Source organism: Phaethon aethereus (genome assembly GCF_964289735.1).
Source record: "Phaethon aethereus genome assembly, chromosome: 3".
NCBI classification, from domain to species: domain Eukaryota; kingdom Metazoa; phylum Chordata; class Aves; order Phaethontiformes; family Phaethontidae; genus Phaethon; species Phaethon aethereus.
The window spans coordinates 27,296,344-27,357,841 of NC_138576.1; the positions used below are offsets into that span (position 1 = coordinate 27,296,344).

A 61,498-nucleotide genomic window follows, 5' to 3' on the forward strand; every position below is an offset into this window, starting at 1 on the left:
AAACAGTCTGTTCAATTTCTAATTAACTTCAGCAAAATTCTGACTCTACTTGAACTTAACAGCTATTCTCATGTTGCTATGTGGGGATTCTACTTAAGGAATACATGGTGTCCTTCAGATGAAAAAAGAATGCATTGCCATAGGCTTGGGTAACATTTACCTTCTAAACGTTTCACTGAAAGAAGAAACATACCAATGTATAGGCCTCTACATACTGGGCTTAAGTTGGTATAATGGACACCATAAATCTATGCAAGACCTGCAGCTAAATTATGGATAATTTAGGGAAAACCTGCTTTTGCTAAGTGAATATTTCACTCAAATAATTTAACTGTTTTTGAAGGAAAATGATGACATAATAAGTTCTGAAATGTATCTGCAATACAGAAAAATAAGTTTTTTCAGACCCTTAAGTAGCGAGGCAAATATTATAAGAAATAAAGAATCCAGATAATTTTTACTTCAATCCATGTTTTTTACATTAGTGATGATGGCAAATAATTCATTTGTTAAGACTTGTTTAAAGTCTTTTTTCTTTTATATCATGTCTAATTGTAAGTTCTGTCTTTTTAGCAGTTTTTACCACACAGATTCATGTCTTGACTCCTCAAAATCATCCCTGAATTTTGATCTACTCCACTTTAGCTCCTGGCGATGATGCACATTATTCTTTATGTTTTATTCTCTACTTCGACATTACTTCTTTACCTTGACATTACTTAACATTATTCTTTCCACCCCAGCTACATGGACTGTTTTGAAGGTTATAACCAGAAGATGAATTGCTTGCCAGTTCAGAGGCAGGTCCTAAATTGTTGTGATACTCTGTTAGTTTCTATCTTTCTCTTTACAGATAAGCCTTAGATGATCATTTTACTACCTGCTCTCATTAAAAGTTCATAGATAGTTATGTTGCTGTAGCCGATTTGGTTGGAAATTTAACGTTTCTTCCCTGTTCCCCTCTCTGGCTTCAGGAAGAAGTCATCTAGCAAAGACTTATGCCAGTAGCACATTGTTTAGCCTTTTTTTGGAGGAGTGGTCTCACTCCCTCCATGAGGTCAGGACCTGTGTGCTACTAGCCTAGGCAGGAGACCAAGAGAAAACCTTGGTCTGCCTTTTCTGCACGACAAGAGCAGGTTCTAATCCCTCTCATACCACTGTGATCTTGGCTATGTTTCCTTACAGAAAAATGGCAAAACTTCGATAAGAACATTATCTTACACCGTCTCTTTCTACAGCTTATGCCTTCATGCAAAGAAATCTCCTTATGCTGAGCAAAGCAACACTGTCCTTTTTTTCCGGCAACAGCCAACATTCACGTGAAAGGACACATCTGAGACAATCATAGATTCAAGTCCAGAGTATGAGGATTGTTGGGAAATGATTTACTGATATACCTCAACACTTCATGCTTGCTGGGCAGAAGTTCTGCACCTATGTTCTCTAAATCTTTTGCTTTCTGAATCACACCTCTAGCCGTGTGAAATATAAGCTGCAGGCTTTAGAGGTACATTTGTTCCCCAAGAACTTTCACCACTTCCTTTTCACTGATAAATTACCAACCAGCTATCACAGACTCACAGAATGGTTGAGTATGGAAGTGACCCCTGGAGGTCATCTGGTCCAAACCCCGTGCTCAAACAAGACAACCTAGAGCTGGTTACCCAGAACCATGTCCAGATGTCTTTTGGATATCTACAAGAATGAAGACTCCACAGCCTCCCTGGACACTGTGCTGGTACTCAGTCACCCTCACAAGGAGAAGGCATTGCCTGATGTTCAGAGGGAACTTCTGGTGTTTCAGCTTCCGACCATTGCCACTGGTCCTGCAACTGGGCACCACTGAAAAGAGCCTGGCTCTGTCCTCTTTGCACCCTCCCTTCAGGTATTTATATACATTGATGAGATCTGCCTGAGCCTTCTCTTCTCCAGGCTGAGCAGTCCCAGCTCTGTCAGCATTTCCTCACAGAAAAGATGCTCCAGTCCCTCCATCATCTTTGTGGCCTTTCACTGGGGCTCCGTATCTCTCTTCTACTGGGGACCTCAGAAATGGACACAGTAGTCATCAGGTAGTAACAACATGTGATCCTACTGTCCTGGACCCACTTCAGACTTCATCACTTTGAATAGGTTTGCCCCATGATGGAAATAATGCGTATACTTTGCATTTGAGTAGCTTTCTACTAGCATTAGAGACAGGAAGGTGAGAACAGCAATGCAAATTTTATTAATAATTTGTTTATGTAGGGTATTTACAGTAAGTTATAATCACACAGTGATTTTACATCTAGCAGACCTTCCTGGACAGCAGCTTCAGCACATTTTAGACACTGTAGGTACCCAAGGCAGCCAGGACTAGTGAACATATTAGCATACTGACTGAACAGCTGTGCACTTCTGGACTGCCAGGTAGAGACTAGAGGGACAAATAAATCCCCTCTTCCAGGCTTGACTTGGTGGCCCACAGATTGACACCTAGCGCCATTTGAGATGCCCTGCAGCACCTGGGGAATCTGCATAAGGTACATTTAGAAAACTGAGTCCTGACCTCCAGACTGACGCATAGGTGAGCACACCCACAGGAGGCATACAGTGCTTTTTAGGGTGCCCTAAGGAGCCCAGCTGCTGCTGCAGATGTGCATGGGTCCTGGTTCATGGCCAGCAGGCTCACCTGGCTGCCTGGGCTCGCCGGGCTGTGAGCAGCCATACAGGTGGCCTGGTTAGAAGAGGAAAATTACTGAACAGAAGAAATTGTCTGCTAAAAAATACTAAGAGAGAAAAGCTTTCCAGCCTGGGACTGCGAGCCTGGGGACTAGGCCTGGGAACCACAAGCAAAAACAAGGGACTGTAATGGCAACTTATCATCTGAGAAGGTGGAAAACGGCCTGGAAAAATAAAATTGCTCTGAAAGATGCTCAGAAAACAGCATCACCTGTTGGCTTTTGCAGGTAAAAAATAGAAATTAACAGCATCTATTGGCTCCTCAAAGTAGGATGTCCTCCACCCTCTTACGTCTCTGTTATAAAAAGGACTTAATTTGTATTCAAAACGGAGCCTCTCTCTCTGAGAACTTCACAGATGAATCCCGCATGAACTTTCCATGAGCTCTTGGACACTCGGTGGGGATGCCCAGCTGACTCCAGACGGCTGTGATGGGGATCCGCTTTGAAGGGAGACTCTGTCTGTTATCTTACTGTCTGTCCTCTCCTCTTTTGGGATGGTTGGGTGTCCCCTCTGGTATTGGTTTGTTCCTCTCTTTTGGGATGGTTTGGCCTCTTTTGAAATCTAATTTTCTTCATATCGATATTATATATATTCATATAAGTAGTCTATCATAAGTATAACTGCTGTTATATTGTTGATAAGTTTTCTTCACTAGGAAGAAGGAACCCGTGGTCGCTATTTGTACACAGCCGCAGGATGGGTAACTCTTCAGGTCTGCCAAATGCCACGTTACGCTTTGACCCAAACCCTTGGCGTCAAAACATAGTAAATACTTTTTGGCACTTCAGTCCCTCTCATCTGTGTCACAATTTAATTGCTCTTCAGAATTCAGACCAATATTTTTCCCTGAAATTTATATGTCTTTATTTTTGATAGTTACTCATACAGTCCAAATGAAAACATGTTAAATTGCTAATCAGACATCTGATCTACCATCATTTTTTGTTAGGTATTTTGATTATGACAAATGATTGTGAAATTCATTGTTAAAAACCAGGTTGTTGTCCTTATAATAAAAGGAAAAAGGTAAAAGTGGCTCCAGTGTCACACTGTGCAGCTTATTGTGAAGGTGGTTTGACAGCCCGGGTGTAACAAACATTCCAGTTAGCTGATACGAAAGCAAGGATCAGCACAGGGCTCAGAAAACAAAGCATATTTCAACTGCAACCAGGCGTTCGTCAGAAAGAGTCTCATAGTTTCCAACTGATTTTACAATAAGAATAATTTGTTTGCGCTATGTGTCGACAATTTTATTTAAAGCATACGATGAAAAATACCAACATGCTGTTATACCTCTTAACGACAACTGCTGCACTACAAATTTTAATTTTTAAGTAGTAACATTCTCACATTACACTTACAGATTTTTTCTGTTGAAATATGTTCCCTTGTGTTATCACAGTCCATCCTTAAAGTGTATAATTAGAAAACCTATTTGTATAAGCAATGTGTCTAACACTTATAAACCAGGGAAATACTTTACACAAATAAGTTATATTTTTAACTTTTCTTGTTGACAACAAAACTGCCAAGGCAGCAACTAGTGTAACATCCAGTGTATCTAAATGTTTGTGTTCCCATTCTTACCAACAGTAATTGACTATATATTCCTCAAAAGTTTACTAATGGCCTATATTTTGATTGAAAATGTTATTTTCATTGAGACAATAATGGTAGCCTTTTGCATGAAAAACTCATCTGATATTAACTGAATCTCTCACACAAGCTATATAGAATTGCATGTATTTTCCTTTATTCTTTAGGGAACTTCTGGGAACAGAGCTCTGAGCAGTGCCACACTTGCAAATGAGCACCAGCAACTAATTTCGCACCCCTTTTTTCCAACAGGCATTGCAGAATGTGTCCTTTTCTTTATTGTGTCCACCAGTGGTGAGATTTTTTGAATTAGATTCACAGATGAGCTTTTATGTACTGTTTGCATCTGTGCATCTTCTTTGCTATCTTATCAGTTATGGGTAAGAAAAGAGAAAATAAAGGGGACGAGATCCTCCTCTTGCATGGAGGAGTCAAAGTACAAATCTGTGCATTACAATGTTTTTGATTACTCATACAAAGTAGGTCTTTAACAATGAGATGAGAAGATTCATTGCAAAAAGGTCAGGAGACTATTGTAGGACTGTTAACTTCAACTGCCTTCTCTAAGCAGGTAGATTCAGAGTTTGAAAAAGATCTCCCAGCTTGGGTAAAGCGGGTTAAAATAGATTGAAAATTCAATTCAGCTGAGGATTCAAGTTACAGTCAATTAAAAATTGAATCTTACTTTTCGTAAGAAAGGCTGGGCCACCTTGGTTAGGTAACATAAAGAAAGGCTGCTTGTAGGAAGCTGTGTGTTGAAGTAGGTGCTTCCTTCCAGCACGTAATTCTCAAACATGATTGAGAAATGAGAACAAAATCTTAGCCTACTGACTGTGCTAAGGGGCTCCATCTTCCCTTTTCACTGTCTGGAGCCGCTTGCATCTCCCAACCTGTGTGTTGCACAAAACCCCTTGGAGCATAGAGAGGATTTCATTGAGCAGCCATCCCAAAGGAAATAATCCTTACGGGGAAATCTAGTCTCTAAAAAATTTCATGTGCCTGTATGGTAAGTGGGTAGTTGAATGGTGATACTGAAGATCAGCCTAATACCTCCATGTTGGCTTTCATTGGACATTGATACTTGTCTAGCCATGGATTTAGTTCTTGTAGTTTAATTTTCCAAACATAAGTACATGAGAATAACTGTATATAGGAGAAGTCCCACTGAATTCAAGAAGGTACGCATGTTCATACAACTATTTGTTTGACTGTTGGTTTTGCAACCAGAATTACCAAGCTACCAGTTACCAGTGAAAAACTCCCCCTAAACCCTGCATGGGTTTGGAAAGAGTTAAAACTGTAGGATCAACTAATCTAGGTTCCAGGAGAATATAAAGCATGGTCTTATTCAGTCATTTCATTAATCATGTACTTTTTCCTGCAAGAACTGCCATTTAAAAATATCAACACAAAACACTTTTCAACACCTCATAGTTTTGGTTGATGCTAATTTTGTCTGCTTCCCTCTTTGACCAGCTAGAACTTGGCACTTAAGCTTACTGAACTCTTGACTGATCCACAGATGATCTTGCAGGTTAACTTCAGGAAGAGATTAAATGACCATGATCTCATTGTGAATAAGAACTAAGCAAAAAATCATCCTTTCAGCATAACTTTGCAACAGTAAGTTCCTCCGTCACAACCTTCCAACACACTCTCCCATGCACCTACACAAACATGAATAAACAAGAAAACAAACCAAAACATTATAAAACTCTTTCACTCAGACTGGAGAAAGCTTATTTTTAGGTTTGAATTCCTTGGAAGCACAGGTGTTGTTGACTATAAAATGCATGGGTGTAAGGAATTTTGAAGATAACAGCATTTTTTTTTACTATTAGTATAGCATTAAAGAAGATTCCTGTAGTGTTTTAACAATGGGCATCTCATACAGTTGGAAGCCCTCTGTTCTACTTAATATTACCATACACAGTACTTCCTAAACTGCATTTTAAAATTTCTTTTTGGGATATACAATATTTCAAGTTCAACTGAGGTGTTGTTATTAAACATCTGGAGATTGAAAATACGGTACCGGACAATGAAAGAACACCGTCCCATAAAACACAACATACAAACCATTTTTCACAGTTCTAACAAAACAAGATTGTACATAAAAATTTCACAAATACCTCAGTACTTGGCATGATCAAATAATATTAAGTCCAGCTGATATTGTCACATATTAAGGGCCAAATCCTGGCTCAATGTGCAGTTGAAGCCTAAACAGACGTTTAGAGAAAATAATATAAAACCACACTGAAGTGGTATACTGATAACAGTACCATTTGTTAATCTACCTAAAATTTTTGGCCTGATATACGTACCTAATTTGTGCTGTGAAGGACTACGTGGCCAATGGTGCTTGGATCCTGTCCTAGGATGGTTCTTTATGGACCTGTCGTGGCCAAGGGCAGTGGAGGCTGAGGAGCAGTCTTCCTTCTGGGTATGACAGTTTTGGCACGCATCTATATCTACTGTTCTGCCAGAATTTGGCCAAGAGTTCGAAATCCTGTACATCTTATTCAGTAGTCCCAGTGAAGTCAATGGAACTTTTTTGTGAGTAAGATGAAAAGGATTTGGCCCCCAAAGTTTTAACCCTTTAAGTAGTAAGAGAGCAGTTTCATTGCACTTAGCCCATCATTCATGAATACCTTTCTACTCAAAACCAGAAGATTGTTGTTGAGGTATAGAAGTGTTGGTTAACAAAGTGGGAAGCGTGCAGCAATGTCTGACTAATAACATTTTGGAATTCAATTCCCAAAGGGGAAAAGAGACACTTGCACATGACAGAATTTCATCCAATGTCTGTCTGAGGCCAAAATGATTGCTTCTTCAGTTCCTAAATATCGTCTTAGACGTACCTTAGAAACACTAAATAACTAGAGTATGTATACAGCTGTAATTGGTTGTGTATGTGTGTCTTCATTGGACTGGTGGTGGATAATCAACTTCAGCTAATAGTATTAAAATTTTACAAAAAAATATTGGAGCAGATGGATTTTTCAAAGAGCTTTTTAAATACTTTCATATGGAACACATGGTCATGACTTTGGGAAAAGAGAAATTTTGTTCTCATCCACGAGAATGTTTTTGGTGACCAGAATGGGCAAGAACAGCATTTTCATATTTAAAACAAAGTAATCTTACTCTGTTACACAATTCCATGTTTTGTTATGTGACTGTGGATTTGAATTATTATTCATTTGAATTAAACAGGAAAAAGGATAACTGTATGCTAATTAAATTAATCAAACTTATATGACAGCACTACTTCGACCAAAAGTCATTGCAACACAGTATATTCTAATAATACGCAGCACTCAAAAATAGAATTTTGGATTTAAAATTGTGTAGTCAGGATGCAGACATGAACTCTAAATTAGAATTGGAAAACAGGGACGAGTACAATGGAGTTTAATCCCAACTGACAGAGTGAATTACTTTGTCTCTAATACTGTGTCACACTCATGCTGATGCTCAATATGTAGCTGCAACAAAACTACAAAGAGCAGAGCATAAGTCCTAAAAATACTTGCCTCAACAATATCTGCACTTACAGACAATTTTATAGCATTCCCCTTTTGCAGCTGAGAGAAAAATCTGGATGCCTTGTAAACATTGCTAAGAGCATGCCTTCTCATTGGCACCGGAGCCTGGAGGTGTCAAGGATAATCTGAGGAAACTGCATGTGAAGCCTCTATGAATCGGTTAAGGTGAGTGAACTTCTACCCTTTTGGTTATATTAAATCATTTTAGTACCTTGTATTGCTTCTTTCCTTCCCCAATAGAAGGATGTAGACATTTTGTGCTGACAGCAGTCCTTTGGTATCAAATTCTCAGGGGACATTACATATCCCTTTGACTAAGGGAATAGGATTAGTTTTCATGCTTAATTACCCCACCGCATGCTGAAATTAGGAAGAAAAGTTCTTGGAAGGTAATCCAAGTTGAGCAAAGACTTCACTCTACTCGCTGGGAAAACTTCACAGACTTCAACAGGCACAGCATCAGTCTAGCCTTTGGGAAAACATGAATAAAAGCTCCACAAATAGGGCTGTAATGAAGGCTTCAAAAGGAGATACATAATGGTATGTCAAGGAAAAAGTTACTTTGGGTGATGTGCCTACACCTGGTAAGAAAGGTGTTAAGGTATCTCTTTGGAACAATTAAGGAAAGCCTCTTTGATTTCAACCAGTTTTCCCATGATTCACCTTTTTCCACACATATACCCTACTCTTAAAGGCAGATCCTACATTCTTTATTCTGTCTTCACTCCTCACTCAACTGTCAGAATTTGTCAGAATAATGCTCAGTAGGAGAGACACTCTGTGCATCTCCACGCTTAGACACCATTAGCTCTTGGTGCCTCCTGGCATGAACTCAGCTTCCAGATTTTGGTCCTGCTGTGGTAGCTCCTAGCTCCTTGAACTGGTGAGGACCTTCTTGAAGATAACCTGGACATACATTCCTATGTATGGGAAGGGTAGGAACAGGAGGAGACGTACTGACTGGCCTTTCATGTCTTCCACTTGGAGTGACAGGAGAGTCTCCCTGGCATGAAGAGGAGGATGGGGTGGTGGTCTGCTCCTTGGTGTACACATGGAAGTCAGGAGAGAAACCTGGCACCCAAGGCAGGCCTTGGTGCTGGCCCATAATGGTTACAGGAGCTAAGGTATTTTGTGGATTCAGGTCTTGAAAGCCATGTCACAGCATTAGATATGAGAATTAAAGGGTTTCATGGCAGAAGATTGGGATCTCTTTTGAACTTCTGAAGAGGAAAATGTTTTGAGAAATTTTCTGTGAATACCACTGCCCCAAAAGGAAAGTATGCACATACTATAGGCTATATTTTGGGAGTTTTGGGGTTTTTTCCCCCTTCTGTTTGTCAAAATAGAAAACGCTTAGAAAAGAACAAAACTGATCAATTTTATGATGACATAGCCCATTTGTGATGTGTGTTGAGATTTGCAAATTAGCAAAATTTGACTTTCATCTTGGGTTCTGAAAGCATTTAACACTCAGTATTAAAAAAGCCTCACAACAATCTTCTGAAGCAAGTTTATCTCTATTTTATGGGTAAGGAAACCAAGGCACAAAGAAATTAAATGATTTGCCACAGATAGATAATACAGTAAGTCAGTGGCAAAGTCAGGAAGAGAATGAAATTCTGCAGTTATGGGTTAACTTTCTTCCTGCTAAGAAAATTCATCTTATCCCTAATGCTGTTCCATGCCACTTTGTATTAAAGATAATGAAAACTGGCCAATTTGCACTGTTAAAGCTGTTGCAAAGCCAATTATTTTTTTTCCACATAAGCACAAAAATGCTACTTAAAGGGTTAATTATACTGCTGTGCTGGTAAACATTTTTACTTATTGCTGGTTAGACCCGTATTTAAATACTGACTGGGACAGAAGAGACTGAGCTGGCCCTGGACTCCCTTGTCTTGGTGTTGGGCATGGATATCGTACAACAGGATACGCCCACAGTGGCCTCAGGCAGCTCATCTTCCTCTGTCCATTCATTGAGATCTGGGTTATAGCACTGAATGCACTTCTTATACTTTTTCTCTATTTCATTCCAGCCACCCACTAAGTAAATTTTCCCGTTAAGGGTGGAGGCGCCAGCCGTACTAACTCCGGTTTGAAGCGGCGCCACGTAACTCCACTGCCCTGTGTAAGGACTGTAACACTCCACCGGGAGAACGTCGACCCTTTCGGCTCGCCCTCCCAGTTGAGACCCACCCATGACGTAGACCCTCTCCAGAAGGGCCACTGCGCAGTGCCACCCCCTTGGGGTGCTAAGGCTGGACTTATCCTGCCAGCTGTCTTTGCTGGGGTCGTACATGCACACCGAGCGAGCGTAAGCGTTGTTAATGTAACCTCCCGTGACCAGGATCCGACCATCCACCACTGCACTGGCGTGGCAGCACCTGGGCACCTCCAGGGGTGCCTTCATCTGCCACTGGTTAGTTGCAGGCGCATAGCACTCAACAGAGGAGAGGCACCCCTCAGAGTTGCGACCACCCACTGCAAAAAGGAGGCCATTGAACACATTCAGGCTAAAGTGGGTGCGTCGCTGATTCATGTTTGCCAGGTGAATCCAGGTGTTGAAACGAGGATCGTATCTGAAAGCATTAAAAAAAGAGGGTAACTATCTCACATACTGCTCTGCTAAATTCTATAGTCCTGTCTCTATCCCGCTATGGCTGCAGCTGCAGGGTTGCTAAAATTTTAATTATTTATTTAGCCCATTAGAAGTCAGTGGAATGAAACTGGTATTCCTAGTTAAATTTCCAAATAAATTTAGTTTTTGATTGGAGAAAAAAATGTGTTTGTATCATTCAAACCTGGTATTTTTTCAATAAAGTGAATCTGACTCCTTTCTGTAATTGTATAATACACTCATCAAAATATAGGAAAGAGATACTTTCAACATACAATAGAAATTTTAGAAGTTTTTTGCAATTCACATCTACAGCAAACATGCAAAAATTTACTCAGAGTTTTAAAAAATGTTAGGTGGTGATTTATACTTCCATCTTTTTAGTACTTTCAGAATGGTAAGTATTCTTTCCCTGCCACTTATATGGAGTAAGAATTATGTGGAAATAACATCTTTGCTTCCTAACACCATGCCTATTTAAATAACATTCTCTGTCCTTGACATTTAAATGAGCAATTTTGAAATAGGAAATAGCAAATTTTGACTCCTCAAGGAATTAAGTGGGGTATATTAGTAGGCCCATACATTTTTCCTGTTGTATGCTGAGGCGACCAGAGAATCACACAAGAAAAAGACTATGGGAAAGTAAATAATAATTGTTAGCTGTCATACTGCATTGTCATCTGCAGCTCCTGCATTGTCATCTGCAGCTCTGAAAGCAAGCCCACAGACATACTGATTGACGTGACTTGACATGCTCGAGGTTAATGGCAGAATAGGGAGCAGAACCCATTCAGCCATGGACCACGAGGATTCTCTCACCTCCTCCCCACCACCAAGGTGTGTACTGAGTACACAGCTCCTTGTGAGAGTGTGAGACAGCTTAAGAGCAGAAGGTTGGGAAAGCAACAGCATAATCTCCTTTATGTGAGATATTTTTCTGACAAAGTAGATTACACAATAAAAATGATCTACAGTAGGTTCCTTATTCATTAACTTCGCATGTTGGTTGGTGTCTTCAGGAGAGGTTATCTGAATGTTCCTTCTGGGAGTAGGAAAGGAAGCATTGGTAGGACTGAGGCTGGGTATTGCCATTGTATGTCCGTAGTCTCTTAGTAGACAAACTGCTCTTCCATGTGGGCGGCAACGAAGCCACAACATGTAGTCTATAGGTGATCAAAAGAGACTTCAGGGCCTTGGGATGGTTGATAAGGGAATCTGGTGCACAGGCTACTTTTTCCTCTCTCCTTCCAGTTGTGGGCAGTGACATTGTAAAAAAAACAGATTGACCCAGTCTATTAATACGTGGCTCTGTGGATGGTGTCACCACTACAATTTTGGTTTTTTTTGGTAATAGGATGGCCTACACAGCATCAGGCTTGCTGGCATCAGATGGGATTCACCTTTCTCAAAGGGGGAAGAGGATCTTTGCTCACAAGCTAGTGGGACTCATTGACAGAACTTTAAACAAGACTTGAAAGGGGATGGTGATAATTTCAGGCTTGCCCATGACAAGCTGTGGGATGACACACCAAGATTAGAGGGATGGGGTGGTAGCGACGGCCCTCAGACTGTTGCTCTGAGACATGCTGCCTATATTGCAGCATACTTCAAGTCTTATGGAGATGAGCCAGGGGCTCCAGAGGTAATAGGAGCCAACAGGGAAACAGCAGTCAAAGATCTCAAAGGAATTAAGGGGTGTTCCTCTAAGAAGGTGACATGGCCAACAGCCCAGCTGAAGTGCCTCCACACCAATGCACGCAGCATAGGCCACAAACAAGAGGAGTTGCAAGCCACTATATTGCTTGAAAGCTACGACCTAGTTGCCATTACTGAAACTTGGTGGGACGAATCCCATGACTGGAGTGCAGCTCCAGCTATTCAGGAAGGGCATCAAGAGATGGCTAGAGTCTGAAGAGCTGTCTCTGTAGAATAGCCACAAGCAGGTGGAAAGCTTATGGGTAAGAATCAGAGACGTTGGCAACAAAGGGAACCTTGTGGTTGGTGTCTACTACAGGCTGCCCAATCACAGGGAGTCTGCTGACAAAACCTTCTTACTCTAGATACAGGAGGCATCGTGCTTGCAGGCTCTCGTCCTGCTGGGGGACTTAAACCACCCTGACATCTGCTGGAAAGGTAGCACAATGTTCTGTAGGCAATCCAGGAGACTCCTAGAGTGCATGGAGGATAACTTCTTAATCCAGGTAACAGACAGCCCTACCAGAACGAATTCCTTACTGGACCTGTTGGTCACCAATGCCAGTGAGCTAATTGGTGACATCAAGATTGGAGGCAGCCTGGGCTGCAGTGATCATGCACTGGTGGAGTTTGCAGTCCTGAGGGATATGGGGCAGGCTAAGTGTAAAGTCAGGACCCTGAATTTTAGGAAAGAAAAATTCCAGCTCTTCAGGGAGTTTGTCAATAGGACCCCCGGGAAACTGCCCTCAGGGACAAGGGAGCAGAACAGAGCTGGCAGATCTTTAAGGACACTTTTCACAGAGCGCAAGAGCTCTCGATCCCCAGGTGTCAGAAATCAGGAAAGGAAGGCAAGAGACCAGCATGGCTGAGTGGAGACCTGCTGGGCAAACTAAAGAGCAAGAAGGAAATGCACAGGCAGTGGAAGCAGGGACAGTTACCCTGGGAAGAGTACAGGGATGCTGCCTGGTTGCATAGGGATGGGGTCAGGAAGGCCAAGGTGTGGCTGGAGCTGAACTTCACAAAGGATGCAAAGAATAATCAGAAGGGCTTCAGCCCTTCTTCTATCAGCCAGAAAAGGAAGGTGAAAGAAAGCATACAGCCCCTGATGAGTAAGACTGGCAGACTGGTAACAACAGATGAGGAGAAGGCTGAGGTACTCAACAACTTCTTTGCCTCGGTCTTCACTGGCAGTCTCTCTTCCCACACCTCTCAAGTAGATGGACTGCAAGATGGGGACTGAGGAGCAAAGTCCCTCCCACTGTAAGAGAAGATCAGGTTCAAGACCACCTGAGGAACCTGAAGATACATAAGCCTATTGGACCTGATGAGATGCATCCCAGAGTCCTGAGGGGATTGGCTGATGTAGTTGCCAAGCCACTCTCCATGATATTTGAAAACTCATGGCAGTCAGGTGAAGTCTGTGGTGACTGGAAAAAGGGAAACATTGCACCCATTTTTAAAAAGGGTAGCAAGGAGTACCCTGGGAACTACTGACCTGTCAGCCTCACCTCTGCACCTGGAAAGATCATAGAACAGATCCTCCTAGAATCTATGCTAAGGCACATGGAGGGCAGGGAGGTGATTCAAGACAGCCAGCGTGCCTCCACCAAGGGCAAGTCCTGCTTGACCAACCTAGTGGCCTTCTATGATGGAGTGACCACATCAGTGGACAAGGGAAGAGCTAGGGATGTTGTCTACCTGGACTTCTGTAAGGCTTTTGACACAGTATCCCCCTGCCTTCTCTCTAAATTAGAGAGAGATGGATTTGATGGGTGGACTGTTGGGTGGATGAGGAATTGGTTGGATGACTGCATCCAGAGGGTAGTGGTCAACAGTTCAATGTCCAGGTGAAGATCGGTGACGAGTTGTGTCCCTCAGGGGTCCATATTGGGACCAGCACTCTTTCATATCTTAATTAATGACCTAGACAGTGGGATCGAGTGCACCCTCAGCAAGTTTGCAGGCGACACCAAGCTGAGTGGTGTGGTTGACATGCTTGAGGATGCCATCCGGAGGGACCTGGACAAGCTCAAGGAATGGGCCTGTGTGAACCTCAGGAGGTTCAACAAAGCCAAGTGCAGGGTCCTGCACATGGGTCGGGGAAACCCCCAGTATCAATCCAGGCTGGGGGATGAAGGGAATGAGAGCAGCCCTGCCCAGAAGGTCTTGGGGGTACTGTTGGATGAAAAGCTGGACGTGAGCTGGCAATGTGTGCTAGCAGCTGAGAAGGCCAACTGTATCCTGAGCTGCATCCAAAGAAGCACAGCCTGCAGTTCGAGGGATGGGATTCTACCCCTCTACTCTACTCTGGTGAGACCCTACCTGGAGTCCTGCGTCCAGCTCTGGAGCCCTCAGCACAGGAAAGACATGGACCTGTTGGAGCAGGTCCAGAAGAGGGCCACAGGAATGATCCGAGGGATGAAACAACTCTCCTTTGAGGACAGGCTGAGAGAGTTGGGGTTGTTCAGCCTGGAGAAGAGAAGGCTCCGGGGAGACCTTATTGCAGTCTCCCAGTACTTAAAGGGGGCCTATAAGAAAGATGGGGACAAACTGTTTAGTAGGGCTTGTTACAACAGGACAAGGGGTAATGGTTTTAAACTAGAAGAGAGCAGATTTTGACCAGATAGAAGGAAAAGATTTTTGACAATGAGGGTGGTGAAACCCTGGCACAGGTTTCCCAGAGAGGTTGGTAGATGCTCTATCCCTGGCAACATTCCAGGTCAGGTTGGATGGGGCTCTGAGGAACCTGATCTAGTTGAAGATGTCCCTGCACATTGGCAGGGGGGTTGGACTAGATGACCTTCAAAGGTCCCTTCCAACCCAAACTATTCTATGATTCTATTCTGTTAAGAAAGCAACTGGCAGTACATGGGGTTTGATCCTATTGAGTCTTGCTGTCTAAGACTGTGATGATGAGGTCACATTCCCACTCATCTTTAAATCAAGAAAGACCATGATCTATTAGCAGTATAACTGTTCTGAATTCTCTTCTGAGACCATCATTTATCCCCCTCCTCTATTAAATGAAAAGCTGAGTTGTCTCACCTCCAGACTTTGCTTCAAGCTATTGTGTGCTCTCAGCTTTTTGGCTGAACTATTTAAAAACTAGTATCACCCATCTGACTACTGCATGTTAGCTTTCTGAGCTTGCTATCACCAGTGCAGTCCTTGAATGACTATAGATAGGAACTGTAATATTTCAGAAGTGAGATATTATTTGGAGTACATTGTAGAAGAGAAATATAGCCTTCAAGAGATGGTGACATTGTTTTTAAACTCTTAATAAATAAAAAAGCTAAAGGTTATGAAATGCAGTATAAAAGCTGTTGAAAATAGGGCGGATGGTGCATAGAAAGCCAAGATTATAATATCTAAACGGTGTTTTGCAGAACTTTCTGTGAGGCATCAGAAGCTGTTGAAATTTAAAGTCTCACCTTGTCTGATTTTGTGCATTTCAATGGTACCTTAGAATATCCCAGAACCTGCTATTTATGTTCCTATTTATTTCCTCCACTTGGAGTAAGTTTTCTTGGTTTTTCTTACTTCTCATTGTGCATGTGTAACCATGGTGAAGTTTTTGCATAACTTCAGATGCATATGTCTGTTAATTCAAACTTTAATACAGAATAGCATCCATACTTCCCCAACCCTGTCCCCTTTCTATTTATCTGACCAGTTCACGCCGCACGTCACAAACCAGATTGTTGTATCTACCCGCATTGTGTGGAACTGATCTCTCCATCCCTTTTAAATAAATAACTGTTTACCTGCAGAAATTGCTGACTGCATGCTTGGCTTGGTTCCTGGCATCATTCTGGTCTTCCCCACCAGCCACATAGAGAAATCCGTCCATCACTGTCACACACTGATTAAAACTTTTAGCAGGCATTTCACTCAGCTTCTTCCATCCATTGTCAGGATCTCTGTACAAGATGTCTCTGCTAAGAGACTTTTCTGTTAGAGCAGGGCGTCCCCCGACAGTAACTAAGACTCTGAAACCTCCACGGATCCTTGTTCTTCTGGACTGCAGTGTATTCTGGTGGTAGGGAAGCAAATGATAGTTCATGGCATCCACTAGGAGCTTATGGCAATCTGCATCTTGCATCATTCTCGGCACAGTTTGAACATAATTGACAAGGTCTTGGGCTGAGATGGTACCAAAACGGATGTTACCTAAGAGATCTGCAGCAAATTTTACTCTTTTTTGGTCAAATTCCAGCCATTTTATTGCAATCTGGAATGCAACAATTTCAGAAGGCAACTGCAAGTCATCATCTGCAAGAAGTTCATTAATCTGATCAAAAGGAAGTTTTAAGAACTGATCCGTTTCTGAAAATTCAATGAAGTTATCTCTAATAAATTTGTGTGCTGCTTCCTTCGTTGTTTTTAGTCCATAAGTTTCTGCAATATTGGCAATGTACATACAATTCTCAACGCTGATTTCTTGGATTAGAAAATCACAGCACATCTTTACAAGGGTGTGAATCTGTAGATAAATTGCTGTGGAAATAATACTACCTATCGTATAAAGTGAGAGAGTAAGTTTTCCAGTGTAAGCATAGGTGATAACAGTAGCTAGACCCAATGGGGAAATGTCATTGAGGTCTACTCTTTGAGTGGATGGATCTTTCTTTAAGATGTTGTGAAAGTAGTCACTGCTTGAAGCCATCACCACCTTATGAACATTGAAGGATTTGGTTTTGGTACTGATAGTCAAGTCACAGAGAAAATTTTCTTGTCTCATTCTGCTTAGACCTTCCAAGAGATTTGGGCTATATGTTGGGTCAGAAACTTCAGATGAGATGCAGCTGAAACCATTTCCTCCATCCAAGAGTCCGTTCAAGCCATTTAGTTTACTGAGGGGGCCATCTTCCACAATGATAGTCATTTCATTGATATCTGCTTTGTTCTTCTTGACATTCTTCTTCTTAGGGGCCATGACTGCAATGAAATATTACAGCCAAGAGTTTGCTAAAAATAAAATTAAAACATTTAGAGCTATGCTGCAGTTGTGAAATGTAATAGTGGAGTGATTATGCAACAAATCTAACCTTTGTCAATACATATAAATGCCACAAAACCAAAACAGAAAGGATAACATTTCTTCCTAAGAACTATTATACTGTCCTAAATTGTAGCGTGGCTGCTTATTAATAACAATGGATACTCAAATTGTGAAGAATACACCCACAACACCTAAAAATAATTCCGTTTTTATAATAACAAGGTCATAAAAATAACATTCCCCTACTGTCACCACATCCAAAGAATACAATTCTCTTTCTAAACATTAAATGAGTTTGCCAGAGTGTAAAGTTTTGTAAATATACATTTAAATCAGCCAGGCTCTAGATATGAATTCATTAGTCTGAAGCACAGGAAAGATATGGGCCCCCAACTTTGTCCATCCTTACTCCAGGGTTAGCACAGACTTACAGGCGAGTTTAGAATTTGACCAGGAAATATTAAGAGTGGAGAAATTCTTTAAAAAAAAAAAGCAACATAAGACATAAAGACAAAGTGAATTTTAGTGTGACATCATGTTGATTTTAGATTTAGTATCTGCTCCAATTTGTTTCCTGGTTTTTGTAGTTTTGATTTTCTAGCCTGATGATATTCTACTTCCCATGTCAGATTCACAAATACATTCTACTCATAGCATACTTTGCTTGCTTTTCAATATCAGTAATTTGAATTTTATAATCCTACATTTAGGATTTTGTCTAACTTTTATTTGAGAAAAATGTCATGCAAACACTAGCAGGATGTGTTATTTTAAACAAGTTCTTTATGTGTGGAGATTAATAATTACTCCCACGGAGTTATGTTAGAACAGATATTTGAATTAAACTTATCAACTCTAGGCAAGTTCCAGCTCTTCCTGAAATGAAGAGCCAAGTTTTTGTCAAATGCAATGTTAGATGGCCCCTAAGTAATCTTCAAAGGAGCTATGCCAAATAAATATACGTGTATACAAATACACCTTGAAGGAAAGCACTGATCTTCAATAACACAATTAAACCAGAATTGCTGAGATCGGCATTCAAATATATTCAAATATAGCATTTATCTTCAATATAGCCATTGATTTTAAAACAATTTACACCAGCTACTTTTCTCTGTGATCTTTGCACTTATTCTTAAAGAAATGCTACCTAACAATAAAACAAATGACTGGATTATTTTATATAACTTAATAAAAAAACTCCGGTAATAATTCAATCGAAAATCTCAGCACATCGATTTTTCCTTCAGCACGCAGCATGTAACAAAACAGTAATTTAATTTCAGGAGGGAATGGTTGCTGCCTGTGAGCACCAAGATTTTTTTTGCTGCTGTTGTGGGGTGACAACCATGCGCAGAGCAGGCGAGGGAGAAGACCATGTGTGCCAAAAGTGTCAGTGTCAGCTCGTGCTGACGTGAGCTGCGATCCCCGAAATGTCGGTGTGCCAGTGCCGGGGTCAGCTGCTGCCCGGTTCCCCCCACTCCGGCTGCATTCCAGGAGCTGCATCTGTTGAGACCTATCAGAGTCACCTCCCAGAATAGCAACCTCCCAGCAGCTTGCCATTTTAAGACAGGTTCAGTCAAAGGTATAGCTGGTGTTTTAGTATACATACTCGTTTAACACAACTTTTGCTGAAAAAAAACTATAATATTGCCAAGTGTAGTGTACATTTGTTGGCATAGAATAAAAGCAAAGCAAAACTTTTGGATGTCTTTGTATGTTATCCACATAGTTAGAGCTTTGCACATTAATAGCTACAACTTTATAGCTGGCAAGGGCATATTTTTTGGCAGTCATATTTGTGGTTCTAAATATTTTTAGAGACCCATAACTTAAAAATTTTAATACATGCAGCACTTAATGTTTATTGCCTCACTGCATCATGGCAGAGCTCATTTAAATCCGTGACATTTTAAGCTCTCCGTTCAAAAATGTCCACTCTCTAATGTTTTTTCCTGAAAAACACTTTTCCATCAGCAGAAATGTCACCAGCTAGTTTAATGTATAAGCACATAAGTGACAGGACATGCAAAACCAGTGAAACAAATCAAACAACCCTGTAATAAATCCAACTTACTAAACTTTGAAAACCCTGGCTGATTTGGTTTTCTATAGCTGTTTGCTTTCATCTGATTTATTTTAGCTTAAGAACAACTCATGCCAAAGGACACTCGGGGTCCCAAAACAATGCATTCAAACCATTCAAATGCATCCCCCCTCCTTTAAAATGTTACTTCTAACCACTGCCAAAAGTGAAAAGTTAAAAACCCCTTACCCTTCTCAGGAAAATGGTGTCCCAGAGCTGTCCAAGAAGCTGTCAGTGAAAATGCCTCTTCCTTGGAAAAATGAGAAGACAACAGAGGAAAGGTGGGGAAAAAGAAAGAAAAGGATCAGAGGCTGCTTGGTAAGTCCCAGCTTGTGGTTTCCAGTGTGACACTTTCCCGTCACAGCGAGCAAAAGAGACCGGAGCCTGTGCTTGGGTGCTCTTTAAAATGACCCCTCCTCTGCGTGCCTTGCTCCCTGCCTCTGCCCAGACACGGGAGCTCAGCTGCCTGGCCTCTGGAAGCTGGGGGGACAAGCCTGGACCCTCCAAATGCACAGGTACAAGGGAGGAAAGGGAGAGGAAGGTGAAGACGGTAGATCCACAGCAGGTAATAATTGTCCCAGGTGAGTGTAGGGTGGACCACTGGGTTGCCCGCCTCTAAAGTGGGTCCCTGGACAAAAGCCAGTATGCTCAAGCAGGGACAGGTTTAGATTGGACATAAAGAAGACATTTTTTATGATGAGGGTGGTGAGACACTAGAACAGGTTGCCCAGAGAAGTTGTGGATACCCCATCCCTGGAAGTGTTCAAGATCAGGATGGATGGGGCTTTGAGTGACTTGACCTATTGAAAGATGTCCCATGGCAGGGGGGTTGGGACTGCATGATCTTTGAAGGTCCCTTCCAACCCAAACCATTCTGTGATGATATTATTCTATGATCTAAAATAACCAGCAGGGACTGCCAAGGAAAAGCTGGCACTTTAGTTCCACTGTCTTAAGATTTCGGTGCTTAACCTGGGCAGAGGGAAGGAGACTGGCTGATGGGGATTCAAAGCCATGTCCTATTTCTTGGAGTTAGGTTGCTGCTTCTGTAAAGATTTGCCTCGGCATTCACGGACACTGGCTCACATCCCCTGATGTATTTGCAGAGAGATGTGAACTTTGATCTTCTGTCTTGCAAGAAGGCATCCTAACTTGTGGGTACACATACACCAGAACAGTTTACTTCCACCTCTTGCCAGTCAAGCTCAGGAATAATATAAAGCCAAACCTCCACATCCCAGGAGAATTTCATCCCAGAGGAGAGATAAAAGAGGTCTGAGTGACTGCATGGGAAGGGAACGATATTGGAGGAAGTGGAAGTCAGAGAAAGGGAAGATTTTCTCTTGGCTGTACTTTGTGTAATGTTTAACTTGGCAGATTTATTTGATTGCCTCCAGGCTTGGATGGGCTATTACAACTGCTGCAACACTTGCCATTTTGAACAAAAGGGCACTGCTCCCCTAGTGGTGTTAGAAAAATTTACAAGCTAAAAATGACAGAACAGAACAGAATAGGGAATTGGAGGCGATCAAACGGGTGAAATGAGGGTGAAGGAGAGGGACCTAAAGCCAAACCCTCCCGACACCAACAAGGTAACCAGTTTTCTTTATGAAAAAAAGGGCCACAGCTGTGAAAAATTAAGGACAAAGCCTTATTTTAAGACATGTTTTAGGAACTTTTCCTTACTATACTATGTATTTTTTTCTCACATGTAGAGAGCCTCAAATATAAAACTCAGAATAACATCAATTTAATACGTAGGATGACATCTATCATCAACTTAGCTCATCTCTATATATTTTCATTTACCAGTTCAATCTAATTATAAAATTCCTTACATGGACAATTATCCTTAACATTTTTTGAAGCTCTGCTTTAACAGGATCAGCTGTAACGATTTTTACACAAAAAATATATTCCCCACTGTGCTTCATGAGTTTTAAGAATTTGTAAAAATTAATTTTTGTAGATAGAACAGGCATATTTCTAAAACAAAACTCCCGAACATATACACACTGGTGAACCTGAGCTACTCAGTGTTCCCTTTTCTAACACGTCATGCCCAGACTTTTACAAATATTTATACTTTTAAGAGGTCCTAAAAAGCCAACATTTTTCAGATAAATAATATCTATTTTCTTTTGTTTTTTTTTTTAGGTTACTTTTTTTAATAAAGGGAACACTTCTTTTCCAGAATGAATATACTACCATGATCTGTAGAAAATAAAAGATTATTCTAATTTTCATACCGTATCTTTAAAATCTACTATCAAATTGGAAAATAAATTTAAGTCTTATTCAGTCTCTACAAATGTGTTTCCAACATCCTTATAGGATTCAGTGTTGAAAAAAACACACAAAGAACAATGGGAAATAACCCCACTGAAAATATAAAACTGATTTCTAATTTCCAGAAAATGCTAAACATGCTTTGAGCTGTGCAGTATAGAGATAACCATCTTGTGGGGCATGATGCAACATCTCAATGCACTAACGCTGATGCAATCAAACATCTCCCATAGTCCTGAAACTTTGGTTGTACATTAAGGCAAGAACCACAAAACCTTTAGGCACTTGCTCTTCAAGATCAGAGGACAACTGATAGCGTACTTGGCTATTACGTGGCATGCAAGCTAGTCTTGGGACCAGTCATTCTCATTGTCCATGAATTTGTACACAACAAAATCTTTAAAAAAATAAACAGTACCAGGATTAGCTGCAAATCATGATACATTTTTTAAAATCAAACTTTGATTTAGCATGTTTTTTATTTTTCAAATATTCTTAATATTATTTTCTTTATATCTTGAAATAACCTGTTGTCTGATTCTTTCCTTTCCAATGGCATAGAAATTAATTACTCTAAAATATTTTTATATTGATTGAAGTCCTTGCAATAAAGTTATGAATTACCTTCTCAGTTAAAAGAGGGGGTAGTACATTTCTTGGCAATATCTTAAGCCTGTCAAGATATATCCTCTTAGGTGTGAGTGAATCTTGGGGAAAAAATATTTAATTTGCTTTATAATCAACTGGTCTATGTGAGTGACTAAGGACAATACTATGAATCCATGCAGCAGTAGCAGGTCACACAGTAATGTTTTAACATTTCTGGGAGAAAAAAGTGCAAACATATCAAGAGATTTGTTCTTAGCCCAATAAACAAGAATAATTATTATTTGCTCCACGTGCATAAGCCAGAATCAGCAATAGGGAAAGTTCTTGTCCCAGCAAAGATAGGCCTTAAGGCAATTATAACCACCTTTTCTAATCCATGCACAACCATTACTGCACTCTTTCTGGGAAATGTAAAGCCTTTTCTTTGAAGTCAGCATGCTTTGATTTGTTGGTAGAACGCAAGTGTCACAGCCATGGCCACATGGAGATCTATCTTGTTCCATTGAAGATCTTAACAAAACTCCGTCTCAGCTTTAAGTCATGACTGCTTTGTTTGCTCTGAGCCCTTTGTGTATACTCAACCAAATACTATGCACCCCCAAAGCCCATATTTATTTCACTATCATAATAGTTAGGAAAAATATCTTTAAATGCATTAACCTGAATGTATTGAGTAATCCCACCAATATAGTCTTTAGCAAGGCTGAAGCTCCTTATGCAGATTGGAGATACTGTGAAAGTGTATTGAATTTCAGTGGGAACTGCAGTCTTTTCAATAAAAAGATGGAAAATAAATGTTTTTTCTTTTTAAGCTGCTGAATAAACGTACAAGCTACTACTGTTTAGGATCAAATACACAGGCCTTGATTTCACAGAAGGTGGCTTTGAGGAGCTGTGTTTAGCAAGACACCCAACCCCAGCTGGGTCACTCACACCTCCCCCTCAAGGCAGAACTCGCCCAGTACTCTTATCACTCGCTCCCAGTTCATTGCCTAATTTTGACCAGCCCAGCCTCTTGCATTGATCCACCCCCTGAAACTCTCACCTAGCCCTTCTTAGCTCATACAAAGGCTGTTTCTCTTTCTGGTTTCACTCTTTCCTCAGAAACTCACTGAGCTCTGGCAGTAGGGTATGGAGAGGACCCCAGGGATGAGATGAAAGTTTGCAAGCCTTGGAATGGAGCTGATGGCACAACACAGACAGTTATGACAGGCGATAGGAGAAATGCTGCAGTTTGATCTGTGCTAGAAAGGAGATTTTCTTCACACTAGAAAACCCAGTAACTTGATAATTAAGGCTTTCAAACCACATACGGGAAACCCAGCTTCAATCGCATAATCTACATGACAATCTGAGCCTCAACTTCCCTGGTCAAAGATGACTTTTACCATAATGCTGGTGTGGGCTGAATGTCTTCCAAGATTTTTTCTGCATAAATGCCACTTTGTATACGTATTTTCATACTATTAGGGCCAGAAAAATAAAGACTAACTGGTTGCAGATGGCCGATTTTAAGGTAGGGTTGATGAAGTCTCTATACACTGTGAAGATGACTTAATTAGTTCTGTAAAATAAAAAGATTAGCATAGGAACTGGAAAGCCAGTCTGCAACTACGGACCTGGATTTGTTTTTCCGTATCCAGCCTGAGCACTCTACCTACTGTTTGCCCTACCAGCTATTTTGCCTTCTCTACTGATAATTTTGCTATATGCTGTGCCAACCTGTAATAAGATCTATTTTGCAAGAGTAGTAACCCTAATGTCCAAATACCAGACTTTTGCCTACTTAAAATTCCCCTGTAATTCAGACTGGATACACTCTTTCTAGCACTTCCCGCAAACACTGCTTTAAAGAGTGAAAGGTGTTCCATGTATCTATTTTATTTATATATACATTAACTTCCAAGGAAATACTGCAAACCCTTATACTTTTTTAGGAGAGACTCATTCAGCTTGGAGTCTTTTAAGCACATGCTCAGCCCCAGCAAGCTCCATGGCAGACATCCTGTTTCAGTTATGCAGTTCACGCAGCACCAAAGACCGATTCCCTGTCCTACATTTTTTGTGGCCTTAGGTAAACCACAGAAGAGCCATGCTGAAAGTTGCAAGGCCCCAAAAGTCTTCTGTCCCCTGCAAAAAAAAAAAAACAGCCATCATTAGCCAGCAGGCTGTAAATAAGGCAGGGCAGAAAGAGTGGCAGGCTGTATATAAGGCAGGACGCAGCTTGAGCACTGTGTTCCCCTGCAGGTTAGGACTGCAGTAGGGTGCCTGTGGGCGCCAGTCATGTCTTCATGGGCTTGGCCTCGCCATCCCTGCACATGCCATCATGCTTAACAGCCGCTAAGCAGCCTTACAGCCACACATGGGTGACAGAAATGCCACCACAGGCCTTATAATTACCTGCAGGTAACCGAACAAGCTTGCAAGAGCAAGAGCAAATGACTGATGCTGAAGGTGTCCGTCTTACCACCTGCTGCACCCCGGGGGCAGAGACCTCTCATGGCTTCCCCTGAGGCTGCCCTGGCTCTGCTGATCGACCTGCCTTGCTGCTCTTGGGGGGGTAAGAGTACACACCATGGCATTTCTTGGGGCAGGCTGCTGTTCCCCTCCCAACTCACCACCATGGGCTTACTTCGGTTACACCTGTGCTTGTTCAGTATCACACGGCGCATTTAAATGAAGTCGAAAGAGGAAGAACAAAGAAAACCATGTAATCTTTCTTATTGACGGTAAGTTTGGTAGCAACCAGCCAGCTCAGCCATCAGCAAAGAGCCCGGCAGGGAAGAGCCACTTCGGGTCACGCCATGTTGGCTGCGCCTGCCTTCGTGAGACAGGAGACCAGAGCTCAGGCCCGGGCCTGGGACGCGGCTGTCTGCACCGCCTGTCAGCAGGGCCCTGGCACGCTTCGGGCCCTGGCCCTCGGTTCCCGTCCGTGAAAACCCCGGGGAAAGCTCAGCCGCAGGCGCGGGGCGGCTCGCAGGGCCCGGGGAGGGGCAGAAAGCCCGGGGAAGGGGGGCAGCTGAGGAAAGAGTGGGCACCGCTGGCCCCCGGCGAGGACGGGCAGAGGCGCCGCCGCCGGCCCGCTGGCCTGAGGCAAGGCAGGGCCGAGCTGGGCCTGGCCGCGGCGCCGCCTATGGCGCGGCGGGCGCAGCTACAAGAGGGGCGAGCGGCGCCGAGCGGCCCGGGCCGGACAGGGCGGGCCGAGCAGCGGGGCGCGGTGCCATGGCGGAGGGGTGGAGCGCCGCGCGGCGGGTGCTGGAGCTGAAGGAACGGCTGGGCTGCGCGCAGGGCCACGCAGAGGTACCGCCCCGCGGCAGCGCTGGCTGCGGCGAGGGAGGGAGCGCGGGGGTTCCAGCCGGGACCGTCGGGAGGCTGCGGTCTCCGAGCGTATACCAGCGGTGTGTACGCGTGTATCTATGTAAGGCAGCAGCGGTGCGAGTGGCCTTGGGTGCGGTGGCGCCGCTGGCGGGGGAAGCCCCGCGGCGGCTGGGCCCGCTGGCCCTCGGCGCGCTGAGGAGATGGCGGCCCAGCCGCCCCCCTCGGCCTTGGCTGCCGGCCCTGCCGAGCAGGGAGAGGGGTGTTCGAGCTGAGCGCAGCCAGCTGGGCCGCCGAGGGGCAACCCGTGTGTCAGCCTCCGGCCCTGCGCCTCCATTTTTGTTTCCCTCCCTGGTCCTGACCAGGAGCGGTTGAAGGAGGGCTGGGTAGTTGTCGGATCACTCGTAGTTATTTCCCGGATGGGTAAGGGCTAAAGCGTTTTGTGGGTGGCCAAGAGGCCCAGCGTACAGTCAGGTGAGGAGAAGGGCAATCAAAGTTGGGTGTCATGTTGCTACATCTAATGGGTAGCGCTGGTGGTGTGAGGTCTTGTCGGCCTGGCCAGAAGGTCAAAACACAGCAGCTGGGGTGCCAATCTCTATGTTTGTAAGAGCTTTTCTCGGTGAAATAGGTGGTTTTGCTTTGTTTTAATGGCATGCAGCAAGAGGAGCAAGAGCTGTTGCACCCTGTGTTGTTATTTCTGGTGCAAGAAGAATGAAGCTGCTCTTATCTCTGAAAGAGGAATTAAACAGCCTCTGTAGGGTAAGCAGGGCTGCTCAGTAGCTGCAAGGACTAGATAAGGAATACTTGAAGCAAGCAAACATCAGTGGGGAGGTGGATCAGAGCAGTCATGGAAGCTGCGCTTGACACTCTCAAGGTACTGAGAGGCAGACGGGGAGATAAGTACAGGCTCCAGGGTGAAGGGGGAAGGAGTCGGCCTCCACACTCTGTCTGGCCTCCGAAGAAATGGAAGAAAAGCAGTGTGTGCCAAATTGGCCTCAGTGTTTTGCGAAGTAATAAACCACATTTTGATTGAAGAAAGTGTATTCAAAAGGGGGTTGTTTGGGTTTTTTTTGAGGGTTGAATTCAATTTGAAAGTACAGAACACATTTGCCATGATAGATTTCTAAGACATTAAAATTTGATGCAAGATTGTGGAATTATTTGGAGGCAGAGGGTGGCAGTAAAATCTAATCTGTATTGCATTTGGTAGTTAATGAACTTGAAAAGCTTAGTTATTAATCATGTTTACTGTGTGTTTTCAAAGTGTGTGTATGCATGCATATATAGGAAATACTGATTTTCTTGGCCAATAATGGTTTGTTTTATCTTCCTGAATGCTAGTGCTGTAAGCTAGATCTGTCCAAAATGCAAATACCTGTGCTGTTTTAATTTGCAGTTCAATTAACCTAAAATTTCTTCTTGTGCTACAGAAGTGATCAGATGTTGTGGCCTTTGGATTTTTTAATACTTGGGCTTGATGTGGTATTCTGAACAAGAGATTGAAAGGGAAAAGAAAGAAACAATTCTGGAGGTAATGGATTTTTAAGTGATTCCAAAACAGTAAGTTTCAAACCACGTTCAACTCAAGTGAAAAATGTGAATAGCCCTGGCAGACTTGACTCCAGTAAGGGAGGAGAGTTTTTATGTTGCATGACTGCAAGCAGGTACTGCATAAAGTGGGACTATTGGTGGTGCTGCAGCACTTCTGCTGTGCCTGGTAAAACTGTGTCTAGTGAAATAGAAAAATTTTTGGATAATGGGCTAAGGAGTGGTAGGGGAAGTGGGAAACTGATAGCTGTAAATTTGCAGTCATGAAATGCACTGCTAGTAAAAGGTAAATCCAGTAATAGAAAATATGTGGTTATCATCTTTAAAGGCAAAGAGGAAAGTTTTATCTGTATGTGGAAGGAATAATAAATCAATACTGCCGATGTGTATGTAGGTAAGTGTTGCTGTTTTTCTGTTCCATAGTTGAGAATAATATTTGGTTTGGCACTTTTTAATAATTGCTAAATACTTTTTGATCTGATAGTAACCAGGGAAAATGCAGAACATTGATTGTTCATGTCAAAAGCTTCTTAATGTACGAGGTTTGATGGCTACCCTAGTGAGTTTTCAGAGGATTGAACAAAGAATGAACAGAACTAATGATCTAAGTGTTGAATGATGCTCAAGGTACTAGGGAGGTCCAGCAGGACAGGACAGAAGTACTATGCTATTTTATATACAGGTAGATTAAGTGGTCTTTGACATTGATCATGAAGGCATGCATTGAGCAGCTGCATGATGTTGCATATAAGATGTAACTGATGTAGAATTAAAGGGTGGTGCTATGATCCAGGCCACTCGATGAGACTTTATGTAGATATTTACTGCCAAATTTATCTTAAATTATGTTCAGCTGACACTAACTGTGATAAATATATGCAAGTCTCTTAAGGCATTTGAGTTGCTTTTGTATGATGCTGATTACAGTAGCAATGTTATGGACCCGATGCAATACATAAAATGGATTTCAGTTGCACACACCAAAAATAAGTGCCAGACCTCATCAGAAAACAATGTTGATTTGTGGTTTTGGTTGTGGGTTTGTGGTGGGTTTTTTTGGGGTGGGGGGTGATTATGCATCTATTCTTGACATGATTTTGCTCAAATCTTTCTTAATTTAGAAGAAAGCAAGTATTGTAGGGCAATGCTACAAATACTGAAGTAATTTGTGTCAAATGAACAGAGACTCTTCTAGAAACCAACTTTGATCATGTGCTAGGCTACATTCATTTGAGCAACATGCATTTTAACATGGCTCAGTGGAAAGTCACAGCTAGGAGCTATGAATATAGGTCACTCAGGATAGCAGACTGTATTTTGGAAAGCATTGACTCAGAAAATGATTTGGAGTTCTGATGTATTACCAGTTGAGCATGAAATTGCAGTACAATGCAGTGGCTTATGGAATAAATGCTATCTTTGGGTAGCTTAGCAGGGTTATGTTATTACCACTATATAGTATTAGAGGGACAATTACAGGAATATTATGTTCTGTTCTGGGGACTGTTTTTAAAAACAACACTGCCAAGCTGGAGAGATAATAAGACAGCCAGAGAATGGGTATAGCTCTGGCTAGCATAACTTAAAGAACCAAGGTAAAGTGTGTGATAAGTGTTTACATTTCTATGTTGTATAAGATGTTTGGAAGAAGACTCGTTTAATTAGCAGAAAGAGATCATTAGATTCAGTAGCTGAAAACAAAATGCGGCATTTTTATTTTTTAGGCAAATGTTTGTTTGTTTTACTTGGGGCATAGGATTGACTTCTGTGGGGATGTGTTGGGTTTTTCTCATGTGTTGTCTTTAAAGTCTTGGTGCTCTTTCAAATGAGGTGTCTAGCTCAGCCAGAAGTTACGGGCTTGGTGAAATTTCATGGACTGCGTTATAGAAGAGAATGGGCTAAATAATCATAGGGATCCCTTTGAGAGAGACATGCAGCTAGTAGGCAAGGAGAGAAGGAGAGAAAGCAGGAAAGAATTACTGTGGTGAAATGTTGAGTCAGTCCCTTGACCACAGATGGCCTGGGGACCATCCTTCCTGAGGGTTCAGGCTCAGCTAGAAAAAATGAAGAGACTGGTGCTACACTTTTATAAGGGATGATGGAGCAACACTGGTGCAGTGGGAATAGACCAAGCTTGGCACACCTGGGATCTGGTGTTATCATCTCTCTTTCTTTCAGTTTTGACTCTTGAAAATTTTGTTTGCTCACATGCTTCTTACCCATTGCTCATTACCATTGCCCTCTGCTTTCCAAATACTCACCTGCTTTTCTTCCCCCTCTTCTTTTTAGCTCGCTTGTGCTCCTGTCGTCACATTTGCTTTTGTGTCACACCAGTATGTGTGCGCCAGCTCTCAGATCATCCGTAAGGCTCTGATTCTGTTGTCTGTTCATGTTACATGAAGACCTGTGTCGTGGGCTTGCTTGGAATGTCATTTATTGGAAAAAAAGGCTTTGAATCTTTCTTTAGCAAGTATTCAGGAATTACGCAGAGTAGTTCAGGAATTCTATATAGAGACAACTTTTATTTCTATAAAGTTTACCATCTCTTTTAAAGTCAATATTGTTTTTCCACGAGGGTATAGCTGATAGTGGTATGCAAGGTAAAATAGTCTCAAAACCAGTGGAGGGTTATGTATGTATTGTGTGTACATGGAAGGACTTGGGGAAAAAATTATTGAGTACAGTCCAGTGAGATAAGATGGGCTACAAATGCTATAGTAAAAGATGTGGTTAGAGCAAGGCACCTCAACAGTCAATCTTAATTTTGTTTTTGAAGGCCTGCTCAGAACAGACTTCAGATAAATTACTTTTCTCTTTGCCTTATTTTATGTAATAATTGAAATGGCACACCATATAAATATCACAACACCAAAGTTAGTATTTCTAACAAGTATTAGTTCCAGTGACAGGCTTTACTGTGTCTTTATGCTTCACGGCATACCTTTTTGTGGCCTTCACCAAAGTCTGGTAGTTACTGGAGCTTGGTATTTGTCCTTTGAAAAGCAAACTGCCCTTCCTAATCTCTGATGGAGAAATTGGAACTCTTTAGCAAATAGGGTAAACAAAGAGTTTCTCTGCTGTTACTGATGTTTGATGCAAATTAAATTTGCTTATTTCCTGATTGTGTTTGTAAGTAAGTTTGGTTCTAAATGCCAAGGGCTTGCAGATGGGTAATTCCTACTGGCAGGCTGGATGCTGCCATTTACATTGCCCAGTTACAGTACAAGGCAAATGGGGCTTGCTGTCCTTTGGTAGTCTTGTACATACATAGCTGCCGGTCTCACTGCAGCCTGAGCTGTTCCCTGCTTTTGAGAGATCAAGATCACTTCTCCTAAACACTCTGAGAAGCCTTTTGATCAAGGCTTTCCGTTTTCTTTTCAATGAAACCCTCTTGTTTGTCTTAATTTGCCAAATGTGATATACATTTCAAGAAAGCAAAATGAACAGTGTGGTCTTTGGTTTAGAAAACTTGGAAATACTTATCTTTCATTAAAATCTGTTGACTGCTTTTGGACATGTTTGTCATCTAGGTACTTTTGTAATTTAGCCTGTTGTTTTGAAGTTGTGTGAGTAGTAATTGCCTGCTTCCTGAATCTGTTCTTCTGAAATGAACTTGGCTTTATCAACTGACTTAGTCCAAAACCCATCATGAGGAAAAACTCGAAACCCCCGTTCTCATTGTAGCTTGATGAAAACATCTTTTGGTGTTCTTCCACACACAGGTTTGTCTCTGGCCTGTGGGATTTATTCCCTGTGGTTTACACTGCTTAAGTATCTAGTCGTCCTCTATAGCACAATATACCTGTCAGCAATGGGTTACTTCCTTTTTCATTGCAAAGTAAGTTAAATGAATGGGGATATTTTTTTAATTATATTAAAAAAATGAACTAACCTGACACTGATAACATAGTTTCTAATGCTTGTGATGAACGTTGTGAGCAATTTTTTTTTTTTCTACTTAAGCATCTTTGCAACGCATTTTTTCCCTGATGGGATTATTTAGAAAAAGTCTTCAGCTCACAAAATATGTAGCTTATACCTGTGAAGTGTCTGGAAAAAGTTAAATGTTAAGCTTGTATTGGTCTCAAAAGGAGGAGTAGTTCTTTTGGCAAAATTGTTTTTAACTTCATTGCATATATGCTTAACCTGCTGGCTCAGGGAGTGTCTTACTCTTAAATAGGAGATAAGCAGAACTTCACATGGCTTTTATACTGGTTCCCAAATTTTGGTCAAGAAGCTTTTTTTTGTTGGTATCCTGCCATTTTGTAGTTAGATGAACTTTTGGGGAGAGAGCTCATTTGGTGGCTCTGGTCCTAAGTGAATGTCTTACTGTTACAGTTTTTCTCATGGTTTTTTTTTTTCCCCAGCTGTGAAGCATTTCTCCTGTACTTTAGGTCTCAGAAACACTCCTGCAGGGTGGATGGTTTACAGGAAGAACTACATGCTAGGCATGTCGATAGAGCCCACTGTACACAATGAAATTCAGTGTCAAGTGTGGGATTCCACTACTAATGCATTATAGGAACAATGAAACTTAGAACAACAGTCTAGAAATATATCCCCCTCCAGTGCTCTTTGTAAATTGTTTCTTCAAGTTTGCTCCTCACTTACTTTAGTACCTCCTCCACCTCCTGCAACACCATTTAAAAAGCAATATCTAATATGTTAAATGGCAGTTTGTCAGTTACTTAAGTTAACATAGCTGTTGTAATAGTTAAAAAGTTTCTGGGTAGTCTGTTTTGCATTCCTGCAGGTGAGAATCATAGGGTTGTTTGGGTTGGAAGGGACCTTAAAGATCATCTGGTTCTTGCTATTGCATTTAGAAGTGGCAATGAGCTGAAAAACTGGACTAGTATTCCAGTCTTTGAAAGCCCTATGAAATGCTGTTACTTCAGTTGCACGTTAATTCTGTCATCTACACAACATAGCTTCATGGAAGTTTGTGAAAGATAAGGCAAATTGCTTGTGTGTGGTCAACTGCAAGGCTCTGGGGTGCTGTATACCCACTGCCAAAACAATTTATACTCTACTTATAAATGAGACTTTTGTGTTATTAAAACACTTCTCATAGAAAGATTAGCATTCTTTATTTGAAAAATTCTTTCCTGCTTTGATGGCAATGTTGAGTTTTTTAACAGGTGTATGCTTTGTCAGTGCGAAACAAACCAGCTGTTCTACATTGAGCTCATTTTTTTTGATGTACAAATTGCAGCCAAGTTTTCAAAACCTTATTTTTTGCAAACTGGGCTTCTGCCAGCTCTATTGTCCTTTCTTGGCCCCGGCTGGTGAAGGGGTGGTGCTGCTGACTGGGAGACCTGCTGGGAGACTGGCTGATTTTTGCATGGTGGTTCTGCATAATGCAGCTCTTCTAATGGCTCTGTGACAAATGAAGGTCACTGCTACATGAGGAGTGTGGGCATATATGTATGTAGCCTGTACTACTGTATTACTGATCCTTAATGTAATCTCTGTAGTGGTAAATGCATACCTACTAGATTTTCTGGTGTTACTGAATTTGGAGAGGGTTGGCAGAGCCGTACTGGTTCACAGCACAGACTTCAAGCAGAGCCCTGATATGCAGTGAAGGAGTGCTTACATTTTCCTGGAGTTACTGGATATTCTTATCACTACGGAGTATTTTTGGATTAAACATGTGAATGAGGATGAGAAAAACAGAATAGAATTTACAAATATTTGTTTTAAAAAACAAATTAATGTTTCCTTCCAGATTGTAAAAACACTTAAGGTACTACAGGATTTGGATATATCACTGGATATTCTAGTGGTAAGTGACCAATAATACATTAAACTCTTCTGTAATGAATTACTGTGTGAATGTCAGGGGTCTGCAATCATAGAAGCAGCAAACATGTTGCACTTTGTAATTTTGACTCTTGATCATGATTCGTTTAGAGCTCTGTACAAAGAAGCATGGAGCCTTTTCCAAAAGCCAGCTGGAAGCTGGGCATACGACTTAACAAGCGCAGTATTATGACAACAGTGATAGTACTGAGCAGGAATCTGAGCATATAGAGAACACTTTGCTACTCAGGGATGGTTTCTTCTCATTGCAGTAAAACTGCTTTCATGTTGATGCCTGAGACAGAACAAATATGGGTGAACCATTCTTTAGGTCAGTTGTCTAAATCTTCTGTCTTTTATTAGCAGCTCAAGGTTAGTTTCTTGCATTTAAAGAGCAAGTATCCCAAGTAAGGATACTTGTGACTTGTATCCTTATCCAAGCTACACCCTATTGAATTTTACATTAGAAATTCTCACGCTGGTCTGTGAAACTTCTAATTATTATGAGCAATGTGTCTATATTTTGGGAAGAAGAAAAATGCGGGTTTTGTGAGAGTTCTTTGAAGAGTAAGAGAAAAATATGGTAATTGAGATATTTGACTGGCCTATTTGGGCGAAGGCATTTGCCTGCATAAACGCAGGTAGACTTTTACTGGAATACAGCAATATTTATGTATTTTTATTGGAAAACAAAGTTATTTCATATTGCAATTAGTTGTTTAAAATGACAAAGGGCTTCTGCAGACAGTTCATGTTCCCAACAAACTTGGATGTTTTATAATGTGGCAAACTTTGATGGAAGTCTTCAAATCAAATAGAGGAAAGAAATGTCTTACAGCTGGGGACTCCATGTATTTTTAAGGCATTTGAAGAACATAAATAGCTTTAGGAAATAATCCCACCAAATTTCTTGCATCTATTTGCAATACGCTGACATACCAAACCAGTATTGCTCAAGTTATAGAGAAGCTAAATATCCTTAAAATGAATTTAATGAAGTTCTTTCTAAGGCATGAGCTGATTATGTGGGAGTGGCACGTGTATAGCTCTTGCTCAGACTTCACAGGAGTATCATTTCGCTAGCTAGCAAGAGCATTAACAGGATGCAGCTAACCCAGTGAATTCCAGGTTCTATATGCATCTTAAAAGTGAGAGTTTGTGAATCAGAGATAATTACTGATACTATAGGGTTTAAAAAAACGCACCTGTGATTCTATATGCACTCAAAGTCTGCAAGGTAGTTGTGCATTAATAACATAAAACTCACTTGAACAAGACTTGAAGGCACAATGGTAATGTGAAAATAATTGTACTGGGGGAAAACAGAAAATGACAGGTTTTAAATGTCAAGTTCTGTGGGTTTTTTTTTCTTCCCTGTGACTGAGGCTGAGTTTAGTCTTATGAACTCTGCTCCTCTGACCCCTTTACCCCATATTAGTCCTGGCTGAGATGCATTTTAGGTTACAATATGTCCATCATACGTGCTCTTTAACATGCTAAAATGTACCTGCATGAACCTAAAGGGAATTTGAATTGATTAATCTAATTCACTGGAGCAGTATGCATTTTGTGGGCATAAGCATTCGAACCAAGTGAAGTTCCTGAAGTACATACATTGAATGGAGGAAAATGACTTCTCTTAATTTTATGAATTAAGACTGCATTTGTTCCCCATATTTGGTTATAAATAACTACTTTTCCTTCAGTTCTGTTTGTGGTATAAAGAGTGCATTTATTTCTTTAGCTGCCATAAGAAAGCTCTGACTACTAGGCTAATACTGTTTGTAGTGTTTTAGAGAAGGTTTTATTTTGGATGTTAGCTGTGATTTATTCTGCCCATCTTTCTTGTGTTATCTTCTACAGGAAACTGGCATAGGCAAAACAGTTAACAGTTTTAGGAAACATGCCACTGCTGGGAATGTAGCTAAAGCCCTGGTAAAACAATGGAAAAAACTTATTCCTCCAGAAAATAAAAGGTAGGTGTGAATGAACTTTTTTCTAAAAGTTAATTATATGGTAGTGTAACTTTATAAAATACAGCTTGGAGAGCTTAGGAAAGCGTTTGGAATGACAAATATGCACTAGGACAAATGCATAAATTGAATGGAAGAAATGACCTTTCTTTTATAAAATACCAGCAAACAAATCGCAACAACCAGTATTGGTCAGTTAGCCAGCCAGCACCTAAGACTTCAACTGCTTTTTTTTTTTACTGGCACAAGTTCTTAGGTCTCAGCTGATGCAAGCAGGACTAAGCCAGTGATGGGCACTGCTCCATACTTCAGGGAAGTGGGAAGCTTGCTCTTTCTTCCCAAAGGTGGTGGATAAATGAGGCAGCTCTCCAGTGATTTGATTGTATAGAGGGCTTTCCTATAACGTTCTTGTGGACTAAGAGAGGCTTCCAATATTGGAGGAGTCACACTGAAGAGATGTGATTTCTTCTCAGAATGAAGCAGCCACCACTGCCATGGCCAGGCTGACTGTGCTTTAGATGTTTTGCAGATCTCTGACAATTTGAGGCAGTTGAGCTGAGCAAGCTAAAGGTTAGACTGACTAAATAGTACATTTTAAGTCTGAAGTTGTTCAAACAATGGGAAAGTGAAATACAAGAACCCATGATAAGCAACGCATAAAGGCTGACCTGTTGTAATTTGTATCACCTACAGAGCATGTAGTAAATTCTGTTTCCTAGTTGTTTCAAGTACCATGTCTGTGTTATAAAGCATGTAGGGAAACTTGTGTAAGAAGTGGTATCCAACACGTTATAAGCAAGTAGTACTGTGTAAGGCATGTTTTCCTACTGATGGTTATGTCCCTACTCCTCACTTGTCTTGCTGTCAGTTATTGCCGCAGTGTTTAGCAGTGCTGGATGCAAAAGCTGCCTCTCTGGGATTCTGTACTGATAATGGAAGAATAAGAGCACAGCAGAGCACAGTTCTGAGTCTTGTAAAATTATGACACATGGTGTCATTTAATGCTTTTAATTTTACTAATATAGGTTAAAAAAAAAGTTCAAGAATTTAGCATCAGATGTGTTTTTTTTTAATGTTGCAGTGGTCACAGAGGAAGAAAACAAAATACTGAAAAAGATGAGACAAAATCTTCTATTTCAAAGGAGACTAAGTCTTCAGGGAAGTCAAAAGCATCTGTACTGGCTTCCAGAAGTTCCAATAGTGTTCCTGTTTCTAAAAAGTTGAAGCTTACTGAGTGTACTTGTAGTAAAAAGACCCACCAAAGTAGAGATTCTGTGTCTCAAAAAGAATGTGATAATAAAGAGTGTAGCAGCAGTGGTTCTAAGCATGCTTCCAAGGGTACCAATCCTCAAGCTAAAGAAAGTGACTTCAAAGAGAGAACCTCCACAGACGGCAAGAAAGTTTCAGAAAAGCGGCATTCCTCTGTAGCCAGTAAAGACTTATCACCCCTGAAGGAAAAGCCTAGTAAGGATGCTTCCAAACAGAGAAATCCTGAGCATGTGAAGAAACCAAAACAAAAAATTGGTTTAGAAAGCAAAGCAGAATTATCTAGTGATGAGGAATTTGAGCCCCCTACTATGTCTTTTGAATCTTATCTTAATTATGATCAGGTTAACAAAAACAGGAAGAGAAAGGCTAGTTCTACAGGTGAACGGCCAAAGAAGTGCAGTGAACAGAAGAACAGCTCATTACCACGAAAGACTTCAAAATTTTCTGATGGAAAAGAGGGAGAGGAAGGTGCAAAAAAATGTGAGGGTGATCAGTCAGAAACTCCCAATAAAAAGGTAAGCCACTGCATAGTTGAGATAATAGCAGAAAAACTGCGAACAAATAAGTGCTTTGCACACTTATATTCAGTGAAATTCGGCTGTATTTATTTTAAGCAATGGATTGTGTGGCTCTGACATATCAGCTGCATTGCAATTGCCAATAATTGCAGTAATTGGGGCAAAAAAATGATTGTTAATTGCATACTGGCAGTTGACAATTGACTTGTCTTGTATTTTTAGCCTGCTTTCCAATATGACAATAGTCTTTGATCCGTATCAGCTGATCTGCTTTTTACCTGCCAAGTAAAGGTACTTACCTTTGGAAAAATGTCCCTTTCTTCCATTCTTGACCAGCCTGGTTTGTGACCGTAACAGCTGTTTTCTGTGCGGCACAGGCATTCTGTCAGATGCTGTGGTTCTTTAATAGTAAATGTTAAGGTCTGCAGTGGAACTGAACTTTCTTCTTTTAATGCATTGAAGTAAACCACAGTATTGCATGTGAGAATAGCTTATACATGTTTGTAATATGAATTGTCCTAGTTCCTTAAAGTGGAAGAAGCTTAGGAAGCTCCTCTGAGCCAAGGTAGATCTAAATGCGTATTAATTAGATCTTTTAAATGAAGCCCTTTTGTGCACTGGGAATTAAAGGTCTCTTCAGTCTTTTATCTTTACTGTGATGTGAAAGCTGCAGGCTTTATTTATTGTGGAAGATCTGCAATCTGAATGTGGTATCTTCTCTCCCAAATGGAGAAATACTAATGTAGAGGCTTGTGTATGATATTCTAGCATAAACTGAGGAAAAATCTTGGATGTTCAAGCAGCTGTGAAAAATTGTAAAAGATAGTGAAATGAAGTTCAGGGACATGCAAGTTTGGGGCTGTAAGTGCCTGGCTTACAATTGGACGACACCTAAGACCCAATTTAGATGTTGCACATAATGTGAAGCATTTGTAGGGACCTGTACTTACCAGTGCTGCATCTTTAAATCCCTTTTTAAGGGGTTATCTGTGAAAACTTTTGGCTAAATGGGTTATCTAGCACAATATAGGGGACTATATTAGAACCACGTATAAAGCGGTTTCTTGTGTCTCAGGATGGCGTTTAGTTTGCCTTTAAATGTTTAATTGTGGTTTTGTCATCTTGCAGTTTTGTCTCATTCATTGTATGCCTCTAACATCAGTAGTGATTTATCTGAAAGCCTGTTAGCTGAATGCATCTGCTCTGTTCTTTAATCTCTTTTTATGCACTGATTGCAGATATCCCACTAAGTTCCTTTTGTGATAGTCTTGGTAAGTAGAGTATGAAAGGGCACGCTGAAAAGTAACCCAGTGAGTAAATTTTATTGCAGAAAAGCAATAATTCTAATCATACTAGTTAACTTTGGGGTTTGCTTAAGGGTTTTTTTGTAGCTTATTTTAAGCCTTGGTAAACCCAAATTTGTAATGTTGAAGCAATGTTTCCTTGACTGTGCACAGGCCAAGGTGGCATCCCTCCAAGATCTTCTTAATACTCCACTGCCTAAATTTCTGACAGGCATCTCAATCTCATCTCCCCCATATGCTGCAGACTTTAAAGGTAAGTAGGTTGCAAGGCTGATAAATGTGAAATAGTGCAGGTTTTTACAGCTCTACGTAGAGCAGAGATGTCTTTATTCCCTTTTCTAATAAACTATATTAGCTCACCTGTCTGTGGCAAATAAATGCCTCACCTTCACTTTCTCATCTGTAGAAACCATGTTGAAGTTGAAGTGAGTTATAAAGGCTTCCCTTTTATGGCTTGGCTGAATAAATATATACTGTGGAAGGTTACCATAGATGTAGAAAAGGCATAGATCAGGTGGTAGTTCTACAGGCTCCATTTATCTTTACTCCTGTCTATACCTTATAGCTGGCAAAGCCTTAGTAGAAATCATCTTAGGTAAAACAACTACAGGAAGCACTAGGCCTAGCTTCAGCATAGGAACCTGCTAGCATCTTTGTAGGTAGGTGACACAAAGTGCCAGTGGTTCCCCTAGCAGGTCTTGTGAGGTTTCAGTGGTTTTGTCACCTGGTCTTGAAACATCACTGCTATTGCAGCTTCTGGCTTCTCTAGGACAACTCAGGAATATCAATAATGTGCTGTAGGCTGGTAACAGGGTAATCTAGATGTGAATATAGCTTATATAGACCTGAGCTAAATAGTGTAAGGCTGCCTTGAGTTGGTGCATCTTATTTGCAACGTACATGCTGTCTTGTTGTTAGATGATGATGATTGGACGTACAACACGATATCATCACATACAATATGTGTAAGGGCCCCAAACTGTAATGCAGTGCCTTTGTATTTCAAGAAAAATGAGAGAAACACAGCTGGTAGGACATATGTATAGTCAAAGCTGAATGTTTAAAGCATTGTAAAATGTCAGGAGGTAAAGGAAACCCTGGCTGATGTTCTGTTTGCAGCTCCCCTGGCACCTGTTGTGGAAGCACCCCAGCAAGTCAGTGAGACGATTCAATTCACAGGACGGAGACTGAACTCTAAGATGCAAGTGTACTCTGGCTCTAAAACAGCCCATCTTTCAAAGATGCTTACACTGTATGAACAGTGCATCCGTGTGCTTCAAAATAATATTGATTGTGAGTACTTTAACGGATTTGTGTCAGGCTGTGCCTGAAAGTGTATCAGATTTCTTTCTTTCTCCATGCTAACAACTGGTCTGCTAAAAGATACTGCCCCTCCCCACAAACGGTGACTCAGCAGGTTGAACGGCACTTGAAAAATGGATTTATGGCCATGCTAAAATGTAGTTTTGTTTTGAAAGCTTGCCTTTTTTAAAGTTACAATTTTATTTAAAATATAAGTTCTATAAATCATAAGCCAAAAAGCCTGATGACTTTTTCCCTCAGAGATGATTGTTTACATAAATTAGAATGAGTGATCAAGAAATTGTTTATTCCCTTGTAAGCAGAGAGGGGAGTTATGCACATCGGTAAAAATGAGGCAATAGCTATTCAAAGATGCTTTCTCCATCCTCAAATATAACCACCAGTCAATATGGAACTATTGATTTATAAATATTTTTATAGCCTGACTTCAAAACATGTGTTCTGTCAGTGCTTGCTAAAATTAACTTCTATTTTTATTTTTAAAGTGTTTCGTGAGTGGTGTTACCCACTGAGTAAAATAAGTGAGATACTGAAAGTACTGTCCTCTTTTGTAGCACTACATCAAGTAGGAGGTGTGCCCTTTGAAATTCTTGAACCTGTGCTAACACGTTGCACACCAGAGCAGTTGTTTCGAATAGAGGAATGTAATCCGGTAAATTCTGCGTTGTTGAATTCAGGGAACCACAGAGGACTTGAGGCATCTGTTTCTGCCTTGCACCTTTTTGATAAAGATTCTGCACGGGTTACACTGGTTTTCTGTCTTGCATACTTATTTCTTTGAATTCAGCTGTCATTATCAAGCCTCGCTTTTTCAACTGTCAGGACTTAAAGAATTTGGGAGAATTATTACTGATGACTAAGTGAAAGCCAATGTGGGTAGAAAAGTATTTCTGTTTTTAAAAATAAGTAAAGAATAATAATTAAAAAAAAACCAACCCACAACACAAAACCCACAGTATTTACCACTGAAATAACTGGGAAAGTCATAATAGGACCAACTGTTTTCAAGTTACAAACTATTGAGTCTGCAAAGCATACCAGTCGGGAAGTAACTGGTGTGAGATTTCATGTGTGTGGTAGATTTATATCCAGTCTTAGGACTTCAGTTCCATGATGTGTTTGGACATCGAGGATCTGAGTGTGTAGCACTTCATAATGCAAGTTGGATGTTTCTCTGCATGTCTAAAGTTGAGAGCGGGTGTGGCCTGAGCCTGTGCTGGAAACACAAGTCTAGCTTCTAAGCATGGCTCATTAGCCCAAATATAGAGTTCTGCTATTTGAAGCTATGTGATTTCTAGACTGAAGTCAGTATCTCTGCATGGTATTGCTACACTCCACGTTGGTACCTGTGACAGCATGTGTGGAGGGATTTGTTCTGCACCTTTTTCCACCAGGGGATTGGGCTTTGTCTACATGCTCAGCTAACAGATACTCTTGAAAATGTTATTTTTAAGTCTTTGATTTAAGGTATCCTGTGTTCAAATTAGAGATTTACAGAAGAATCTGACCACTTGTGGAAGAAACACTGCCAGAGAGATTTTAAAAATGAGAGCCTCCTGGAATATGAGTCTTGGCGTGAAATGTACTTGAGACTGTTTAATCAGAGAGAAGAAAAACTGAAGATACTTACAAAAAATATTCTTTCAGCTCAGTCTGAGAAACCAAAAGGTAAAATCTGTAGTTAGCTTTTCCACTTACAAAACCCAGTCTCTTCTGCTATTCTTGACACTTAGTATGTATGTTTAGTGATTTGTTTGCACTGAGCACTAATGCTATACCTCTAGGAGAAGTCATCAGGAACAAACACTGTTCCTTTTAATTTACAAGTTGCTCAAAAAATAAATACATGTATTAATATAATACATTAATGATAATACTTGCAGCATAGAATAGACAAATCTTACCTTCTTACCTTACTGGTTAGACTGAGGATTCTAAGCAACAATGCAAAGAGTATAAATGTAATTACAAATGCTAAAGTTAATATGAAGAAATACTGTATGCAGTCTGTATATGATTTGCCAGTGTTCAGTTACTACTTTGGTACCATTTTCTGCTTTTCTGAATTATTTTTTCCCAACTTAATATGGTTGTGTGGCAATTTCTAAGTTTATCAACTGAGATTTGAACATAAAGGGCAAAAAGTCACATGTCCTCTGCTCCTTGCTTCTGTATTAGGCAGGCAAGTAAAACTGGCTTACATGACCAGTGCAGCAAAACCACCCAGGAACATTCGCCGACAGCAACAAATCCATGGGACAGCGGGACCTGTCACCCAACTTCATCCCATAGAGAAGTACAAGTAAGTGTTCTGTACTGTGCTTTTAATTTGATTTTAGATGTCTTTGTCAGTAGAAAAGCTTGCTGGCAAAATATTTAAGTTATAAATGGCTCTCTATTTACTTACCTTTTTTTTAAAGCAGCTAGTGGCTAAAAACTACTTGCCTTTTAAGTCTTACATGCTCCTCTGACATGTATGCATTGTTGTATTGGGTTTGCATGGCAAAGTTTTGGTAGCAGGGGGGCTACAGGGGTGGCTTCTGTGAGAAGCTGCCAGAAGCTTCCCCCATGTCTGATAGAGCCAATGCCAGCTGGCTCCAAGATGGACCTGCTGCTGGCCAAGGCTGAGCCCATCAGCCATGGTGGCTGTGCCTCTGGGATAACATGTTTGAGAAGGGAGGAAAAACCTGCACAACAGCAGCCAGAGAGAAGAGTGAGAATATGTGAGAGGAACAGCTCTGCAGACACCGAGGTCAGTGAAAAAGGAGGGGGAGGAGATGCTCCAGGTGCTGGAGCAGAGATTCCCCTGAAGCCCCTAGTGAAGACCATGGTGAGGCAGGCTGTCCCCCTGCAGCCCATGGAGCTCCACACTGGAGCAGATCTCCACCTGCAGGCCATGGAGCACCCCATGGCAGAATAGGTGGATGCCTGAAGGAGGCTGTGGCCCTGTGGGAAGCCTGTGCTGGAACAAGCTCCTGGCAGGACCTGTGGCCCTGTGGAGAGAGGAGCCCAGGCTGGAGCAGGTTTGCTGGCAGGACTTGTGACCCTCTGGGGGACCCAGGCTGGAGCAATCTGTTCCTGATGGATGGCACACCGGGGAAGGGACCCAGGCTGGAGCAGTCTGTTCCTGACGGACGGCACTCTGTGGAAGGGACCCAGGCTGGAGCAGTTTGAAGAACTGCAGCCTGTGGGAAGGATTCATGTTGGAGAAGTTTGTGGAGAACTGTCTCCCATGGGAGGGACCCCATGCTGGAGCAGGGGAAGAGTGTGAGGAGTCCTCCCCTGAGGAGGAAGGAGCAGCAGAGACAGTGTGATGAACTGACCACAACCTCCATTCCCTGTCCCCCTGCACTGCTCGGCGAGGTAGAGAATTCAGGAGTGAAGTTGAGCCTGGAAAAAATGGAGGGGTAGGGGGAAGGTGTTTTAAGTTTTTGGTTTTAGTTCTCATTACCTTACTGTGATTTGATTGGTAATGAATTAAATTTAATCTTTCCCCAAGTTGAGTCTGTTTTGCCTGTGATAGTAATTGGCAAGTGATCTCCTTGTCCTTATCTCAACCCACAAGCCTTTCATTGTATTTTTTCAATTTTCTCTCCCCTTTCCAGCTGAAGAGGGGAGTTAGAGTGGCTTTGAGCACCTGGTGTCCAGCCAAGGTCAGCCTACCACAATTGTCATTGCACATTTCTCTGAAGTGCCTGTGATGAATTCACCCTCCCAGCTGGAGAGTAGTTGGATGCTGTTGTTTTTCTCCAGATTATACTAATGCCACTTGACATTCTGGGGAGATTCCAGTGTTGATGTTTCATGTTTATAAACCTGCCTAGTAGCCTCACATGTTCTCCTGCTTTCATAAAATCTCCAAGTGATATAGCTGACCACAGTGAATCTTAACAACTTTTAATAGTCTCGATGGTGGGTTTCTGGTTTGGCAGCTTACAGGAGTGTCTGGAACAGTCAGTTTGTAGCAGTAGCCAACACTAATTGCTGGAGAAACAGAAAACTGGGGTTCCACAAATGTTTCTTTTGTACAGCACAAAGCCAGATTTTCTTTGTGACATCTTAGTTCAGAGTAGTTCAACGGTCATGAGAACCAAAGCTGAGGTGTGATATTTGTCCTACTGTTCCTGCCAGCCTAATGCACTCGTGTATTCAAGAGGATGGCTGCAACAGGGAGCTAAACCAGCTGTAGCACTAGCTTCTACCTCTTCTCTTCTCAACTATGTGGAGTCAGACTGCTGGTTTTTACTGTTTGAATATCTGTTCTTGTCTGAAAGAAAAATCAGCAGTTTGGTTCAGAAGCACCCCTGGGGTTGATGAGTCCATGTGCCAGCAGTTGGACCATAAAAGCCATGGAGAGTATTCATACTGTCTGAACGTGGGTATCTTAAGCTGCGGTCCCTTACTCTGCTGCGGCTGCTGGTGAGCCTGGTGGCCCTCCCTTGTCCCCATTGCCTGTGGTTGTTCCCATGTTGGCAATAAACAGCTCTGCAGCTAGCTCTCTATTATCCCTTTGCGGGAGTGGCAGGTGGAACATTTTTCAGTGAATTAGGGGACAGTTATGCAGGTTGACAAATACGTGAGTGGATAGTGACAGATAGCTGGGAACAAAGGAGGATAAAACTTAAGCTGTTGCAAACAGGATGCAAAACTGACTTTGACTCTCCTGACATGTTCGGCTATACTTTCTAAGTTGTTTCTGTTCTGATGCTACGGGGCTTGTAGTTGTGCTGAGTAATTGTTCTGTCTTAGGCACATGAGCTAGATAACTGAACTGATCTGGGTTTATTGGGGGGCAAAAACCCCTACAAAACAATGGGAAACTGTGTGTTCTGTGAATTTCAGGCGCTTGACTTAGTTGAGCAGCCTTGACTTAGTGCTCAAGGTGGTTGTGGTGGTATGGGGCAGGAATGATGGGGCATGGCTCAAAATCAGCTTTACATCAGATACAATGTTTTTATAGCTGCATCTTTAGCTGGTGAAATTGGGAAGCTTCTTTTCATGCTGTTGCTGTTATCAATGAAAAGATAGTCCTCCACCAAGGCAGTAGCTTAAGGCACTTTAAGCTAGGCTTTTGCTTTCAGTTGTACTGTGGGAGGTTGTATCTGTTGTGACAGACCAACCTTCCAGTTTAGGTGCTTCAAGTACATAGTGTAAATGTCCTTTCTGCTCCAGTAATCTCTGGACCAGTAGCTGAATAATGTACTCAAAGCCCTGCATATTTTTTTTCTCAGGCATGGTAAATTAGGAGGAACTGCTGTTGTGTGAAAGAAGCTGTAAGAGGGTTGTTGCTTTGCTGCCTTGAGAAACAAGAGTTTGTTTAGGCATGATTAACTTTGTTGCTTTGACCATGTCCTCTGAAGACCTACTGGTTTTGCAATTTTTGCACCTGAAACCTTCACTTAAGAAGCTGGTCTTGCAGGAGCCAAAAAGGTCCTGTGGCAGACGTGCAGTTCCCTACCAGGCTGCTGTTTGCAGTTCTGCATGCAGCAGCATACAATAACTGGCAGCAGATGTCAGTGACTGGCTCTGAGGCGTACAAGGCTGCCCAGATTGGTGACATCATGCTGACACTTTAGTGCTGTGTTGGTTTAATGGCCTTTAGCAGTAGGCATCAGCTCTGTATCTGCGTATGCCTCAGTCCTTGTCCTGTTGATTGAGGATTCCAGCCTAATATTTAGGATTAGTTATTGTGACTTTTGATAGACATTCCTACTTTTTAAAAAAAAAAAAGGCAAGCTTGTGTCAATTTGCCCTCACTTTCTGTCAGAGAGCTGGTTAGCTCTCACAGTTCAGCTGTGTTCAAAGAGGAAAATAAACACCAAGAGCAAACTAGAGCACAGGGCATTATGAAAAATTTTATTTGTCACAAGTTCTGATCATTTAATTTTAAAGACAGATAAGATGCATCAAATCTAGTAAATGGAATATTTGTGCAAGAGTGGAAATGGACTAGATGACCATCTGATAGCCCTTATAACCTGAATTATCTATGATTTTTAAACGTATAAAGTTTTAAATGTTTGAGATCTTTTTTTTCTAAAATGAGCCAGAGCAAATAGTTTGATATCAAACACTAACTTTTTTTTCTTATTTCCTTGTTTTAGAAGAACAAGGATTCCAGAAAGCAGAGACAGAAATAACACATCATCAAATCCGATCCCTGCTAGCAATAGTGGAAGTTCTAGCTCAAGCATAATAACTCGAGATGGAAAAAAGCCTATGAAAAGTAAATGGAATTTTCTAAGATTGTAAAGATAATTCTTTTAACTTGCTGTCCACTAATATATGCTTAATATTATGCTAGTATCATTTAAGTCATCCACAGCTGTAATCCTAACTAGTCTCTTCTCTTTTTTTTTTGTTATTGAAGAAATTGCACCAATCATGAAGAAAACTTTGAAAGCATTGAGGAGTAGAGCTGGACGACGGTAAAATGAGGCTGCATATTTGAAACTTATGTGACTATTTGTATATCATGCTACAGCTAATTAAAGTAACATTAATGTAAATATTCTTCAATTTGCCTTAGTTAAAGCAGTTGTGAAATGTTGCAGGGGTGAATCATTTGCAATAAAGACTGAAACATCTGAGTCCTTCCATATGGCTACTTTCTTATTCATGAATGAGAAAAACTGAATTGAAATAAGGTCAGTACACACTAATGACAAATCAGTTTATATGGACTATTACAGACACTGTCTTTATCAGTTTATGTACACATTTTCTTAAGCTTTTCATGGAAGCACTTAAGCTGTGTGTATATTTTGCCAAGGTTAAAGTTATCTTGCAGAAATGGCCCCAAGGTATACTTAGATACAGTTGCAAAGAGGTCTTGGTTTTCTTGCACAGAAGTGTTTTGGAAACTTAGTGTATTTGTTTCACTAAAGGTTTTCCTAAGGGAGACTTATATTCTGCTTTTTATGAAAGCATGATTTGGTTGGATTTTAGTTTTTCCTCTTCTGGAAACAGAAGACTGTTTTCAAGACAGTCCTGGAGCTCAACTTTTGACCTACTGGAATTGGGCTGTGAAAGGCTGTGAAATATCCTTGACTCAGGACACCATGTGCTTTTCAGCCTTTTTACTTGACTTAGGCAATGAACCTTCAAAGGAGAGGTAGGAGAAAACAATGTTTAAATTTAACATTGCTTTTTTTTTAAGCAGGATTTCCAGGGTAAATAGGGCAGGCCATGACAGTAAGTTAACACAAAATCATGTGTTATTCAGGAGCTCTGTTTAGTTGGACACTTTTGGTACAGTAATTAAAACCAGACTTGTCATTGTGTGATATCATCTGAAGGCATTAAGTCCTTGTGTGGGAGATTTGTTCCCACAAATACTAACAGAAGGGAGGGAAATCAAGAATGTCATCAGTCTGCTGTGGTCATCTTGTACAACTCATGCAGAATAATCCATTTAAGTCTGTAGATGAGAGAACTTGTGCTGTACTGTGATCTGCTGTGCTCAGCCTGTTGTGAAGAGGCCTAGCTCACAGCCTTGAATGTGAGCCTTTTGTGTTCAAAGTGGAAAAGCCATTTGGTCTTGAATAGCTGTTCTTTCAAAAGTTGGGGACTGATGCAGTTTGGGGTTGGTCTATGAATGGGTTTTCTTTTAGAAATTAGATACTACTTTGTAGTGGCTTCATCTAAACCAGTTCACTTGCATGAACTGTAAGTTTAACTTTGCCTTGAAGGCATGGCTTACAAATGGAGGGACTCTTTCTATAGATGGTACTCAGTAGCTGCAAGAAGGTCTTGTTTCTTCCTTTCTACTTCTATAGGATTTGGCATATTAGAACTCTTCCCAAAGCATAGGGTAGGGGTAAGATCATCATGAAGCCAGCTGCTGTCTTTTAGTCAAGACACATATGTGAATTTCCTCACCATCTTACCAATTTTCAGGTAGATAACAAAAATACTGCCACAAAATGGCATTTTCAGTCAGGTAGCATAGTCACCCATACACAACAGCTTGTGCAAATGCTCTATTTATAGAGGGATTTTAAGTCAGCAGGTGGTGTAGTTTTTCTCCATGTGTTACAGTTGCACTAAAGAATGAAAGATAAAACCAAGTGTATTGGCCTGGAAACGCTGTGGGGAGCTTTCTCTGTCTCTGGGATCAGAACAAGTTGACTAGTAGAGAGGTAATGCAGTGTCTGTCGTACACATCTGTAAAGAATACTTCTGGAAGGAGCTACTCAGTTCCATGTTCATTTCTGTCAAATTGAGTAATGGGAAAAAAATACGGTCATGGAAGGAAAACTCTGCTGTTGTGGAAAAGCCCACAAATGGAGAATATGTTTTTTCTTGAACTGTTCCTTTCATGCTTAGAAACCACTTTCCACTTCCTGCCACTGTTTGTTTCATAGCTTTCAGGAACATTTTCTATCCTGTTAGTGGTTGAGTCCAAGGACGCTCGGCCTGACTGCCATTCCACTTAAAAAAGGACGTATGATCTTGCCACTGAAACTGTCCCTGTGGCAGGAGAAGAAAACAGTTTTAAGGTGAAGTGTTCTTTCTTACAAGACCCTTGCTCAGAAGGCATGTGAAGTTCCAAGAGCTAAGCTCACCTCTTCTTGGGGACCATGCAGATGTTCAAATGCTAGGTTAAGTCCTGAGCCAAAGCCAGGACAGGGTTTAGGGTTTGGCATGATCCTTCTGGAATAATTTTGAGACCTCTGTGAACTGCATACTGTTGCCAGTATGTTGCTGTTCCAATGATGACTATTTGAGCTGCTGCTGAAGCAAGGCACAACTGGGATCTCTGGCAGCAGGGAGGATGTTACAGCTCTGAGCATGGTGCTGTTGGCTGTCTGGTACTTGGGGATTTCTGAGCGTTTCTGGTAGTCATAGGATAATCACAGCAGAGGGAAAAGAAATCCCCTCATGTGGTATGAATCTCAGACTTTCCATCTGAAAGCTCAGGAAACTGTCTGGTGCCAGGATTTAGTGTGGGAAAAAATGTTGATGGATTGACAACTAAGAAGACATTCCTAGATCTGCTATTTTTTGGGGGGGAAAAAACCAACCCCCACCCAGCAACACAAAAACCCCCAAAACAACCACTGAGGGTTGCCTGATTCTTTTATTTGCATTTTCCTTCTTTGCCCTTCCTGTAAAGACAGAAGAGGTCTTTGAGTGGGTGACTGAAAGCTTTCAAACTCCTTCAGTAGTTTCTGGGAGTTGTCATATAGGGTTCCATACAGCTGCCTCCCATGCTTTCCCACAATATGACAGGACCCATCAGTGAACATGGCATATTGCTTCTCATTTTTGGCAGTTTATTATAAGTTGGGGCCTCCTCCAGTGATATTCTGAAATCTTTGCTTTCTGGCCAGTCCATGATCACTTCCAAGATTCCTGGGCAATTGATGTTTCCTGTTCGAGCCCACCGTGTGATAAGTGTGACCTCCTTACTCCACGTAGCATCAGTCGTGTGATGCGTAGAGGGGACCATCCCTTTGAACATCCAGCCCAGCACCAGCAGTTGGGGTGCCAGGAGGAGCTGTGCTTCAGTACCAACCACTTCTGAGGCAGCTCAAACTCCTTCATATGCTTCTAATATGTTCCTTTTCAGTTGGAGTACAGTGGGCCCTGGATCCGCTGTATCCCTGACTCCAAAACCTGAAGGGTCAACCTTGAGTCTCCCCTGGTACTCTCTGTCAGAGACTCCAGGTAAGGCCATTCTCTCTGGCTGCTGTGTAGAGTACACTTTTTACATCTTGTCCTGCCGGGACTGGCCCAAGGGCTACCACATGAGCAATCTCCTGTTTAATTTGTTCAAAGACTTCTTGTTGCTCAGGGCCCCATTTGAAATCACTCTTCTCACTCACTTGATATCGAGGGCTTACAATCAGACTGTAATTTGGAATATGTGTTCTCCAAAAACCCACAACACCTAAAAAAGCTTGTGTTTATTTTTCCCTAGTTAGTGGATACATAGCCGTTGTTTTGTGGATCACATCCATTGGGATCTGATGATGTCCATCTTGGTGTTTTATTCCTAAGAACTGGATCTCCTGTGCAGGTCCCTTGACCTTACTTTCTTTTATGGCAAAACCAGCTTTCAGAAGGATTTGAATTATTTTCTTCCTTTTCTCGAAAACTACTTCTGCTGTGTTGCCCCTTATGATGATGGCATCAATGTATCGCAGGTGCTCCAGAGCCTCACCCTGTTCCAGTGCAGTTTGTATCAGCCCATGGCAAATGGTAGGGCTGTGTTTCCATCCCTGGGGCAGTCGATTCCAGGTGTATTGGACACCCCTCCAAGTGAAAGCAAACTGTGGCCTGCACTCTGCCACCAAAGGGATTGAGAAAAACGCGTTAGCAGTATCAGTGGTGGCGTACCACTTGGCTGCCTTTGACTCCAGTTCATATTGAAGTTCTAGCATGTCCGGCACGGCAGCACTCAGTGGCAGCATGACTTCATTCAGGCCACGATAGTCTACTGTCAGTCTCCACTCTCCATTAGACTTTCGCACTGGCCATATGGGGCTGTTAAAGGGTGAGCGAGTCTTGCTGATCACTCCTTGGCTCTCCAGCTGACAAATCAGCTCATGGATGGTTGCGATATTGCAACTGTTGGTGCGATATTGCTGCTGGTGCACTGTTGTGGTAGCAATCGGCACCTGTTGTTCTTCGACCCTCAGCAACCCCACCACAGAAGGGTCCTCTGAGAGACCAGGCAAGGTGGACAGCTGTTTAATTTCTTCCGTCTCCAAGGCAGCTATACCAAAAGCCCACCGGTACCCTTTTGGGTCCTTGAAATACCCTCTGCTGAGGTAGTCTATGCCCAGGATGCACGGAGCCTCTGGGCCAGTCACAATGGGGTGCTTCTGCCACTCATTCCCAGTTAGGCTCACTTCAGCCTCCAGTACAGTCAGCTGTTGGGATCCCCCTGTCACTCCAGAAATACAGATGGGTTCTGCCCCTATATGACTTGATGGCATCAGGGTACATTGTGCACCGGTGTCCACTAAAGCCTTATATTCCTGTGGGTCTGATGTGCCAGGCCATCTAATCCACACAGTCCAGTAAACCCAGTTGTCCCCTTCCTGCACCTCTGTTAACAGATATAAATTCCTTAATATGCTCTGGTTAATCTGTTATTACATCAAACCCTTCGAGCCCCGCACTGGGCACCAAAAAGGGCTGTTGTGGTTTAGTCCCAGCTGGCAACTGAGCACCACACAGCTGCTCGCTCACTCCCCCCTCCCCGATGGGATGGGGGAGAGAACTGGAGAAGGAAAAGTAAGAAAGTACTCATGGGTTGAGATAAGAACAGTTCAATAACTGAAATAAAATAAATATAATAACAACAATAATGAAAAAAGAACATACAAAACAAATGATGCACAATGCAATTGCTCACCACCCACCGACCGATGCCCAGCCAGTCACCGAGCAGCAGCCTCGTGGCCAACTTTCCCCTATTTCATATACTGAGCATGACATATGGAATGGAATATCCCTTTGGCCAGTTTGGTCCAGCTGTCCTGGCTGTGCTCCCCCCCACCAGCTCCTTGTACATCTCCAGCCTTCTCAGCCAGCAGAGCATAAGAAGCTGAAAAGTCCTTGACTCAGTGTAAGCACTGCTTAGCAACAGCTAAAACATCAGTGTATTATCAACATTATTCTCATGCCAAAGCCAAAACACAGCACTATACCAGCTACTAGGAAGAAAACCAACTCTATCCCAGATGAAACCAGGACAACTGTGGTTTGGGTTTTTTTTCTTTGTCAGTAATTTCCATATAAGCAGTTCTTCCCTCTAGCCCTTCCAAATGCTTTGGAAGCTTTTCCCTTCTGATCCGAGTCAATCGGGGAAAAAGAATGGTGATGTGTACTCACGATGAATCAGATTTGATCCACTGTAGGGGCTGGGTTCAACGTTTCTTGGTGTGATCATTTGCCTTTGGTTTTCAATGGGTTTCCACTTTGGGTTCCGTTGTTTAGCACCGAAACTCTTCAGGAAGGTGCTGGAATCGCTCTCTGCAGTTGTGCTCCTTGGCATGAGAATGGGAATAAATCGTTATTCTTCCTGCTTAATTGAAGTGATGTGCAATGTAGAGAGGTGTATCATCCTCCTCTCTCTTACAGTTTCTAGTAAACTTTTTAAGTGTGCTTTTCTAATTTTCTTTTTTGCACACTTGTACATTGAATCCTTACACAACTATTGGATCTTCTACCTCTCTCAACTTCTTCATGGAGCTGAGCTACATTTTCTTCTGTGGTGCAGTCATTTCCTTTGGTTACATGTCTTGGGTTGTTTTTAAAATGTCAAGCTTAATCTTTAGCAAAAAGGAGCCTCTGTGACTACACACATTTTAGAGACAGAATTGCAGGCTTTTCAGAAAATAAATATAATTTGTGGAGAGTTGGGATCCAAAACAACAAAAAAGCAGGTGGAAAACAGGCGTTTCCAAATGTGCAAGGGAATGTACTAATCCCAGAAGACTTGAGAAGACTGTTTCTACAGATGGACATACAAAGTCCAAGTCTCTCATTGCCTAGAACCATAAAGAGGTTCAGGAGAAGCTGTGTTGTCCAAGATAGAGCATCCTAGAATCTGAGGTCTAATGATCCTGTGCATTTAACTCTCCTCAACTTCCTTCCCAATGTGTCCCTAAACAAAAATGATACTAAAAATGGAGCTTGGAATTGCCAGGATTGTAGAATTAAATACATGATGAGGCTGTCATAGTTCTTCAGAAATGAAGCATCAAACATTCAGGAAATTGCCGAATATATTAAGGCATAGAAATCTAGTTTCAGAATCCAAGTGTCTCTTTTAGATTCAGAAGAAGAAACTATTCAGGTCAAGATAGTGCAGAAGGTTGGTGGGGTTTTTTGTTCTTTTCCCCCTCAAATTACAAGACTTGAAAAACCCTGCTTTAAATGTGAAACTACAAAGTCATGAATGTCATCTTTGTAGCTTAAGCCCTAAACGGTGTGCTTACTGTGGGAAGTGCCAGTGGAAGCCTTCAGCAGCGTATGTTTTTTGTGAACTCTGTTTACAGAGCAGTTGCCTCTTCTTATCCCTGGTGACAGACCTAAAAATGGCACTTGCTCAGGGAGAGGGCTGAACAGCTCTGGAAAATCTTACATAGCTGTCCTCCTACAGAACTGCAAGTGGGTATCCAAGCAGTAGACAAAGCTCTTTACCACTTCTCCAGGCCCTACCCTTTAACGTTTACAGAATTATTGAGGCTGCAGAAGGGGTGCTGCTTGCTGAAGCCTGCAGGAGCAGGAAAATAAGCTGCTCAGGCAGAAACCAAGAGGAGCGAGCTGCTGCTTGCCTCTGGAAGAAGGAAGGAGTCTACCCTGCAAGAGGGGAGAAAGCTGCTAAGACCTGACTGGGAAGCAATATTCCCTCTTTTGAAGATGCTCACCTCTCTGAGGGGAAAAAGTTGAAGCCCTTGTCCTCCTGCCACCTTGCTCTGTATATTTCATATGTTTCTTTCACCAGATGAGGCACTTTCCCTACTTACAGCTCTTCGCAATGCTCAGGGAGTTCTCGGCTTTTCTCTCCCACGGATGTGCTGTAGCTCTCTGCAAAACACATTTTCCCAGAGTTACCTGTGTTGATGTGCTTTTCAATGCTTTCAGACCTTTCAGCCTGAAAGTTAGGTAATTAGTCTGTCTGAAATTTAGATAAACACTAAAGTGGCGCATTAAAGTGTGACTTTTCAGAGCCTTAGTGTCATGCTGGGGCAGTGCTGACAGCTGAGTTCTGGGCTTAGGCATTTAGAACAGCACGGAGAGAATGAAATTTTGTAGAGAAGTCCCAAAGGCTTATGCACAAAGCAGCTTCTCCAGGTCTCCACAAAGCCTGAGACCTGGTTTGCGTCTGCAGCTGAGGGATGATCACTACAGACCCTGAGCAGAAGTACTGATCTCTCTACCTTTATAGGGAAGGAGAAAAATACTCTATGTGGCTCTGAAAATGCAAAATCAATATATCGGGGACCTCATTATAACAAGGAGCTCTCTGCCCTGTGCCACAAGGTTTTGTTGTGGTCTGGATGTTGATCACTGGCCAATTAATCAACTGGCATTGTTTCAGATTCCTGCCTTTGGTAAGGAGGCATTGCGTCATGAGGAGGCTGACAGCCTCCCTGACCTTTATTATCATGGCAAAAAAGATTCAGTGCTTTAAGAAGGGGAGAAACACATGAGGAAATAAGGCTTATGTTGCCTCGTGGACTTCTCCATCTGCTCTTCTCATTGGGCCTAATGAACCAGGGAAATGTGTATTTTCCCAGTGAGTATTTAGAGAACAAATACTTTTAGAACAGGCAGAAACTGGAAATGTCAAGACAGTGCTTTATTCTAGAAGTCCTAATAGGTTCTTAATAGTCCTTCAAAGATATTCAAATTTAACGTTCTCAGATAGTTACTGGTCCCTAAGAAGGGAAATGTCCCTAGTCTCTACTAAATGTCTTTTCCAGAAGTCTCCCAATCTGGATTGCTGCACTAAACTGTACCTGTGTTTCCTCTTCTGTTTGATACAGCAACATGTTTTTCATTACTGAGGGCTCAAATCTCCTTGGCCTGCCTAACAAGAGAGGCTTAGGAAAGAGTTTCCTCAAGAAAACCTTAGAGTGGGTCTGTTATGAAATTATTTCATCATTCAGTGTTATCAAAACTTTCAACACTAAGATGACACCATATCTTGATTCTCTACAATCTGTATCAAGAGCTTTGTGTAAGAACTCATGCATAATGTATAAAGCATTTGTCTCGGTTGAGTAAGACTGAGCTATATTTTGCATATAAGTCAATGTTAAACATTGAAAACACAATATAATTCTCTCAAAATGATGGCACTTCCAGCACAAAAAGGATTTTTCAAAGGATTTAGGGAAAAACCGAAGATGTGACAAATCATGTTTTTGGTGCTGCTCTGACTAACACTGGTTTAAATGCTTCCTAGTTCTCGGTACTTAAAACCCACTGAGATCCTCACCTTGTAGGGGACAGGACAACCATTTGTCCTACCTGTCTTTTTCTCCTTGCTCTGGAACAGGAAACTTCATCTCTTATCCATCATTTACAACAATCTGTTGAATTATATTAAAAATAATGCCTTTCTTCTGGGCATGAATTGCTGTAATTCTCGAAGAGTGACAATTTCCCATGGCGTTACTGTTTCCATAGGGGAGAAGATGCTTTTGCTTGGATGCTGACCCTCCTCCTGGATGCTCACCCATTATTCCCTGCCTCCTCTTGGCAGTGCCTGGCTCCCACCTCGCTGTAGCTACCAGCGTGCCACTGCCCGGGGAAGGGGAGGCTCTTACCTACAGGGAGACAGCAGTGGGCTGCCTCTTCCTTCCTGTGCTCTGAGGTATGTCCCACTCACCTAAGATTCAAGTTATTTGGCTTTTTTAAGGTTATTATACTGTGGTTTCCAGGCAATTTGGCAAGAATTTTGACAGCAGAAAGATCATAGAATCATAGAATCCTAGCATAGTTTGGGTTGGAAGGGACCTTTAAAGGTCATCTAGTCCAATGCCCCTGCAGTGAGCAGGGACATCTTCAACTAGATCAGGTTGCTCAGAGCTCCATCCAACCTGACCTGGGATGTTTCCAGGCACGGGGCATCTACCACCTCCCTGGGCAACCTGGGCCACTGGTTCACCACCCTCACTGTGCAAAATTTCTTCCTTGTAACTAGTCTAAATCTGCCCTCTTTTAGTTTAAAACCATTACTCCTTGTCCTATCACAACAGGCCCTGCTAAAAACTCTGTCCCCATCTTTCTTATAAGCTCCATTTAAGTACTCGAAGGCTGCAATAAGGTCTCCCTGGAGCCTTCTCTTCTCCAGGATGAACAACCCCACCTCTCTCAGTCTGTCCTCGCAGCAGAGGTGTTCCAGCCCTCGGATCATTTTTGTGGCCTCCTCTGGACCCGCTCCAACAGGTAATATAACAGTGTCACGATGAGAGCACAGAGAGGGTGGTAAGGAGTCAGGCGGGTGCTTTGAAGCATGGCTCCTATCCCCGCTCGTCCATCCTTCCCGGAGGCTGCTCCGTGGCCCAGGAGGGCTTGTTACAGAGGGATTCAAGTGCTGCAAGAAGTGGCTGTGAGAACCGAGTCCCCGTTTGCTCCTGAAACTGGGTACGGTTTGACTCTGTAAATCCCTTGGGCAATGATGAAATTAAGGTCCAGGTCACTTCCTCTTAACAACCCCTTTCCGAGCATGCTGGCATGTAGCTTTAGAGGTTTTTTTCCCTCAAGATAGATGCCAAGCTGCAAGCATGGGCAACCTTAAAAATCAGAGAAACATCAGCCTAATCCCCAACTGCGAGGTTAAGTATATACACTGTTTTTTTGGTCTGTCATCCAAAAAGCTAATGTAGCCGTTCGTGTTGCCAGCCCTCCTGTAACACCAAGTAAGGTGATTTTGGTTCTACCTCTTGTCCGCCCAAAGCCTGCTGATGTTTCCAGCCTCTTCTCAGAAACGAAAGGCTCATTAACCCTTGCTGTGTCCTTACCCCTATCCTGGCACCGCCTCTGTCTGCCCAGCTCTTACAATCTGTCTGTCTGTCCTTCTTGTCACAACCCTTCCTCTCCTCCAGCTCCTGATGCAATACGGCCAAGCAACGTCACACGAAGGAACATTTCTGTGAGATGCCCTGGTGTATATTCTGCCTTTTTTTGTGTTGCGCACAGGGGCTTTTCTTTTTTCTCTCGTTTTGAGGGGTATCACCTTAGTTCCCACATTGAAACCATCCCCTATTCCCCATCATGGATAATTTTATAAATGTATTTCCAGTGGCATTTTTCTTTTTTGGAGCACTCCTACGGGAAGATAAAGCTTCAGAGTTTCAGAGACACAGCTGTTCCCTGCTAATGTGTCCCAAAATAATCAGGACGCTGTCGACATGCTCAAAAATGAGGATGTGCTTGCTATTTTCAAGTGTTTGTTCATCTTTTCGGCCTGCTAAATTTGCTTTCTTCACACTTTGGCTTACTGATTTGTCGCTAAGTGTGAAACAGGTGCTTATGTACCCGAAAGCAGATGCTTCCAATTCAGGTTTAGAAAGTCCAGTTTTGATGCCTGTGTTTGAAAATGGGACTTTTCAAAAAGTGGAGCTTTCTCCCTACCCAAAACCTGAGCTGCTCTCGGGTATTGCTCATCCGCAGCTCCGCTTACAGCCTCGCGCGACGAGTGGGCTGTGGCTGCTTTGAAGCGAACAGACAAACACGCTGCCCTCTGCTCGCCCAATTCTGGCTCCAGAGCCTTTTGGCAGCTCTTTAAAAAGCCTGATTTTTTTTTTTCCCCCTCCTCTCTCTTTTTTCCCCCATGTGCTATTTTTTCTAGTGGAGACAAGATACTTGGGAGCAGCAGTAGCTACGGTGATCTCCATACAAGACCACGCATGGGTGAGTTGTTTGGAGGTCTGGTGGCCTTGGCGCAGCAGCCTACAAAGACCAGAGGTCAATGTCGGCGCTCGCATCTTTTAATCAGATGTCAGTTCTTGTCCCTATTAAATATAAGAGGAAGATCTGCCAGAGGGAAGGCTCCCTCAAGCGCCTTCCAAGGGCTCCGTCGGTTTCCATCTGGGCTACGTAAAACATGTCCCCGGGGCACGCCGGCCCCTGCGGCACAGCCCGGTGGCTGGCAGCGTGGCCGTGGCAGGCAGCAAGCCTCCAGATTTCATTTGGGGCGAGTTAGCAGTTGGCATGAGTGTGCTGCTGGCGGCCTGCTGCTTCCCACCGAGGAGAATTAAGTGCAAATGGTTGGGGGAGAGCAACACTGCTTTCAAGATACGCCGCGGCGCATGCGCGTACAGACTGTGAGGTGCTCAGCTTCTCTTTGTGGGGAGCTCCATCGGTTCTTTATGCTCATTCTTCTTTTTACCTGCTCTAAATAGCAAACGTCATCGAAGGAGCTCTTGTTGGCATGGGACAACGCTTATGGCAAAATAGGTATTTCAGAAAGTTAGGGAAACCCGATGATGCTGGGACACAGAGGTGGTAATGCTTATTTTATGGGAACGTTAATAGGAGTTATCCACTGAAATCCCCCGGACTTTGGCTGGAGAATAAATCTGAGCGGAGCTGTTGACTCTTAACATTGCAGTGGATGGGTGGGGGAGGGCATGCCGGATTGAACTCAGAAAAACTAATTTTCCATTGGTTGGATAATCCCTTCAAAATCTGTTTTCTGAGCATCAGGGCGAGATCCTATCCCTTTATTAATGCCTGCGTAGCGCCTGTGTTCGAGCAGAATGGGTATCGGAGGACGAGTGGCCATGGCAGATGCGAAGGCCGTTTCCATACCTGGTCAGCGGTTGGTAGCTGTGAAGCTGAACCATTTAAATCTGTGCTAATATTCAGCACTTGGGATTTATCCTAGAAAACTTATGCTGGAACTTGAGAAATACAGGAATGGCAATATCCACTCAGACCGTCAGACGAATGGCTCCGTTTGCAATATTCACAGTCCATTAAGTCCAATAAAAAAATCCACTATCACCAAACTGGAAAAACAAAGCTCTGCAATATACATCTGTTATTTTGCAATAGGGTAAGCATAGCTGTATTAAGCAGGATTTCAAAATTTTAAGCCACTCTGATAAAAGTATAGATTATTTTCTTCAAAACACAGTATACATTGTCTCACTATTTTCAGACCTCAGCAGGAAACAGCCAGCAATCCTCTGCCTTATATTTTCTGTCTTATTACAGACAGCTGGGGTTGATCCGGATCACGGGCTCAGGCTGACGCAGAGAAAATGATGATGTTGTAGCACCTAGTTTGTTGAAAAGGGAGAAGATGGATTTATTGATTTATTAAATCTGAGGAGAATAATGCATGGGTACTACATAACTTTTTGAATGTTTTTAACTGAAAAGAACAGTTTTGATGCCATACAGAGCGGAGGGAGGGGGAGTTTTTAGTCACCTCCACAGACACCTGAGGTTGATTCTACTGTCAATAACGGCTATGTACATTTTGTACTATTGGAAAAATCAAAATATGTATTTGCTTTTGTTTTTTTACTTACAGTACTTATGCACACAATTTTTTCCTCCTTACACTTGAAGTAGAAAGGGGGAAAATATTTTTGCCCTAATGCCTCACAGCTGAAAACAGGCATTTGAAAGCAAGTTAGACACGAGACGGAACAAATGTGGTTGTTTTGTCATTTTCAGCCTGTGTACGGTGGGATTTCTGTCTTTGATGGACTGGTGAAAGGAATGGAAGGATGACTTGTTTGTCACTGTATAATCTGTCAATATATAATTTGTCAACATATAAACTGAGGCAGCCTCCAGAGAAATAAGTACATGCTTTGTGGTTGCATTCATAATGAATTCAATGAAATGCAGATACCTTGTATAAACCCAGGACAATCCAGCCATAAGACTAAGTTAATTGAAAATATGTCTCTAATTTCAGGATGACATTCTTGTGAGCTGGTAGGGGCTCGACGTCAAAAACGTATCATAGTGCTGCTGTAGAAAGAAAAGAGCCCTGAAGCTCCCAGTATTGACAATATTCTGTTGCTTTGCCAATTCTCTTGCGTTACAGCACAGGTTGCAACACCTCTTGGAGCTCCAAGCCACTTTTCCCCACCTGTCCCTGCCTGCTGTAATTTAGCTGCTCCTCATGAGCTGCTTTATGACGTTTATGTAATTAAAATTACTTTTGTGGAGGAACAAAGAGGAAAGTCGGGTAATTCGGTTTGACTCGGAACCTTGACTCAACTTTGCTTAGTGCACTGGTTTAAGCATCTGTTCCCAAAACAATGTAACTTTTACCAATAAATGAAATCAAATAATATTATGACACTAAGGGTCCAGAAAAGGCAGAGAACACCAAGAGTAATGGGGAAAAAAATAACCTGAATTTCTCACTCGCACTCTTTGATTCCACATTACAATATGCAAAAGACAGCAGGAGTTTAAATGCCAGCAGGCATGGCCACTCGAAATACTGCTTATCATACAGGAACTTTTAATATAAGGGTGCGGAAGTCCATGATGGGATTCTCATTCTGCTCTTCATAAGCCCCAAGCCAGAGAAGAAAAATGTACTGTAATCCTGGAAGAGTCAGTCCCTGAAAACTACAGTTCTCCTTCAAAGAGAGTAAGTTCCTGGGAATGCCCAGCATGCGCTTTGCTCCCTAATTTGTTTTTTTTAATGAGCTCTAAATATAGTTCCCAAATGTTAAAGCTGTAAATTCTTTAAGACTAAGATATAGAAATGTGATCTGATCAAAACTGGCATTGTCACAGTCTCTTGCTGCATGTTCTTGTCCACTCCGTTGCACCAAGCTGAGTGTTTTTGTGATGTAGGTGTGAGCCAAATTGATAAAAATAGACTCCAAAACTGCTGACTAAACATTTCCACCTCCTTTCTTGAACCAGATCTAGTACTCACATAGCACATGGTATGTTGATTCAGCATTCAAATCCAATGAAATAAAAAACTCTTCTTTCTTTTTATATTTTTTATACTGGTTTGGTTTCCCACATATCAGCAAGCTTGATCTTACCCCACTGCTGTGAGCAACGCACAGGAGAGTTTGGGGAAGGGAAGATGAAGGAGAAGAGCATTTTTTTTCAGCAGAAGCATTCAACTAGAGAAGTTTAGGCTGACGAGTGTCTTAGGATGGCTAAATGTGACCTGAAGCCCTCTGAGAGGTGGTCCAGCCTGTGCTGGTCTGTAAGAGCAGTGGCAAAGCAGGAGAGAATTGCCTTGCTGGGGAGCTTCAGGGCTGCACCCTCTTCTTTGCCGATCGCAAGGGCGTTGGGTTCGGTCTCTGGCATAGTGGTATAAGCCTGACTTAACTGACTGTCTAGTGATTTACGCTTAAACTGTAAGTGTAGCCTCAGAGTCTAAAAACATGCAACTGATGAAAATTGTATTGAATCAGCACTTGTCTCATGGAATTGGGAACTAAAGTGGTTCAGAGAGCAGATACAGCTAACAACTAGAGTGACGGCTGGACTGGTTTCCAGTTGAATCAGCCTGCCTGAACTGGCTGTCATGTGCCTGCATGAGCATTAGCGCTGGCTCGCACAAGAGGGGGAGCATAGATCTAGGCTTAAACAGTCAAGATTTAGGCTTAAACCGCAATGAAATTTCATATCCAGCGTGAGCTGGGAAGCAGGTTCCGTCTGTCCGAGTGGGGAGCCTTAATCACTGCAGCTACCTCCAGCCTAGATAGGAAAGAGCAGTGAGAGCAGAAGGTGGAGACCACACAAGTCTCTGCTCTCAGACCTGCACCACGCACTCCACGCTGAGAAGCACTGGTGGGAGGTGGGAGAAGGTCTGGGATGCTCTTACTCCTTCTGTTCGCAGTACTTGGCTTTCGTGGTTCAGAGCTATGAATTGTATGAAGGGCTACCTGACAAATCTTCAAGGGATTACTCCGTGGCACGTAGATATAGACCTAAGCAACGTTAGTTCAAATCAACTTCTGAGGAAGGTAAGGGTTTTTCTACCGACTGGCCTTACCTGGCTCGTCTTGGAAACTGCAATTCAGCATAATTTTGCAAGTCTCAGCTGCCAAATTAGGTGCTTAATGTGGGGTGAGAAGTTACTTATTGCAGACAGTGATATTATATGGCCATTCCCCAGGAGAAATCATGGTCTGTAAATGTGCAAAATCTCCAGTGGCCCATTTCTTCTAGATGTGACTCTGATTTTTATCCTATTTCTGCTCTGGTTCATACAAGGCACAATATTCTTGTCCTGGGATGTTATATTTTTGAGTTATCTGTTGCTGCAATTTCATGGCAGGAAAACATGAATTTGATCTAATAATATTTTAGTTCCTCTCCTACAATATGTTTTTGGAAATGTGATTAATTGCTACAATTGGCCTTCAAATATTATAGTAATTTAAGAGCTAGGTGTAAATATTCAAACTGGTGTATCCAAGGCTAAATTACGAGAAGCATGGCGTGCAATGCTTGCTGTATGATTGGTTCCAGAGGGACTGGTTAGGTGCTAAGGGTTTCTGAAACTCACAGCCATGTTTACTCTCTGTAACTAAACAAGAGACTCGGAGGCCAAACTAGAAACATGATGGGATTTGAAAGCTTTTTTTTTTCTTTTTTGGTAAAATATAAATAAAAGCGTGAGCCTATGAACACAAGGAAGCAGAGAAAGAAAGGTGAAGTAATATTCTAGGTATTGCTGGGTGATACTGAGGCTGCCTCAAACAGTTTGTTACAACTACGATCCCTTTAATTTACTCCAGCACAGAGGGCTCCTGTAAAAGCCTTTACTCCTCACAGGACCTCCTTCAGGT

At 42.0% G+C, this 61,498-nt stretch overlaps 2 protein-coding genes across 2 annotated transcripts; one reads left to right on the plus strand and one right to left on the minus strand.

Annotated features, from left to right (window-relative positions):
- Positions 1-9,717: 9,717 nt before the first annotated feature.
- On the minus strand, positions 9,718-17,125 carry KLHL31 (kelch like family member 31; the record flags this gene model as incomplete). Its single annotated transcript, XM_081998663.1, has 2 exons — positions 9,718-10,450; positions 15,954-17,125. 2 exons carry the CDS (start codon positions 17,123-17,125, stop codon positions 9,718-9,720), a joined length of 1,905 nt encoding a protein of 634 aa, XP_081854789.1.
- An 8,272-nt stretch (positions 17,126-25,397) lies between these two features.
- On the plus strand, positions 25,398-45,826 carry LOC309403424 (elongin-A-like; the record flags this gene model as incomplete). The annotated part of the gene is made up of 11 exons (XM_081997544.1): positions 25,398-25,475; positions 32,767-32,823; positions 34,704-34,816; positions 35,895-36,597; positions 38,058-38,157; positions 39,024-39,197; positions 39,782-39,879; positions 40,715-40,895; positions 41,406-41,529; positions 45,335-45,453; positions 45,598-45,826. 11 exons carry the CDS (start codon positions 25,398-25,400, stop codon positions 45,657-45,659), a joined length of 1,809 nt encoding a protein of 602 aa, XP_081853670.1. The 3' UTR covers positions 45,660-45,826.
- Positions 45,827-61,498: the final 15,672 nt, after the last annotated feature.